General features: G+C 31.1%; 8 protein-coding genes across 8 annotated transcripts; 3 read left to right on the forward strand and 5 right to left on the reverse strand.

Annotated features, from left to right (window-relative positions):
• Positions 1 to 9,375: 9,375 nt before the first annotated feature.
• On the forward strand, positions 9,376 to 12,338 carry LOC125823385 (O-fucosyltransferase 19-like). The gene is made up of 8 exons (XM_049502768.1): positions 9,376 to 9,969; positions 10,475 to 10,547; positions 10,655 to 10,725; positions 10,815 to 10,903; positions 10,983 to 11,115; positions 11,191 to 11,423; positions 11,501 to 11,977; positions 12,083 to 12,338. The coding sequence occupies exons 1-8, from the start codon at positions 9,376 to 9,378 to the stop codon at positions 12,336 to 12,338; spliced, it is 1,926 nt and encodes a 641-aa protein (XP_049358725.1).
• Positions 12,339 to 12,905: 567 nt separating this feature from the next.
• LOC125823395 (heme-binding-like protein At3g10130, chloroplastic) lies at positions 12,906 to 13,660 on the reverse strand. The gene has a single exon (XM_049502777.1). It carries the CDS (start codon positions 13,573 to 13,575, stop codon positions 12,976 to 12,978), a length of 600 nt encoding a protein of 199 aa, XP_049358734.1. The 5' UTR covers positions 13,576 to 13,660; the 3' UTR covers positions 12,906 to 12,975.
• Positions 13,661 to 17,139: 3,479 nt separating this feature from the next.
• Positions 17,140 to 17,945, reverse strand: LOC125823377 (uncharacterized). Its single transcript, XM_049502760.1, has one exon. The coding sequence runs from the start codon at positions 17,889 to 17,891 to the stop codon at positions 17,292 to 17,294; it is 600 nt and encodes a 199-aa protein (XP_049358717.1). The 5' UTR covers positions 17,892 to 17,945; the 3' UTR covers positions 17,140 to 17,291.
• A 7,648-nt stretch (positions 17,946 to 25,593) lies between these two features.
• On the forward strand, positions 25,594 to 27,485 carry LOC125823373 (tubulin beta-2 chain-like). The gene is made up of 3 exons (XM_049502756.1): positions 25,594 to 26,185; positions 26,283 to 26,552; positions 26,655 to 27,485. Exons 1-3 carry the CDS (start codon positions 25,792 to 25,794, stop codon positions 27,335 to 27,337), a joined length of 1,347 nt encoding a protein of 448 aa, XP_049358713.1. The 5' UTR covers positions 25,594 to 25,791; the 3' UTR covers positions 27,338 to 27,485.
• A 4,660-nt stretch (positions 27,486 to 32,145) lies between these two features.
• Positions 32,146 to 33,618, forward strand: LOC125823374 (uncharacterized). Its single transcript, XM_049502757.1, has 3 exons — positions 32,146 to 32,337; positions 32,800 to 33,126; positions 33,221 to 33,618. Exons 1-3 carry the CDS (start codon positions 32,265 to 32,267, stop codon positions 33,379 to 33,381), a joined length of 561 nt encoding a protein of 186 aa, XP_049358714.1. The 5' UTR covers positions 32,146 to 32,264; the 3' UTR covers positions 33,382 to 33,618.
• Positions 33,619 to 34,461: 843 nt separating this feature from the next.
• Positions 34,462 to 39,859, reverse strand: LOC125823380 (serine/threonine-protein kinase BSK5-like). The gene is made up of 10 exons (XM_049502763.1): positions 39,415 to 39,859; positions 39,079 to 39,299; positions 38,435 to 38,570; positions 37,993 to 38,126; positions 37,803 to 37,908; positions 37,495 to 37,580; positions 37,169 to 37,357; positions 36,410 to 36,574; positions 35,020 to 35,133; positions 34,462 to 34,931 (listed from the first exon to the last, which is right to left on the reverse strand). Exons 1-10 carry the CDS (start codon positions 39,494 to 39,496, stop codon positions 34,689 to 34,691), a joined length of 1,476 nt encoding a protein of 491 aa, XP_049358720.1. The 5' UTR covers positions 39,497 to 39,859; the 3' UTR covers positions 34,462 to 34,688.
• Positions 39,860 to 46,611: 6,752 nt separating this feature from the next.
• On the reverse strand, positions 46,612 to 50,487 carry LOC125823376 (phosphatidylinositol:ceramide inositolphosphotransferase 1-like). Its single transcript, XM_049502759.1, has 12 exons — positions 50,268 to 50,487; positions 50,049 to 50,138; positions 48,869 to 48,955; positions 48,706 to 48,774; positions 48,312 to 48,392; positions 48,012 to 48,083; positions 47,856 to 47,916; positions 47,670 to 47,772; positions 47,188 to 47,283; positions 47,057 to 47,103; positions 46,826 to 46,935; positions 46,612 to 46,749 (listed from the first exon to the last, which is right to left on the reverse strand). The coding sequence occupies exons 1-12, from the start codon at positions 50,298 to 50,300 to the stop codon at positions 46,669 to 46,671; spliced, it is 930 nt and encodes a 309-aa protein (XP_049358716.1). The 5' UTR covers positions 50,301 to 50,487; the 3' UTR covers positions 46,612 to 46,668.
• A 13,761-nt stretch (positions 50,488 to 64,248) lies between these two features.
• LOC125823375 (uncharacterized) lies at positions 64,249 to 66,620 on the reverse strand. Its single transcript, XM_049502758.1, has 5 exons — positions 66,224 to 66,620; positions 65,791 to 66,114; positions 65,344 to 65,701; positions 64,909 to 64,989; positions 64,249 to 64,817 (listed from the first exon to the last, which is right to left on the reverse strand). The coding sequence occupies exons 1-5, from the start codon at positions 66,518 to 66,520 to the stop codon at positions 64,690 to 64,692; spliced, it is 1,188 nt and encodes a 395-aa protein (XP_049358715.1). The 5' UTR covers positions 66,521 to 66,620; the 3' UTR covers positions 64,249 to 64,689.
• Positions 66,621 to 71,926: the final 5,306 nt, after the last annotated feature.

Genomic DNA, 71,926 nt, shown 5'->3' on the forward strand with positions numbered 1-71,926 from the left:
ATCGCATATCTCTTATTAATTAATTAACATATCTCTGGTAAAAATTTTATTAAGGATTTTATTTTTTATATAATATTTTTTTATATTTTACGTTAAGTATCATTACTTTATATTATATATTTTTAATTATATTTAAATCTTCATATTTATATTATATTAATATTTTATTTATCTATATATAATATTGTTTGAAAAAATTGAATATATACATTTTAATTCAATAAAAAAAATGATTAATTTTTTTATAATAGATATTTAAAATAATTTCTATCTATAAAATAATCTTCATATGAAAAGTACATTGATACTTGTCCTTTATGTTATTGGACACCTAAAACTATTTCTTAAAAAAGATTAGTCAAACACAATTTTCTTATCAAAAACAATTTTCAAATTAATTAGCCAAAAATAAATTACTTTTTTTCAAAAGCACTTTTAAAAAAAGCTATTTTATAAAAGTGCTTCTAAAAAATAAGCAAATTTGAGCAACAATAACATACTCTTATATTATACTATCTAATCATTATTCGCGGAGATGCCCCAATTTAGGAATGGTGTTTAATTTTGCCCCTCACACATGTGATTTTTAATTTATTTTTTCCTTCAACACTTTAAGTAGGCATTTGGCCATGCGATATAATATCATGATATGAAATCGTGAGATGAAATCAGTGTTTGGACATGCAATTTCATGCTGCTTACATCTAGGTAACAAATAAGTGATCGAAAAATACCCCTAACATCGAATAACAAATAACTTTTTTGTTGCATAATTAGTTTATATATTAGTATCACAATATAGCACAAATTATATCGTAAAGCATAACAATTCAATTAGAACTACTATCTCTTAAAATTCGAACTTTTACAATTGATTTTTAGGACATATCAATCTTTCCACTCTTGTTAAACTGAAAAATAAAGTTGTGGGTTGGAGTTAATTTTCTCCAATTATAAAAAAATAGAGATAAGAATATAAATTTGGGTTGCAGATGGTCTAAGTTGTGTTCATATTTTAAATAAATTGCAAATATAGTCATTTCAGTTACCTAAAATGGCTATTGGTGTAATAAACTAAATAGTTGGGGATGCTAGGTCGTTGGGGTTCAAATGTACTAAGCCCGATAGAAAAAGGGCAAATCACAGAAATTACATACTTTTAAGGTAAAATTACAATTTATCCCTTAAAAGTTTATAATTACAGAAATCCCTCAAACGGATACAATAATATAAGCGCTGATACATTAATCTGATGCGCGAGATACATTAATCGTTAAGTAAGATACATTACATTTTATACATGATACACTAATATGATGTACATTTTATACATGATATACTAATCTGATGCGCAAGATACACTAATCTGATGCGCGAAAATGAGGAATTTTGGAGATTTGTAAAACTTATAGGGGATTATGGTAATAAGTAAACTAAAATGTGAATTTCTCTAATTTTTCCATAAAAATAACTGTCATACTTCATTTTTGGCTCAATTATTAAATTTGGGCTTAATACATGACTAAGAATGAGTGGATGTTTTGTGATAACGTTTTGTCCTTCGAGTGGGTTGATTTTTAATTTTTGTTGTTCAAATAGATTGATCTTTAATTTTGTTATTTTAACAATCAAATTTATGTCTAATAATATATAAGTTCTTAAAAAACTAAGGTCGGGTCTAATTTGCTCATGAACTTTGGTTCAATTGTGTGAGACACAAAACAAAAAAAGTGTATTTGTTAGCATTATGATGAGATACCGGAGACTTTCTACCTTTCAAGGTAAGGATAGAGTTTGTATACATTCAATTTTCTCCAGACTTTATCTATGAAATTATATTTTATGTTATTGTTGTATTGTGATAATTATGAATTTGTCATGATTCATGAACTAATGGACTCTCTAAAAAAAAATTATAATTAAAAATTTGAGGTTGAAATGTATATGCTATATTGCTATAAAGCATTTTTTAAAATTTAATAATAAGATTATTAATCAACAAAACAAAGAGTCTATAACATAGAAGCCTGACTTAAGTGGCTTTTCATCAATTAATTATTCATACAAAACTTTGGATTACGACATATCTTTGATAATTATATCACTATTATTCCATAAAATATTTTGTTAGTGTATTCTGTCCATGATTAGATTATTGTTTAGGGACAAGAAAATGACAAGTGCAAAAATAGCATTCTTATATTTTATTCTTATTTTGGTAATCTCTCCGACAAATAACATGATTTTTTTATTCCGTTGTCTTGATTTCCAAACATGTCATATTGTCTCACTTCTCCAAAAAAGGAGGGAAAAAATAGGAAAAGTTTGTAGAAAGTTTCTATTTCGAGTCTTGAATATAGAAATTTTTTTAATAGAAAGTGTTTTGCATTAAGAATTTGTTTGGAATTACAGTTAAAAATTGCTTATTTTCATGTGAGCACTTTTTAAAATAGCTTTTCAGAAAAGTATTTTTGACAAAAAAACAATTTGTATTTGGCTAATTCATTTGAAAAGTGTTTTTCATAACCAAATTGTGTTTGGATAATAATTTTTTTTAAAAGTTGTTTTTGAGAATCAAATTACGAAAAAACATCAATATCAATGTAATTTTAATATTAAGATTATTTTATAGAGAAACTATTTTAAACATGTATTACAAAAAAATTAATTAAATCTTTATTTTATTAAATTAAAATGTTCATATTCAAATTTTCAATCAATATTATGCATTTTTTGAAGGGTTAAAATCTTTAATTATTATTATTTTCTTTTTCCTAATCTTGCAAAAAAAATTGTTGTTACATTTTTTTCAATTCTACAAAATAATACATAAAATAATAATACATAAATGTAAAATAAAATACAAATATTATTATATAAAAATTTAAAATAAAATTATTAAATGAAACTTAACCAGACATATAAGATATGACAATTAACTAATAATTAGAGATATTGTCACGACCCAAATTGAGTCATGGGTGGCACCCACACTTAACCTCCTAAGTGGGCGGACCAAGGAATCTAAACCCTAGCATTTACCAATAATTCAACTACGAATAACAACAATAACGCGGAAGCTCCAAAACTTTTTAAAGTAACCAATCAAATAAATCTCTAAAGTCTATTACATATTATCCCCAAAATCTGAAAGTCATCACATCAAGGACATCTAATCTTCAAATACTAAGTGTAAGAGTATTAAAGACACCAAAATAAATGAATCAAATAATTTATGTCCGAAAACTAAGGACATCGTGCCATGACCAAGAGAATCCAACACAAGCTAGAATAAATAGCTCACCCTTAAACCTGATATGCTGAGACTGGCTAGAGCTGAGGGCGAGTCAAATTCGTTGGTACACTCGCTGCACTCCATAAAAGGAAAGCAAAGAAAAATACAAGTAGGGCTCAGTACGGGGCAACATGTACTGAGTAGGTATCATTGGCCAACCCAAAATAGAAACTAATATACAATGAATAATAGTATAAAGTCAACTATAGCACTTAGCAGGTGATAGGAAACCACAACATGAACAAGTGACAGTTGAAGCAAATATGTAATCAATCACAATATCAAGCACACACACGAGGACTCATGCCTCCACATCACACTCGTTTGGGAAATGTGTTCATTGAGATTGAGTACATTAAGTTAATTCAATATCTTTTTCCTTTAATGTTACCGTGTTGGAACGTGACACTCCGATCCAATTATACCGTATCGGAACGTGACACTCCGATCCAATTATACCGTGTCGGAACGTGACACTCCGATCCAAAAATACCGTGTCGGAACGTGACACTCCGATCCAAAAATACCGTGTCGGAACGTGACACTCCGATCCAATAATATTATTAATTTATCATTTATTATCACCACTTTTCAATTCATTAATAATATTACATCAAGCCTTCTTTATTCAAGGCATCACTTCGATAGAGAGGTTTTCAGATTATAAATCTCACGGTCTCAGGATTTTAGACCAATCACAAACCACACAACCAAGCCACACAATCACACAGTCAAGTACATAGAGAACTTCACGATATCATTCAATACATATCAATCGCTATTAAGAGTTTATCTATCAAATAAAATAAACCATAACCTACCTCCACCGAAGAACCGAAGTCAAGAGAGCTAATCTTCCAATTTTTTCCCTTTCTGTAATGCCTCCGAATGTTTCTCAATCTATCAATTGTACATTATTCGTAAGTAAATAATTCTATCGATCCTCATATCACTATATGCCTAGTCTAGAGTTAAGTCTCAATTCTTTTGAATATCATAAATCTAATGATATCAATATAATATAGTTTACTTACTTAAACCCATATATCATCATTTCAATTATGTCGTAATAACGAACATTAAAGCTAAGCTACTGATTGTGACTATCACCCTAAAACAATAAAATGCAAACTAACTTATTTATGATAATACACTATAACCTCATTCTTAAATGTTGGATTATCAAATGGCACACATTTGCCAATAATTACTCACAAAAGTTTGTCTCCAACAATTCTGCCGCTACTATCCATTCTAAATTCCCATCCAAACCTTAATTATAAAACAATAATTATCACTCCTACTAAACACTACTGCCAATGGACACTCGTTCTTTCCAATGTCTCATCTAATTACAATACTATAATAATCATCATAAATTATCGCCTAACATTCACTCACTAAAATTGGACAAACAACATAATCAATAGATAAGACAAATGGATAATTAATGCATCCCAAGGATTTCCACTCAATTAATATAAACCCATTACATATTACTTAAGGAAATTGAAGAGTTGAAGCATTACCTGGATGGCAGTCACTTCTGGTTGACGTTGCAGGTAGTGTTTTTCTCGTTAGTGTTTTTAATTATCTAGGGTAACTAATTATGAACTAATAAATATTAAATCTTACTAATTTTAATGTTATCTTCTTTAACCACCAACTAAATTCATTATTAAAACAACCCCACTAATTCCATATTATAGTTACAAATAGTCCAAAATACCTATTTAGAATCTATCGAAAAGTATTTTATGAAATCCAAAGCTCTAGAACTCAAAACGACCAAACGGGTCGTTACAGATATATTGTTAAATATGTATACATGGAAAGGATATTTTAGTCTTGAAAAATATAATTTTCTGCTTATGCTTCTGGTTTTTTTTAGAAGCAGAAATTGTTAGCTTCTTCCCAATAACAGAAAAAACTACTTCTTCTTCCATTTAAAAACAATTAATTTTTTCTTTTTAAAAAAAAAATCTCAAGATAAGTGTCTCTCGGCTTCAACAACAATGTTAAACAGACCATAAATAAATTTTGTAGAACATGATTTCACTGTACATTACTAGAAACAAAGATTTTCTCCTCTTTGAATTAGTGAAGAATTTGTGCTATTCTGACACTTGTTTTCCACTGAACTAACCCAAATATGCATGGTGGGAAACAAATCTCTCTAAAACATTGAGAAATTTCCAAACTTTCCATAAGAAAACATTTTTTTTAATTTTCGCACTGATTGATCAATTAAAATACCCGTGAGAATAGTCACTAAGAAAAAAGTATTGAAAGCACTTCTAAACTTGGCATGAATTATTATTTTCGTCCCCGAATTATTGTCAGCCTTAAAAATATCATCTACTTGACTAATTGAACTTAAATTTATCCGTCATCTTACAACATGTGTGAAAAACACTCCTAAATTCTGGTCAAGTTTAGGGGTGTTTCTACATTCTCTCGTCTTTTTATGAAGAGTCCCACTCTCCAACAAGAATTTGAGATCATTTAGTATGGTATGTGACAGTTTAAGGATATATTTAAGATCACTTAATAAGATGTTTTTAAGGTTGTCGATAATTTATTCACAACTCATACTCATAAGTCCTATGATAAATTAAACAAATTTAGTTTTCTTAATTCATTGACTGCTATTAAATCCCATGTTGTTGTTTATGGTAGTCCATTACACTTTGAAACATGTTGTTGACACTACTCTTGAAGGATACATTAATTAATTAATTATGTATTAATTGGACATGTACGTGTCCTTGTAGAACTAGTCAAACATGAAATCAAACCCCCAAAAATTAGTAGTGGCTAGTAGTACTAAATAAGAAGATACATTTACTAGTATTTTCATATTCCAATAAATACTGAAATGACAAGTGTACTGTATTTTCTTGTTAAAATATCGAAAAAAACCTAGTAGTTTTAATCAACTTTTTCTTATAGAATATCATTTAATTAACTCATTGATCTATGGTCGAGCACTACTATGCTCCATGGAAACGACGATCATACAACATTATGGGTTCTTGTATTTTTTATTTAGCATACGCATATGAGTGAGTATGAATTTTTCGATTTTGTCCATATTCGTTGATCAAAATATTTTTTCTAGAAAAATAAGTTTCGAGAAAAAGACTTTCGTAGTAGAGTAGGGAAAATAAGTTGAATTGACAAGTGACATTTCATATCAATTATGTTTTCCTACTCTTCAACCATAACGAATAGACTATGTGAATTTGTGGTCTCTCTATAAAATTAGTTATTTTATGTATATATTTTTAAAAATTGGTATGAAATTATTTTCTGAAATCATCTAAAAGAAGGCTAAATGATGCAGATGCACTACATTGAATGTTCAGTTATTTACTTAAACGACTATGGGCTTTTTTTAGGGGTGCACCCATATTTAAAAAAAATTAGATTCGCCTCGGTTTCCATGACACGTCATCCTCATCTTCACACCACCATATAGCTCCTATCTCTGTCACCTCACTTCTCATAGTATTTATCTAAATTAAATTATATACAAATGAATTTAAAATAAAATATTTTGGTTGATAATTACCAAATACAAAAAATAAGTAAGAAACATACCTTTATTTTAGAAGATATTTTTCAAACAAATTTCCCATCCTACCGGACACACCCTGTATTTATGAGATTTGTTAAGATATTATATTTATCTTACAAAATCATAGATCGTCGATTCATCACAAATCAACAGTTATTGAGTTATTTATTTGTCCAAAACTATAATATTTTTATTTTGTTTTGATAATTGTTTGTAACAAATTTTAAATGTGTGAAAAATAATTAGTCATAATTTTTTTTTAAAAAAACAAGAATATTATTGATAAAATAATATGAATATAATTATGCTTCTCCCTTGATTTTTATCTCCCTTAAGATCACAGTTCTCATCTCTCTTAAGATTTATCTGTGATTTGAGGATCATAGTAGCGTATTTCTTGAAGCAAAATGATATGGGCTTCCTTGAGATTTATCTTTTCAGGAATTTTCGAGATGTTTCTCAAAGTAATATTGTACCCTTTAAATAAGCATAAACTAAGATTTAGGATATAAAATTGCCTCCAAGAATCCTAAATGAAATCACAAATATCAAATAGAGTTCCATAAAATTTCAATGTTACATTAATATTACATTTTCTATCTAGAACATCTTTCACATCCCTCAAAGTGTTCAACTGATATAGTAGAAACGAATTAAGACGTGCATACTCAAAGTTAGAATATTTACTTACCAACTAAGCTCAAATTTAAATGTACGTTTATATTTCATGTCTTCCCTCTATGAACCCTAGGAATTCCATGCCTTAATTACAATACATGCAATACTTATCATGTGATACCAAAGTATGTGGTATACGTTGCTCTACCTTTTCTTTAAACATATATGTCTATAAATTTCATCATTACTTTATTATACAAACGACGCAACTGCCAGTATAGCAATATTCATGTGAATTTCCACATTACAAAAACTATTTTTTTTATGAGACATTCAAAGCAAAATAAATCAATATCATAGAAAAAGTAGTAGCAGAAAATGAGAGAAAAAAGAAAAATTAAAGCCTAAAATTTTGAATTCCGAACCATCATGCACGTTTTTCTTGCTATGTTATCTGAGGAAAAAGAACTAAAAAGTAAATCACCATCAAGGAAAAAGCTAGAAGCCTTCGATACGGTCCAATCGAACTCAAAAACTCTTACCCGAAGTGTTTTTATGTTGAAAAACTTATAAATATTAAAAATTCAGATATTACCACTTGATGTCGATCATCAGTTTAAGTTTTCCAAAGTCTATTAATTAAATTTAACTCTAATTTATTGAGTAACGTCAATATTCTGTCTATAACATGACTACAAGAGGGATTGGGGATGTCCGGGTCAGACGTATTATCAAGATGATACTTGTTAGTATGTCATATGAGAGTTTAGTTAAGAAATAAAATTACGATCTTTGCTATCTAATCATTTTTCTAATAACCATACGTTAGTGCAACCATAAAGCATATATTTTCAGACAAAAGCTTTCATCAGTATTTCAACTTTTCTGATGTAATCTTTTGAAAACCAAGACAAACCGTACACACACACACTACTTTTCTCCCATAAGATAATTAAGCCGTTGCTTGAAGTGACGTTTGGTAAAATTCATTCTTTTTTTCTTTCTATTTACTTTTTTTTTTCAATATTTTTGTACATAGCAAAAAATATTATAGTGCTTATTAATCATTTTATTTTAGTTTATGTATTTTACTTCCTTTATAAAATAGAATAACATATTTTATGTTTTTAATAAGTTTTCAATCTTTAACATTTTTGTTGTTCCTTTTAATTATGATACACCCTCATAGAAATAGAATGTCATAGTATTTAAGATCACAAATTTAAAAGATATTATTGACATATTATGCATATTTTAAGTTTAAGATCATGAAATTTTAAGTTATTTTACAATTTTAAATTCATTCTCAATCAAATTGAGTTTTTCATTCCATTCCATTATATATTAAATTAAAAATTTACAAAATTAATATAATTTTACACACTCTAGCCTGTTAGTCACCATTTTAATCTGGTCACCAATTAGTTATTATAACAAAAAAATTATTAATAACTACTTTACAAGTGACTTGATAGTACATTTTATGATGTTATAATTTATAGAATTAACTTTTTTTTAACTTAATTTTCATTTTACCTTTAATAAGACAATGACATAATTTTTTGTTAAAAAATTCTCCTTTTCGACAATTTGTACATATTTAGCTTAGTTTAAAAGTTGACAAATTTTCTTTTTTTAAATAAAAACGTCATATTTAAGGAGTATAAATTCATTAGGTAATTAAAAAAAAAACACACACACAAAGCGTTAAAACCACCTTCTGCCATCTTGAATCGGCAAACATCCCTCCCCTCGCGAAAATCTTTCATAGACCCATAATTCTCTCTATTGATTCTGTATTTTGTAATATGTCAATCGGCGAACATCCCTCTCCTCGCAAAAATCTTTCATAGACCCATAATTTGATTCTGTATTTTGTAATATGTCAACCGGTGGCACCGCCACCAATTCAGCCAGCGGTAGTCCCAGAGTGGCCGGCAGCGGACTCACCATCCACCACCGACGCCCGGTTATGGAGAACGACCCTGAAAAATTATCAGATCATATACAAATCGGATTTGATAATTACTATGGTGATAATAACAATAATGCAAATATTATTAACGCTGGTACCGGAAACCTCCCTTATCACCACCACCATCATCATCCTCGTACAATAGTACGATATTTATTAGCGTGTAAATGGGTGCCGGAAAGTTTGATTTTTAGAGTAGAAGAATGGTTATTGAGTTTTGGTTCAATTATGGCGTGTTTAGGATCAAGAAATAATATGGGTCGTACGATTTTGGGGATATTGTTGATTCTGGTGATGATTTCTGTATTTTTTAAGCTTTCAATCGTTATGAATGGTGATGTAAATGGGAACCTGATGAGTAAAGATAATGGCCTTTTTGTTGTTCAGAATTTTAAGAATGATTGGGTCAATGCTCAAAAAGTTGTTTCTGAAACACAGTCCTCTGTTTCTGTTTCGTCTTCTGGTGGAGTTGCCCGGAAACGCCAGATGAAGCAGTTGCCAGTAAGTTCTCTTAAATAATAACTTTTGTATAGATTCTGTATTTTGTATTAGGAAATTCATTAAATATGTGTGAATATTTAATTGTGAATCCGGTAAGTAAAACGAGCTATGACGTGAGTAGCAAGTTAAAAACTCGTAAACTTTAAATCCTGGTTCCGTGTCTGTGCAGGAAGGATGGAAGTAGTAGTAGGCAGCAACAAAGTTTACAGGTTGTATGTAGGCAGTGACTAACTAGGTTTGGGGAATGTTGACTGCAAAATTGGCTTAGTAATTAGGTGTTAATTGTGGTCCTAAGTATCTTGGATATTCGTTTATTTTTTGTCTAATTAAATGAGATAAGTTCAAGTTACTATTCTCAAAATAGTTTTTTTTTTCTCAGTAATTTCCTTATTAGAACCTTGATTACTGCTCTATTTCTTGTTGATTGCTTACCAACAATGGCTCCGATTTGTTTGGCTCGATTGACTTGTCTAAATTGTTAGTTCAATATTGATTGTTTGGACAGGTACCAGAAATATGGATGAAGCCACCTAGTGATACTTACTACAAATGCATTGCTCGGCCTAGGGATCGAACAAGTATGCCAAGTTTTTTTTAGATTTTGATTCCTTAATATCCATTTACTCCATTTGGACCAGTTCTTACTACCTAGTTTGGCTATATTTATGTTATATGGTTATTTTAGGAACTGGATCATCGACTAATGGATATGTCTTGGTTCATGCCAACGGAGGATTAAACCAGATGAGAACAGGGGTAAATGAAGCTTCAAGCTGTCTATTCTATATATTTTCAGCTGTTGTGATGCTGTTATTTATGACGATCATTGTTTTGGATTATCGCAGATATGTGATATGGTGGCTATTGCAAAAATTTTGAATGCCACTTTGGTTCTTCCTTCTCTTGATCATGAATCCTTTTGGACAGATCCCAGGTACAATTCTTTAGTTTTTCATTGTGTTTCTTCTTAAATCTGTTAGTTTTAGTTCTAATCCGTTTTTCGTCTCTTGCAGTGATTTTAAAGATATTTTTGACTGGAGACGCTTCATTGACGTTTTAAAAGATGATATTGAGATTGTTGAATCTTTGCCACCAAAATATGCAGCTGTGTCCCCTATTCAGAAGGCACCGGTCTCTTGGTCAAAGGTCGGTAAATTGAACTACTATTAGCAAGCGATAATCTTTTGCATGCTGGAACTATAGTTTGTTGCTTTTCTGCAGGCTAGTTACTATAGAGGAGAGGTTCTTCCTTTACTAAAGAAGCACAAAGTGATACAATTTACGCATACAGATTCAAGGCTTGCTAACAATGGCTTGGCATCCTCTATTCAGAGGCTTCGCTGTCGAGCAAATTATGAGGCTCTACGGTACACAAATGAGATCGAGGAGCTTGGAAAGAGATTGGTGGATAGACTTAGAGACAATGGCAGACCGTACATTGCTCTCCACTTAAGGTAATCTCTCTAATATGGCATCCCTTGGCCAATTTCTCAACCATTCATTTTTAAGTAAGTACTTGGCATGTTTGCAGATATGAAAAAGACATGTTAGCGTTTACTGGCTGCAGCAACAATTTAACTGCTCAAGAGGCTGAAGAACTTCGTTATATGAGGTATCAAGTGAAACACTGGAAAGAGAAAGAGATAGACGGCAATGAGAAACGACTACAAGGGGGCTGCCCTATGTCGCCTAGGGAGGCTGCCTTGTTTCTTAAAGCAATGGGCTATCCCTCCACGACCAGGATATATATTGTCGCTGGGGAAATTTATGGCAACAACAGCATGGATGCATTTCGAAATGAGTATCCTAATGTTTTCTCTCACTCAACTCTTACAATAACGGAAGAACTACAGACTTTCAGGCATTATCAAAACCGTCTTGCTGCCTTAGATTATCTCGTAGCCCTTGAAAGTGATGTCTTTGTTTACACATATGATGGCAATATGGCAAAGGCTGTGCAAGGGCATAGAAGGTTTGAAGGATTTCAAAAGACAATTACCCCCGACAGGTTATTACTACTGTCTTTAGATTTTTGTACTCACTTTTCATCACTTCATTTATGTTGGATTCGAGCAAAACTAACAATCTTCTTTGGTACTTCTCTTCATTTCAGACTGAATGTTGTAAGATTGATTGATTTGTTGGATAAGGGTGCGATCACTCAAGAAGAGTTTACTTCCGAGGTCAAGGTTTTACATTCCAACAGATTAGGAGCTCCTTACTCTAGAGAAGCGGGAGAGTCTCCAAGATTAGAAGAGAACTTTTATGCAAATCCTTTTCCAGGTTGTATTTGTGATAGATCTTTGATGGTAGCGAACAAACATCAAATTAACAAGAGACCGAGTTTGAATGCTGCTGCACAAAGATAAGGATTTATCTCAACTTGGTAACTGGTTGTAGATTAGACAAATATTAGTATTTGATCTACAGTATTAGGCAGCAAGCAGAATCAAAGAGGACTTACGCCATATGAATTACGTTAATGAACAAATCTTAAAGAAGCGAGCAACTTCTGAAGCAGAGATGGTGGCTAATGTGAAAAACAGAAGAGGCAGATATAACACAGGTACTCAAATCATTCTTTACTGTGCAGTATAGAACATTTATTCATTTTCTTATTTATTCTGAGTTGGTTTTGGTAATTGGTTTATTTATTAGGTTTTCCACAGATTCACAATGTAACATACCACAAACGTCATTATACTAGTCTTTATACATGGTTGCAAATTTCTTCATCTTCATACTCAGATGAACTGTTTACATTATCGATTTGTATGAGTCTAAAGTTTTAGCAGCCAATATTGTAGGTTGACTTGTTCATGTGTTTTTTCTTTTTCAATATTTCGAAACTCAAAAAACTCATTAAAACTTAAATTTTGTATCCACCTCTATTATTCAACAACATAATCAAAGAAACAAGAACTCGATACAAAACGCAAAATAAATAAAAATTCACAAGCTCTAGCTACACTACACTCTTTTTCTTTTAACTTATATATACGCTCATTACTCAACTGGAATCATAACTTCATTAGTCTTAAATGGAGGCAATGTCCATGGCGGATTATACCTAGCCAACTCAAATTCCCCAATTATCTTAAACCCATCTCTCTCTAACCATTTCTTCAAATTCTCCACTTTCTCTTTCACCATTTTATCATTTGCAGTCCCACTAAACTTGACCACCCCATACTTCCTTTCCCCTTCTTCTACAATCACCACTCTCTCATCCAACGGCTTCGGTGCTTCTTCAGCTTTCGTATACTTCGCCGGCAAAATAAACTGCATAGTCACTGTATTGTTCTCTCCGTCACCGGTCTTAGTTACCACCGGTGCAGTCATGGCGATTTCCTCAGACGATTTGGTGATTACTGGAGCTGTCATGGCGATTGTTTCAGGTTTGGAGTTTTGGGGATTACCCAATGCGCCGATGTAATTGGCTAGTAGCATGAATCCGCCGTCTTTGTTGCCTTTAAACTGGGCTGGATCGTATGTGACTTGAGCTATAACAGCTGCTGGATATTTGCGGATTTCGTAATCAGGTGTAGATTGAATCAATTCGTATTTGGGTGTTTCAACAGAGATTTTCCCCAAAACCATGCCCATTTTGGATGAGATGAGTTGTTGCAAAATGGAATTTGAGATTAAATGTTGGCTGTGAATTGTTAGTACTTAAATGGAAGGAAAGGAAGCTTCTGGTGCGAAATCGACTTGGGAAAGGGGTTTTGTTTGCTGCAAAATGAATGGCGGTAGATGAGGGCAAGGGGAAAAATAGGCTGTGGAGTTTGTTTTGCCACGTTTACTTGTTTCTTGCATCAAAAGAAAAATTTGTACTCCCTTGGTTTTTTTCTACTCATGCGATCACGATATGATATGATATGAGATGAAATCAGCCTTTGAATGTGTAATATATTAAAGAAAAATCTTTCATTATTAATGATCTTATGCATATCACATAAAGTTGAAATTATTTGAATTATTAAAGAAAAATAAAGAGAAATTTCATTTAAATGGACAAATAATAACAGTAAGATATATCATATATATGAAGTATGAACTGCTTAAATAAGAATTTTTGAACAACAAATGATTAGTTCAGATAGTCATGACTCAGAAGTACTGGATTTTTGTTCGGATAGGCCTTGGTGCATTATTATTTGAGGATTTTTTAGAAACAACTACTATTAACTTTTACTTCTTCTGTTTCAAAAAGAATATTCTAGTTTGACTTGGAACGGAGTTTAAGAAAAGAAAGAAGACTTTTTAATCTTATGATTCTAAATTAAAGTTATGTCAAATGTATCAAAATGTCCTTTAATCTTGTGGTTTTAAACATGTCATGTGAAAAGTTGAAGTTAAGTGTTGCCAAAAAAGGAAAGGAGTCATTCTTTTTTAAACAAATTAAAAAGGAAATAAGATCATTCTTTATGAAACGGAGAGAGTAGTTGTTATTAGGCTTCCTAAGCTACAATTTCTCTATTTACATATTATCTTTTCAAATAATATAATTGAGCTAAAATAATTTTTTAAAATATTCAAATCTTCCGGTAATCTTTTCAATTATGATAATTGAGGGGAAAAGAATCTGAAAAATACTTCAACTTTGGTCGAATTTGTTGTTACGATACCAAACTTTATGAAGGACCTTTTATCCCTATACTATTTAATAGTGTATTTTAAAGGTATACATGTGCCCACATGGACACATTACTAATTATAATGATGCAATTTTTATGATGTCCACGTGGACACATATATACCTTTAAAATACACTATTAAATAGTGCAGGGGGTAAAAGGTCCTTTCCAAAATTCAGTTTTGTTACAACAATTTCGATCAAAGTTTAGATATATTTCAGACTCTTTTTCCAAATATTTAAAACTTCCTGTGATCTTTTCCAAGTATAGTAATTGAGCTATCCGCACTCCCTTTAGATATTTTTCGGTGATCTTTTCAAATATGGAAATTGAGCTAAATCCACTCCTTAAAATATTCAATTTGAAACGAAAATCTCAAATGTGAGTAATACATCATTTATTCTAAAGATTCAAAAATTGAAAATTGAAAACGACATTTCCTATACAAAAACGAAATGGTATCAGATGATTCAAAACACAAATGATAACTTTTCAAAGAAACAAATACAAATGCAGAGTCGGAATTTCTTTGGTTCCTTTATAATGTACTCAACATACATTAAAGAAGCATTATGCTATTAAATCTCAACGGAGGCAATAACCATTATTAGGTGATTTTTTCATTCTACTTAAGTTTTGATGTACAAAATCATTCTATATTTATAAAACTGATAGGAGGTAACAAATACTTTCGAGTAATTTCTTTTCAAGTTGTCTAATGATGCTGATGATGCTTTCTTATCATTTTCGGGAAGCATCTATGGTGTGAGGCTTCTTTTACTTATAGAAAATATGAACTTAATTTATGGAATTAAACTAAAAAAATTGCATGCAACTAATGTCAATGATGTAAGTGAGATACATAATAAAGTTTTTCGTTTATGAGTGATAATTGGATCGTCATAAGTGTTTATTCGAACCAAGTTGGGTTTGCGGTATATCTTTTAACAATGGGGAAACTTATAAATTTCATTAGTTTAACAGTTAATTACTTAGATACACTCTAGTTCGCAATATATGTACCTAACTAAATTTTGGTCCGTCCATATACTTTCTATATACAAATATTTCTGAATACATGGGGTCAAAATTATGTGTAATTTGTTCTAGGTACACTGTATTCAAATGGATTCACATGTATCTATAATACATAACAAATCTCGCTCGCCTCACATCACGTTCGCCACTCTCCTATGTATCTGAAATTGAATCGCACCAGGGTACATGTATCTAGTGTAATTCGCATGTATCTGGGATACATAACAAAATCTCGCTCTATGGTACGGTAGATCCGTAACCACATAGTTTGTTCAACTTCGACTAATATATACTCGTATAAAGAGTATTGTGACTTCAAAAAAAGGCATTAATTGTATCATACTAACACATTACACGTGTAGAAATATATGTTCAATATAAAGTACAAACAACTCCTTTTGTTTTTATGGTTAAATTTCAATCAAAATAGAGTAGTCAAAGTTTCAACTTCTAAACATTAGTTTATATTAGGGAAAAGGGTCCAAAAAATATCCAACCTTTGACCGAAATAGCTATAACAATCTCAAACTTTGGGTAAGACCTATTATCCCCCAACGCTATTTAATAGTGTATTTTAAAGATATATAGGTGACCACGTGAAACATCATCATAAATAGTGCTTTGTCCAGCTGACCACTTATATATCATTAAAATACACTATTAAATAGTGCGTTGGGGGGGTGGGGGGTAATAAGTCCTGCCCAAAGTTTGGGAATGTTACAACAATTTCGGTCAAAGTTCGAATATATTTCAGATTTTTCCCCTTTATATTAATACTAGGTTGCATATTTGTCGATATTTTAATAATAATAATAATAATAATAATATATATATATGTTATTTATGTTACTATATATTATATACCATTAGAAATATTCTGAATATGTACAGCAGACATCAGTATGATGCCGACTTGAACGATCTGCAAATACTAACTAATGTAATACAACCAAAATAATTACCCTTATTTAGAAGAGGGATATAGAAGATGTTTCAATTTTGATATATAAGATTAGCATGTCATTGTTTATCATATGTAGAGGATGCCGGAGTTCGCTTCTTAGTAGCTAATCTTTCTTCATTCAAAAAACCATAGCATAGGAGTCGTTGGCACAACTCAAAAAAATTGCACCCAAACAAAAGAATCAAAAAGTAAGAAAAAAAGGGAGAATGCTCAAAGTTGTTAGGAACATTCTGCATTTACAGTTTATCATTCATATTCTATTGGTGTCGCAACTTCTGAACAATCCAAGCTCGTTTCTCTCTATTTTAGTGTATCTCGTAGCAAAAATATATGTATTTAGGTGTATCTTCCTCGATATATGGTAGAGAACGTTTAATTAGTGATAATATACGTAATGTTTTAAAAGTATAACTAATACAATATATATGGTAGTAGAGTATGTCTAATTATATAGTTTCTTCTTAGAAAATCACCAAATAAAAATAGATGATAAATTTTGAATTTAATAAAAACAAATAAGCTGCATAGAATTTGGATCTCTATTAATAAAAGCAAATAAGCAAGAACTACATAATAAATTCGATATAACACACTATAAAGCAGGCAATGAAATAGTACACGCTCCCAAACTTAATAGAGTCTGATATACAAAGTATACAGCTCATATACAATACGTTTCAGCTTCACTCAACTGGAATCCTAACTTCATTGGTCTTAAATGGAGGCAATATCCATGTCGGATTATACCTAGCCAATTCATATTCCCCAATTATCTTACACCCATCTCTCTCCAACAATTTCTTCAAATTCTCCACTTTTTCTTTCACTATTTTATCACTTGCAGTCCCACCAAACTTCACCACCCCATACTTCCTTTCCCCTTCTTCTACAATCACCACTCTCTCATCCAACGGCTTCGGTGCCTCTTCACCTTTCGTATACGTCGCCGGCAAAATAAACTGCATAGTCACCGTATTCTTCTCTCCGTCATCGCTCTTAGTCACCACCGGTGTAGTCATCGCGATTTTCTCAGACGATTTGGTGATTACAGGGGTTGTCATCGCGATTTTTTCAGGATTTGAGTTTTGGGGATTACCGAATATGCCGATGTAATTGGTTAGTAGTTTGAATCCACCGTCTTTGTCGCCTTTGAACTGGATCGGATCGTATGTGACTTGTGCTATAACAGCTGCTGGGTATTTGCGGATTTCGTAATCTGCTGTAGATTGAATTGATTTGTATTTCGGTGTTTCAACACAGATCTTTCCGAAAACAATGCCCATTTTAGAGAAAATTTCTGGATTTTTTTAGTTCTTTGCAAAATGTAAATTGAGAATGTTGATAGTAAAAGTTGCTGTGAATTGCTACTTATAATGAAGAAAAAGGAAGTTTCGGTAGAAGTTTGAAGAGCCGGCAAAAAGGACTGGGGAAAGGGGTTTCGAATTTCGATTGCTGTAAAATGAATGGTGGTTGATGAGCGGGAAAAGAAGAAATAGGTTGTGGAGTTAGTTTTGCCACGATTACTTGTTTGCTTGCATTGGAAGAAAATACGTACTCCGAGCACTATGAGGTCTCAGATTTAATTTCTTCTTATATTTAGTTTTGGTGGATAGAATTACATGTTGTTGGTTGGGTGATACGGTATTTCATGGAATTAATTTAGGTGTGTGAAAAGCTAGCGTGGACATTGTTATAAAAAAGTATAAATTATAGGAACCACATATTATAAGTACTAAATAACATCATATCCCTTCTAGTTTTCTATTTACCAAAAATCCCTTAAAAATGATGTTTGCGGGATACAAAGCGTTGTGCACGGGATACATTAGGTTTGATACATTCCACATAGCGGGATACATAACGTTTGATACATTCCACATAGCGGGATACATAGCGTTGTGCATGGGATACATGCGGGATACATAGGTAAATAAGGAATTTTTGAAATAAGTAGGGATAAATGGGTATTAAGGTAAGTAAAGGAGTGTAGTTAAGTAATTTGTCCTATAAAAATGATTATTTATCTAATTTTGGATTTAATTTGACACAAATTTAACCAAGTAATAGACATATTTGAATGTCTTAAACTAAGAATATATAGAATGTACTGAAAATATTATTTCATTGTATGGTCTTAAATATGTAATGTAGAAGTTGAAAAAATATTATTTCAATTGATAATTGTTAAATTAGTAACAAATCAATCTATATCTTGTAGGTTTCGATTGTGGTTTAGTCATTTAAAAATTGATAATCAATAAGCAAAAGTTAAGTACAAATATTCAATTGAATTGCCCGATAAATTTCTATACTATTTGTATATATTCTAAAAAATTTATAAAGAAAAGCTTCTCTATTTTAGCTATGTGACATTATTTCCATATTAGTTAGTCTTAAAGAAAAATGACATTTATATTTGAATAAATTTAACTTTTAACCTATTTAAGACATGGGAAAATAATAGGAATAGCTCCTAGGAAAAATTAAGGAGTTATGACATATTTCTAATTATAAATTTTAAAAACAATTTCTTTAAAATTTATATTGAATCAAATTTGTCATATGAATTAAAAGAAAAAAATTATTATAAATCAGATTAGATGACTTTAAATATTTAATACAATTATGGTAAACGATAAAGTTATTTGACTGTCCTCAATATCGAGGCATTCATTAGAAATGTCTTATGCAACTAGGCTTTGATGAATAATATGTTTTTTGACTATTCAATGAGAACTCAAATATAAGGATCATTCATTTTTGAGCTTGTATTTGAATTTTCGAAATTTCAATTTTTATTTTTTGATGTCAAACTCCACGTGTTCTCTTTTTAAAAAAATGAATTTTTCAAAAATTGGAAAGAGCCTATCACGACATTTCTAATATTTCACTAGGGTTTGATTATACGTTTTAAAAATTTATCTCTGAAAAAATTGACCAGTTTTTAGTAGACATGAGTTTTTTTCTTTTTTTTTTTAGTAAAATGCACATTTGAATACAACTTGTAAAGTCCCAAAAATTACAATTCAAAAATTTTAATTTTATATTTCAACTTTAAAATCTATGAACGAATTAAACGTTGAACTCTTTGTACAAGTCCATTGTTGGGAGTGAAAGACTTATTTGTGTTTCCTCCAATTTTTTACTATAGATTGGACACTCATGATCTCTAAACGTTGAACCTCGAGTCGCACACTCATGATTTCTAATCGGCGCCAGAACATAGGAACGTGCTATGAGGGAACCTTTTTCAATATCAAGTGTGCTATCGTTTCACCTTGAGAAGACGACTATGTTTTAGTGACCTAGCTATAAAAGAAGGCTCTACAAAGAAAAAAAGGCATCAAAAAATTCCTAAAAGCTTTACATTATTTTCAAGTAAAATGCACGTTTGAATACAACTTTTCAGGTCCCAAGAATCACAATCCAAAAACTCAAATTTTACGTTTCAACTTCCAAATCTATGATGTTACGACTCGATTTCGAAAACTAAGGTTTCGAGACCATTTTCACAACTTTGGCAATTTTTGTTGAGTTTTGGAAAAATTTATTATTTGGAAGTCGCCACTTAATTTTTAGGATAAAATTAAGAAAACCATTTAAAAGGTAATTTTGAAGTAAAACCTTTAATAAACCAGAGTCGGGTAAGGGTTCAAATAATTCTCTAAGGAAGGGTTTAGGCATCTTAGAGAATCCGCTAACATGCGGTTGACCGGCAGATTTAAAAGCTTGGCTAATTTTATATAAAATAAAATAAAATTTCCTATATATAAAAAAAAGTTCATGTTTGAAACTTAGATAAAAATATTTTGATACTTGTAAAGATATCAAGAATAAACCTAACTTGAAAACTTTTACCCATAGTCTACTTTTGAACCATACAATTAATCCAAACTCCTAAACATGGATTAAAGGACCTTGTTTAATAACTAAGAAAGGATATAGAAAAATCCTTAAGTCATTGAGTCGCCATTCTGTTACGACCCGATTTCGAAAACTAAGGTTTCGAGACCATTTTTGCAACTTTGGCAATTTTTGTTAGTTTTGGAAAAAATTGTAATTTGGAAGTCGCCACTTAATTTTTAGGAAAAATTAAGAAAACCATTTTAAGAGGAAATTTTGAAAGGAAAACAGTTTAACTAAACCAGAGTCGGGTAAGGATTCAAATAATTCTCTAAGGAAGGGTTTAGGCATCTTAGAGAATCCGCTAACACGCGGTTGACCGACGGATTTAAAATTTTGGCTAATTTTATATAAAAAAGGGCTGCTTAAAAAATCTTATTTGAAACTTAAATAAATATCTTTTGAAACTTGTGAAATCTCAAAAACAAACCTAACTTAAAACTTTTGTCCATAGTCATGTTTTGAACCAACGATTAATTCAAACTCTTAAACATGGATTAAAGGACCTTGCTTGACAACTACAAAGGGATATAGAAATCCTTAAGTCATTCATACAAAGTCCTAAGTTAAACTAAAAGACAACTAATTTATTTTAAGATACTTAACAACTTTACCCTATTTAAAAATTTGAACTAAATAGTTAGTTCAAACTCGTAAACATGGATTCAAAGCTTTTCAATAACTATGAAAGAACATAAAAGGTTCTCAAGTCATTCTATAAAGCTTAAATTAGCTAACTTAAAATGAGTTTCGAAATTTGAAAACTTAAATAAACATATCACCCCAAGGATTCATCTAAATTGATAAAAACAAATGTTAGAAATTAAGAGCAAGTATCACAAAATCACGATATAAGGGAAACAAAAGTGCAAATAGGATTTGGACAACTTTAAGTCCGCTTGCTGCTTCTCATTTGCTGCTGCCCAGATTGGACTTTTTAAAGTCCAAAAATTTCCAATTTTAGCTCCTTTGGGACTGCTGCTACTGCTGCTGGTCTGTCGGGGTTTTGACCCAATTTTACTCCTCGTTTTTCTGCCCTTTAGAGGCAGCTGCAACTCCGCTTCAGCTGGTGCCATTTTCAGGCTTTTCAAATAAAAAAAAAAAACTATTCTTTTAGCCCTTTAGGCTTCTGCTGCGCTGTCTCTTTGGGGTGTTTATCCCGATGAAAATAACTTCCATTTCAGTCGGTTTAAAGGAGGTCGACTCGAAGAGGAAAATGCAAGAGATGAGAGTCCATTGGACTCATTGTGATGTCACATACAACAAACAAAAAAGAAGAAAAAAAAAGTAAATTAGCAAAGTGAACAATTTTTAGATGATTAAGGAAAGCACACATCTTATTCATCTTTAAGCACAAATAATTTATACGATCAAACAAAGCTTGCATTTTCATCAAATTTTAGCTTAAAATGAACAATTTCAATTAAAATAGAAAAAAAAAAAACTAGTACCACAATATGAGGAGCTTATCACATAATACTTGCAGGAAGGTTTGTAGCCAAGAATTAAGGCATGCAGACTTCAACTAGCAGGTATAATAATTATGATAGAAAGAGTACATTCCATATAATTAATAAATAAAGAGATTCAAACAAGTATCACACCAAAACCAAACCCGACACCACTCATGGATGTACAAACTCCAATCTCTTTTAGATTCAAAATTTAAACATTTTAAAGTCACATAAGATTAATTGATATGTATTAACTCAGTTATGCGAAAGTGGTAAAAATGACATATCATAATGAGGACTTCAAAGTAGTTTATATTAACATGCTTAATTAACTATGGACAATTGAAGATTATTTTTTTGGCAGAGATAAATCAAGTAATATGCCAAGCAACATGAAGGCAACATTTGATCCTAAAACCTTTTCTTTCTATTCACATTAAGACAAACCATAACAATAAACTTTAGCTACATATTTGAGCAAAAGAAAATCGGAAAATAGACAAGGAAGGGACAATTTAAACAACTTCACATAAACCTTAAATTCAACCAACAATCAAAGAAAACTAAAGATTAAGGAGTAAAAAATAAAAATAAATAAAAAAATCGGTTAACACATGAGAACTTTTGTGCTCCATTAATCCCGATAGTAGCATTATAAAGAACAACAAACTAACATCTTAACGCAAAAATCAATTGTCAGTTGTGTTCAACATATAGCTACACTCATTAATCTTAAGGTAACATGAGACATAACACTAAATCGAACATCATTTTGAATCATTCACATGGAAATCAAAACATGAACCTCAAAACAGAGAGACAGACGACAACTAGGAGCTGAAAACAATTGGAAATAGGACAGCATGAAGCAAGTTCGCAAACTCGAACTTAAACAGTCACGCTATAACCAAAATAAACACACTTCAAGCCCACATTGGATCACATGGCTGACTAGAGAGAAATTAATCACGACATTCTCTTATACATGTAAAAAGATTAGATGAAGGGAGAGGTTTTCGCTCATCAAGAATGAGAATATTCAACTCCAAATTTAAAATTTGTCAGAAGTCAAAAGGTGAAGCCAGTCGAGAATAATTAGCACTTTAAAATCTTTTCAAATCAAACGAATACAACAAGCTACACACATCGACAACTTGACAACTAAAATGCTTGAACACAAAAAAAAAATGACTCTAACTCCATTTAATACTGATTATATTTGTCCTAAGATGGTAGAAAATGATGAAATTAAAGACATAAATATCTCACATATAAATTAGACAGTAAAAAAAAATTTAAGCTACTGAAAACATACTTAAACATCTAACACCAAACAAGATTTCAAGAGCCAACAAAATGCTGAAATAAAGAGAAGATTACCTGGCTCGAGGCAGCGAACTGGACGGACGAGTTTGATGGAGACGATTCCACCTCTTTCAACTCAAACAACCACAACAAATTAAACTATTGAACCAAGATTTCCCAAACCTTTTAGGGTACTCTCAGGTCTCAAAAAATCGTCCCTTTGAACAGTGAATATGAGGCAATTTATAGGGGTTGAGAAATCTGAAAATCACAGCCTAGAATCGATGTGGGACTGTGAGTAATTTCAAAATTCCAGAGGATAAGGCATGAGCTGGAAATAGTACTAATTCCAACGGAAAATTGATTTGGGACGCTCGATTCTTGAGAAGGACGATTGAGGTATCGAGATCGCAACACCTGTCTCGTCCTTGTACGATTGCGTACTGAAAGGATAAGGGAGAGAGGAGAGGACCACGCAGGTCTGGGTCGGGTTCACTGGAGCTCGGGTCTGCTGGGTTTACCATGGAATGAAGAAGACTGTAAAGGGGTCTGGGTTTTTTTTTTTTTTTTTTTTCAAAAGAATAATGGGCTGGGTCTTTCTTTGTTCCAAAATAGGTCTTGGTTGAATGACATGGTCCTTTGACCATATCTTTATTAAATTGAAAGCGAAATAAATTACGTAGTTAATTAACTATTAAGCTTCTTAACTTCAACAACGTAATATAGTCATTCAACATAAAAATTCTAATTACTTTGAAATAAGGAGAGTAGTTATGTACTCTAATTGATTTATTTATTTATTTATTTTTAGGAAATAAAATGCACACTTGGTTAGAACTCTATTTTCAGTAAAACGATTTTATTTTATTTTTTCTAAATATTTATTCAAAGTAATAAAATATATAACACTATATATTGTAAACATATGAGGATGCATATATTTTAAGGAAAATGACCGAATTGCCTAAAAAATATTTTTTTTGAAAATAATTATTTCAAATTGTTTGAAATTGAAGAAGCTTGAAAATTAATTAATTTGTGGAGGTCCAAAATTGGGTGTCAACATATGAACGAACTAAACGTTGAACTCTTTGCACAAATTCATTATTGGGAGTGAAAGACTTATTTGTATTTCCTCCATTTTTTTCACTATTAGATTGAGTGGGTAGCATATCATAGACTAAAAGCATATCATAACAGGATTGTTTTTGCAAATATTGAGTAAAACAGGCTAAAAAAGGTTGATTCATATTGAACCTTAAATCCTAGGACAGGTTGAATCTTAAATGAAAGCACAAGTTTGCTTACCAAAATTGTGAAATAAACACTGGACACACTTTAGTAGGAGAACAAGATAATTTGAACTCAATTCAAGCCCTTATTCATTTAAAAACCAAATTAAATTCAAACCTACTCATTCAAGCCCACGAGACATGGCGAAATTGAATACGAAGTAACGTTTGTAGAAACCCGGGAGAATTGGAAGAAATCATTACTTGCATATCGTGCAGAGTGTTGAATGTTTGCCGGTACAGGACTAACACATGACTAGGCATCTGAAAGAGGTTTTACTAGAGGATGACTGCCTTATAAGTTATTGCTAGAGGCTATCATAATTATCCTCGAAAGCTTAATAATCAACCTCGAGTCACACACTTATGATCTCTAATCGGCGTCAGAACATGGGAACGTGCTATGAGAGAACATTTTTCAATACCAAGTGTGCCGTCATTTCACATTGAGAAGACGATTATGTTTTAATGGTCTAGCTGTAAAAGAAAGCTCTACAAAGAACAAAAGACATCAGAAAATCCCTAGAAGCTTTGCATTATTATCTTGTTCTCAACCCCCCCCCCCCCCCCCCCCGCCGTTTCTCCCCTCTCCCTTGTATTATTCAATTTCGCATATATTTGTATGAAATCACCATCTTGATATTTCACCCAATGCATATTAATTTAAATGGCTTTAATTTCCTTGTCTTTAATCCTTTTCACAAATTTCATAGTTAACCAAATTAACTATTTCTTCAATAAACAATGATGAGAGCTTTAAAATGTGTTATCCAAAGTATAAGAAATCTATATACCAGTAGAAAAGAAAAGGACAAGGTACAAGTCAAAAAATTGCAAAATGCAAAGAACTCTCTAAACATTAGTATGTACAAGCAAAATTTCAAAACTAGAGTATAATATCGTAGTTTAGTAAACTAAAAGGACCTTTATTGCCAACCAAAAAAACTAAAAGGACTTTTTACTAAGAATCCTTGTATTATCCAGCTGTACCGCACAATTTTTTCAAATTTCAAATTCATTTCCACAGAGTCCAAGAGGTCAAATTAAATCTAACCGTTGATTTAGTAACCGTTACCCGGAGCCCCGGCTCCGCCACCCACATATCTCTCAAAACCCTAAATTAATTTAAATTTCACTATAAATTCAACTCCCCCTTCCTCCGTCCCTACACACAAAATTCTCTTTTCATTTCTCTCTGTTTCTCAAAAATTCTCTCAAATTTAAACAAAATGCGTGAGATTCTTCATATTCAAGGTGGACAATGCGGCAACCAAATCGGTGCCAAGTTTTGGGAAGTTGTTTGTGCTGAACACGGCATTGATTCCACCGGAAGATATGCCGGAGATGCTGATCTTCAGCTTGAGAGAATCAATGTCTATTATAATGAAGCTACTTGTGGAAGGTTTGTTCCAAGGGCGGTTCTTATGGATCTGGAGCCGGGTACCATGGATAGTATTAGATCTGGCCCTTATGGACAGATCTTTCGTCCTGATAACTTTGTGTTTGGACAATCTGGTGCTGGTAATAATTGGGCGAAAGGGCATTACACTGAAGGCGCTGAATTGATTGATTCTGTTCTTGATGTGGTTCGTAAGGAAGCTGAAAACTGTGATTGCCTTCAAGGTTTGTTGCTCATTTCTTTTTGGGTTTGTTGTTGTGGATCTGGGGTTTTTTTTTGAGTTATGTATAATGTGTTTTCATTGTGGTTTTTGGTTTTTAGGGTTTCAAGTTTGTCATTCATTGGGTGGAGGAACAGGTTCTGGCATGGGTACCCTTTTGATTTCTAAGATCAGAGAGGAATACCCAGACCGAATGATGCTTACGTTTTCGGTTTTCCCTTCCCCTAAGGTATCCGACACCGTCGTTGAACCTTACAATGCTACTCTGTCTGTTCATCAATTGGTTGAAAACGCTGATGAATGTATGGTTCTTGACAATGAGGCTTTATATGATATTTGCTTCAGAACCTTGAAGCTTACCACCCCAAGCTGTAAGTTCCTTTAAGAATTATGATTTGGTTGTATCTACTTTATAGTTGTTGTACATTACTGTTGAAGGTATTTATGTTTTTTTCGTATTGTTGATGGAACAGTTGGAGATTTGAATCATTTGATATCAGCAACAATGTCTGGTGTTACCTGTTGTTTGCGTTTCCCTGGTCAGTTGAACTCTGATCTCCGTAAGCTGGCTGTGAATTTGATTCCATTCCCAAGGCTCCATTTCTTTATGGTTGGGTTTGCGCCTTTGACTTCCCGTGGTTCACAGCAATACAGAGCTTTGACTGTCCCCGAGCTTACACAGCAAATGTGGGATGCCAAGAACATGATGTGCGCAGCTGACCCTCGCCACGGGAGGTACTTGACTGCCTCAGCTATGTTCAGGGGCAAAATGAGCACGAAAGAGGTCGATGAGCAAATGCTCAATGTGCAGAACAAGAACTCATCCTACTTTGTTGAGTGGATCCCTAACAATGTGAAATCAACTGTTTGTGATATCCCACCTACTGGACTTAAGATGGCCTCCACCTTCATTGGTAACTCTACATCAATTCAGGAGATGTTTAGGCGTGTAAGTGAACAGTTCACTGCTATGTTCAGGAGAAAGGCTTTCTTGCATTGGTACACTGGTGAAGGAATGGACGAGATGGAGTTTACAGAGGCTGAAAGTAACATGAACGATCTTGTGTCGGAGTATCAACAGTACCAAGATGCCACTGCTGATGAAGAGGGAGAGTATTATGAGGATGAGGATGAAGATGATGCTCAAGAGGAGTAAATTGAAACGTTTTAATATGGATGAAGCCAAACCACAACTTCCAGTTGATGTTCTTTTTGGCTATGAGATGTAATAGTTCAAAACTTGAAGCTTTAATATTTTGTAATAGTTCAATTTGCTATGGAAGACTACTTTCAATGTTGTGATATTAATGTGGCGTGTCTGTTGGTGGTTAATTTTGTGTAGCTATTATGCTCTATTTGTGGTGTTGTCTGCTGTTACTGTGTTTATGTTTCATCGTTTAACTTGGCCAGAGATTATGATATTGTTGCACTTGTAAGATTGTCTCAAAACATGTTGAGAGTAGTCCATAGTGAAGAGTACCAATGTTAATTCGTAATTAAGATCAAAGGTTTAATTCGTTAATTGGTTTACTCCTATCACATTATCATGTTTAGAATTGTTTGCTCCGAGTACTCATAATCCATGTGATTCGTATCGTTGATATAGCCATCATCATCGGTATCCTGGAAGACATACCTGAACACGGAAATAGGGATGGACACGCCTCTAATGGTGGTCGAGTGATTAATGAAATGAGGTTTCAAATTCGAATTCAAACAAAAAAAAAAATACTACAAGTCTGCGTTCATTTGTGGTTAAGCTTTGCAATTTCAAATGACATCTGCAGGACTTTGAAACTTTTGTTTTGGGCTTCTAATAGTAACTTGCATTTTTCACACCGTAAAGCCCCATTTCCATGAAATCACTTAGGCCCATGATTTGTGGCTTTCATGATTTCCAGTTTTAATGTTCTTTTTGAAGCTACACGGTGATTTTGTGGGATATACTCACCCAAAATTTGAGTGATATTATTGCTATAGTATTATATATAATATACAAAAGTGAGTTATGGTAGATAATTTACAATACTATACAAACAATCATTTATTCCAAATAGGAAAATGAAAAAAAAAAAAAAGTTATATGTTTGATTGATTCATGAACAGGCTTAGGGAAATCATGAGTTGGGCTGGGCACCAGTGCAAGACTATTCTGAATAATGGACTGCTTTCTTCAATATAAGTAAAAAGCAAACCTTATATTACTCTTCCTACAAAACACAGTTAGGCGCGTATCTAGGGTTGTTCAAAATCGAATCGAAACCGATAATTCGAATAGAAAAAAAATTATTGGTTTTGATTTATTTTTTTTGTTATCGGGTTATCAGTTCTTAACGGTTTGAGGTTTTTCTTAACGGGTTAACCGATAACCTGATAGTAAATTAGATAACTATATTTATACCATTTTGTATATAAAGTCCTTGACTTAGAGTTTGGTTTCCTACTTTTATTATTGGTTGTCTCAAACACTTGGTTATTTTACAATGTAAAAGTGTCTGCTTTTGAGCAAGATGTAACTTGTGAACTCATATGCATGGTTTATTTGGTTTGTCACCTTGTTTTTAAGTGATTTTCAATGTTTTTTTGTGTCAAATCGTAGCGGTTAAACCGATAATCGAACCGATAACGATAAAAAACCAATAAACCAATAACCGATAAGTCAATATCTTAATGGTGCTATAACGCTTTAGCATCTCCACAAATCGATAACCAATAAGCCAAACCAATAAACTTCAAAATCGAACCGAACCAAACGCAGCCCTAGGCGTATCTAGGGGGTTTTGTGGATTCAATGCTCTCCTTCCTAGATCATATATAGTACTAGCATTATATTTTTTTAAAGGCTTGAATATAGATGTGTGAATCTACATTCAAAATATCATTATGCGATGATGATTGAGTTGACCTCTCTAAATAAGGTTAGAAATTTAAATCTTATATCTATCTTATTTTTATTCTTCCTAAAATTGAGCAACACCTCTCCAAGTAGTTATCGATAACACTTTTGGCGTTTTAATTGATTTTTATTTTTGCTTTAATCTTTCAAAATTTTCAAGTGTGTCACATTGAAAATTACTTTAAAAAAAGTTTAGCAATGTAAGTTTTTTATAATTAAATTAAATGTGCGCATTAAAATTTAAAATTAATAGTATACTAGATGATATAGCACACAATTGATGGTTCATATATTAAACCTATAATTTCAAAAGGTTAATAGGTTCGTATTAACGACCTAAAAATCAAAATTGATAAAATTTATATCTAAAATTCATATTTTTTTCATAATAATACTATATCTATTCTTTCGAATTCCTGCAGGGGTAGGGAGTTTGCGAAGGGGCCAAACTCACTAGGTAAATTAATTAGAAAGTTGGCATAGTAAGGCAAAATGTGGCATGGGTTGGTCTAGTGGGTCATAACAAACCAAATAGAAGCTTCGGCCAAAATGTGGAATTTTTTAACAGAAAATTGCGAGTGTCCTACCGTTTACCGCTCATCGTCAACTACACGCTACGTCCACTATTATTCGTCAACAGAAATGGGAGTTGTTGATTTTGGTAGAAACATCTAAAGAGTTTGAAACCTTCAACAAGCAGACATAAGTGATGCTTCTGCTCCTATTGAAACGTAATTGGGAACTCTTTCATATGGATGAAGCCAAACCGCAACTTCCAGTTGATGTTCTTTTTGGCTTTGAGATGTAATAGTTCAAACTTGAAGCTTTAATATCTATCTTGTAATAGTTCAATTTGCTACGGAAGACTAGTTTCAATGTTGTGATATTATTATGTGGCTTATCTGTTGGTGGGTGGTTAATTCTGTGTAGCTATTATGCTCTGTTTATGCCTTTGTCTGCTGTTACTACGTTTCATCGTTTAACTTGACCAGAGACGATGATATTGCACTTGTAAGATTGTCTCAAAACATGTCCATAGTACTCCATCATCAGCGATATCCTGGAAGACATACCTGAACAGGGAAATAGGGATGGAGCTGAACTAATTATGGGGTGTGGCTAGTTCAAATTGTAGGGGATACCACTTAGGCCCAAGTTTTAGTATTCTTTTTGAAGCTATGATGTGATTGGGCCTAACAGTTTCCAATACTAACTTACTAAGCAATCATTTAAAGTTGTATGTTTCATTGGTCCATGAACAGGCCATGAGTTGGGCTGGGCACCAGTGCAAGACTATTCTTACTATGGACCGCTTTCTTCCATGTAGAATCAACTTGCTTTTAGTTTCTTCTATATTACACTAAAGTGTTATATCTTTTTACTTATTTATCAAATACCATAAATAAAACCCTTATATTATTTTTGCTACGTTTGGGAAGGGGCAAAACCTTAGAACAAATTAAATTAAATTAATTAAAAGTTGGCAAAATGTGGCATGGGTTGGGTCAAGTCTTATTGACTTGTCAAAACAAAACCAAATAGAAGCTTCTAAACGTAGGCCAAAATGTGGAATTTTTTAACAGAAAATTGCAAGTGTCCTACCCTCAACTACACTATTTGTCAAATTCCACCACTAATGATTTGACAATCAATTAATTATGCTGCCTATTGTCAATGGAACGTTATTTCCACGTAAACACTTTTATTGCAACCCTCCTCCACCTTTTAGCTTCCCTTTTTATAAATTTACCAATCTCAAATCTTATGGTTATAAGAAGAAAAATAAAATACCTTATATATACATTGTAATTTATTGTTGAGGAAACCCTCTCGCTACCCCCTAAAGTTGTTATCTGCCCATGCTTACACGAGTCCGTTTACGTTAGTGGATAAAATTAAGTGAGAGTGGCGGAGCCAGAATTTTTAATAAGGGGTTCAAAATCTGAGAAGTACACACAAACTAGTGAAAAGGGGTTCAACATCTATTATATATACCTAAAAATAATTTTAACCATGCATAAATAGTAATATTTTCCGCCAAGGGGGTTTGGTTGAATCCCCTATGCCTCCGCCCCTTATGTAACTAATGAACATCAAAATGTTAAAAAAAAAAAAAGTTATATTTTTAATTGTTGAAGTTAATTTTATAAAAAAAAATACTAACTGTGTGTTTCGACAAAAGCGATGGAATTGGAAATAAACTTAGTGTATTTGGTAAAATAAAAGTGTTGATAAATATTTTTCATGTTAAAATGATTGAAATATCTTTGAAAGACATGTATCGATATTATAATACTATAGTTCTATAATCCTAAATTTGAGGTGCTCAACTTACGACCTTTACCCTGACTAAAAGGTGTTTATAAACTAATTTGACCGACTCATATACTTAACCAAATATTTCTCTAAATTCTTTAATACAAGTTCAAGTTAATAAGCCGAATAAAAGGTGAAATCTTAGAGACTAGAGTAATGGGCAAATAACAAACACAACAAGTTCTTGATTTTCGTAGAAAGATCTAAAGGTTTGAAACCTTCAACAAGCAGACATAAAAAAGACGTGTGTATTTTTAGTCGTCAATTACAAGGCACGACTAAACTTACTACAAATAATAAGAGAATCAAACAAATAATTATTTTTTAATTGGCAATGAAGAAAAAGAGAGAAAATTAAATAAATAATTAGTTTAGCAAACGCGTGGGCTCCACTATGTTTACACAAGGACCTTGACCCTTTGAGCTACCAGCCATGAACTATCCCTTCATATTGAATTAACATATAATTCGCGGTGAAATCAGAATTTTTATATAAAAGAAAAAACTTTAAATTGCATGTCAAAGTAAATTCAATTTTTCGTTTTTCACAATTCGCATAATATAATTTGTAGCTCTGCCCTTGAATTTTCAAAATTCATAAACAAAAACAAATAACAATACAAATACACCACTTACCCAAAAATAAAAAAATAAAAAAGGAACGACCAAAAATAAAAAGTAAACGTGTGACCACATGTCATCTTTGGTTTCTCATTGTCATATTTTCCCTATATATTCAAGAAACCCCTCTCATATTACAAAACACAATTACTAATTAAACTTCATTTCTTCTTACAACATTTCTCAATTACAACATAAATCCTTACAAAAACACATTCTTAATAACCAAAAGAACAAAGAAAGAAGAAAAATGGCTTTATCCATGAAGCACTCTTCCATTATTCTTTTCTTTGCTTCCACCCTTTTCCTCCAAGTCGCATTAGGTATGTTCATATTAAATTTATTTTCATAATTTTGATCATATATATCATGCTCGTTATTAATATGAATTAACATGTATCGGAGAATTTCAATGCACAAAGCTCCAAACATTCAAAATCACATTGAGTCTATTTTACATAGTATCTTGCATTTTCTCTTTTGAAAAGACTATTTCCAAAGTTTAAACTCATGACCTGATTGCGAAACAACAACTCTTATCATCATGCAAGATTTCCCTTCATTCGATAGGTATACTATGCAGAAGTGTCAAATGAGCAATTAAAAATGGATTGAGTTAATAAATAGATGAACTTATAACTCGTTCAAAAGTTACTTGAGTTGAAATGAGTCAAGCCAGATGGTTTAAACAATAGGTCATAATCTAACCACACCCAACTATTACCAAGTTAACTTTTTTTTTTCTTTATTACGATTATATATAACATATCAAAATCTTGTTACAGGGGAAATCACATGTGAAAATTTGCCAACAAATATTTGTTCATTTTCAATCTCATCATCTGGAAAGCGATGTTTATTAGAGAATTCAGCAAACGAAGATGGAAAATTAGAATATCAATGCAAGACATCAGAAGTTATTGTTGCAAACATAGCAGAGTATATTGAAACAGATGAATGTATTAACTCATGTGGTGTTGACAGAAATTCTGTTGGCATTTCTTCTGATTCTTTACTTGAACCTCAATTTACTGCAAAACTCTGTTCCCCTTCTTGTTATCGCAATTGCCCCAACGTTGTTGATCTTTACTTCAACTTGGCTGCTGGAGAAGGTAAATAATATGATTTGTTTATTTAAATGATTATACACACACAGTTTTTCTTTCTGTTGTCATTAACGTTACCTTTTTCAATTGAAATTTGCAGGAGTATACTTGCCAGATTTGTGCAGCAAACAGAGGAGCAGCCCACACCGCGCAATGATTGAGTTATTGAGCAGTGGAGCTGCTGCTACTGATGCTTCTGCTCCTATTGCTTCTGAAGATATTATTGTTGGTGCTCCTGATATTTCCCCTGCTTCTTTCTAATTTATATATATTATGTATACTATATTCTAAAAATTATTTTCCTTGGGAATTTGTTCATGAAAAGGAGAGGAGAATTTGTTCTTATATTATTAAGATTGTAGTATAGTAAGAAATGGAATTTTGATCTCATTGTTGATTTATTTTTACATAGGATTTATACGAAATTGTTGCTGTGAGAGAATCTGTTTACCAGTTTTTCTTCTGCTGAGACTTTAATAAAATGTTTTTCTTTCTTTACATGTCTCTTATTTTTCATTTTAGTTATCGAAATTATCTTTCTTGCCATATTTACTTTATCAAAGACACATAGATATATGTATCTCATGTATATGGGCAAATCAAATGTAATTTATTTCAGATATATTATATCGAAGTGTGATTCGTATGTATTTGGATATACTAACTCTCTCGCTCGCCTCTCTCCCTATGTATCTGTCTATCAGAATGTATTTGATATCAAAGATACATGTATCTGACTTGAAATCTAAAGGAGTGGTGTATGTTACTTGAAATTTGGTACGGAATTATTAATTAGCAAGTCAATATGTAATTTATTTCAACCTATAGAGTGAATAAGTATTTAAGCTAGAAATGTTTGTGTAATTAGTAGTTTTTCTCTGATTTAAATATTAAAATAAGCCCTGTATCTTTCTTTTGTTACCCCATCATGTAATAGGTTGCTTGACTTGTTAGAGATTCGGTTTATGATATACTTTTGTTTGATTATTATTGTTTTCATCACACTCAACTATGTTGTAGTACTTCTTTTTACATGGGATGCTAAGAATTATATTATTAATTATATCAAAAGAGACAAGGAACTTGGTGTTCGAGTTGTGGGATAATGTGTTTCTAAATGAATCTTAATATGACTCATGATCCTTAAAACAAGAAAATTCTTGAGTTTGGAGTCTGTGGAGAGGGTAGGATGTACGCAAATTTTATCACTATCTCGTGGAGGTAGAGAGATTATTTATGAATAACTTGAAAAACACAACAGAAATTAATAAATCTACACGCATAAGTATACGTAACATAATTTATTGACACTTGGGAGAACAAAATAACTATGTTAAAACAGCAAAGCCAAACAAGTTGAGATTCCATTTCTATTAAACAAATCAAGAACAAAAGGGGCAACAGAGGGCAATCTATAATTCTCCAATGCCTTGACAGAATGTGAGCACAAAATCAAAAGTAATTTAGTTTAGAAATAAACTATCGACATAGTAACAACTTTATATCACAAGCCCTTTAAATATAAGAAACTTGAAAAATCAAGTAATGTAAATCTACACACTAGTATTTTAATTTTTGCTCCTTTTGCCTTCCAACTTTGTGGCTTCTTTTAGTGCTTCTTGGGCATCATTCTCCATCCCAAGGGTAAAAAGGGCAACAGACTGAAGATAAAAGGCGGTAGGCCACTCAGAGGATATAACCTGAGCTTGCATTGCATCTCCTAGAGCCTCTTGTGCCATGTCGCTCATCAGATAACACAAGCAGCGCCTCGCGTATATGGTTGGTGACACCATGGTCCCTCCATCATTGAACTGATACAACAATAATAGTATTAATGTAAGACTGTGTTAAAGGTAGACGTGAATCATTAAGACGATGAACAATTTTAGATGGTCAAACCTGTGTGTAGCATTCAATGGCTGTTATGAAATCCTTGGCTCGGAAAGCAGCATCTCCTTGCTGCTTAGAATTCAAGGTTTCCTGCATCTGATTAGTCCACATTTGGAAAGAAAGCTGCAAACATATCAATGATCAACTTAGGTATAATTGTAGGTAATGAAAGGAGTATTACACAAAGTGTCTCTAATACACAGTAAGAAAGAAGAGCAACAGATCACTCAATTCTTATGCTAAAACTAGCATAACAATAAGTTCATTTTCTCCCTAATCAAATAAATTATTGTTCATGGCCATCATATCACTCTATTATTTGCCTTTTCATTGGGAAGACTGAGGTTCAAGTAAATGCCAACACATTACAAACGTATTTGGTAGCAAAGTATATTTGTCATGAGATCTGACAAGCTACAATAGCAATTAAAAGAATACTATTACACTGTTCAAGCATAGCATAGATATTCATTTGGGACAGACGAAATTAAACATACAAGAGGGCGAGGGGAACTATGAATTTTATAGCCCAAATTTGTTCACTGTAATGAGAAAAACTACCCTACAGAAAGGAAAGTTTTGAGTTAAAATAAAAAAGGGGAGAAATCGAGAATCTTTTTTACACCTAATGGAAAAGAAAGAGAATAGACTGCTGAATAGATGTTATCATGTTTTTAACCGATGGAGTGTTGTACTATGAAAAGTCACAATATAACATTAGCATATCTTACTTCTAATTATTCCAGTAGTTACTGTCATAACAGTTAACACAAAACATCTTAGAATGCTTACATACCGACGAGAATATTACAAGGGCATAATAGTGATAACATAGGTCCCACTGGAAATGATATTTGATGGAAATAATGCACAAAATCTCTCTAAAAGGGAAAAGAAAGTGGGCTCTTACATGGGAATTATTAGAGTATACACATGATAACAAACTTGAATCACTATTTTTATCCTTTCTGGTCGTGGGGTTGAAAGTATACCAGAAACAGTCTCTATATTTCTATGAGGTAGGGGTAAGGTTGTGTACACTCTACCCTCCCAAGACCCCACATGTGGGATTACTCTAGGCATGTTGTTGTTGAGAAGGCAGGATTGTATTAATGTATAAACAAAGTTGATGCCAAGGGAATGAAAATATGGAAAAGCAAGATGCAGAAAATGAAATAAGTCGATGGTAACTAAGATACCAGTAGAAGAAACATGTTGAGAAAATGGATGTCATTCATACAAAGTGTTCAATGGGAGAGGGAATAAGATTAAGTGTGTGAGATCACGAAAAGAATACTTTAGCAAGAAAGCAGCTTCCGTATTCTTACTTTTCGAGAAACAAGAGGGACAATGTACATTTGGAAATCATTCATCATCAATAAATAGTAAAGGGACAAACCTCATTGGCAATTCCTTCATCATCCTTGTACCCCGTCTTTTGCAATATCTCATGAAGGACAGTCAGATCTCTTCTCAAACATGCTTCACCCATTGTTGTCAACACCAATGGTTGGGGTGGGGTTGCAGCTCCATGTCTAATTCCCAGCAAAACATGTGATGGTACCTGGAATTACATCATTAGGAAGTATAAGCATCAAGCATTATTGATACAATAATTATTGTTTTGTTTGATATGGTAAACTTCACCCCACACTCCCCCACCCCACCCCACCCCACACACACAATCTTTTAAAGACGTCACGACTTTTCTACTTTTTGCCCCTATGTGACTTGAAACACCGTTTTCATGCTTGGGGATGGGAGATTTCTTTCCACTAAGCCATCACTCTCTTATCGAGTTGTATGAGACAGTTGAAAAATAAATAAAAGGAAAAAAATCTAGTCAGTAAATTCTGAGGCACATTTTACAAATATAAATAGACCGTGCTTCATATCCAAGAGTCAGAAGATTGTGTTCAATGTCACTCCACAACCACGGATGCACTTTCAAGTTCCATGAATAGTTGACGACATAAACTAGGGTCACAGGAGACACTTCTGTTCTATTGTGAGAGCCAACCTCACTGAGAATTCAGACGACCAAATTTCAAGTGTCAAAGTTAAAGGAGAATGTATATTATGAAAAGAGATTGCAACTCTTCAAATGTTGGAATGATCTCAAAGCAAGTCAAGGGGGATTCAGCAACTTTGATTGTACCTCTGTTTCTTTCTGAATGGCAATAAGAGAATTAACAAGAGATTTTGCATTTGGCCTCTCACGTGCTTCATACTGTAAACAACGGGTGGCAAGCCGCACTAGCTCGGTTCCATCATCATTAGAAAAATCACCCTCCAAACAAGAATCCATCAACATCGACAAATTCTTCACCCGGATCAGATCAAGTGCCTACAGGAAGGTAAAATAAAAGCTTACATTTAGGTACTTTGATAATAGAGTCAATAACGTGCACTGTTACATGGATTTCACATTAAGAGATGACATGATTTTCAAGTAAAAGGGTCCAACAATATTTCAAAACTTACATGGCTTGGAGGTATATGTTTTCCACTCAAAAGATCTAGCAACATTGTTCCAAAGCTGTAAACTACACTTTCAGATGTCACTCTTCCTGCCAATCATTAAACTCGTCTCAGTTTTTGCAATAGTTCAATAAAGGCATGAAATCATAATGGTACTAAAGGAAATTGCTGGCTGCAAGATATACATAAATTAACAAAGCAGCACCCTCTCAAAGCTAGTTTTTTGCAGAAAACAACTAAAAGACACCAGGAGTCCACAATATAGAACACTAAGATGAGTAAATAATAGCTAAGAAAAACAGATATTTGACCTGTTCTCATGTATTCTGGAGGAGTGAAAGCCAAGTTTGTACTATAACTTTTTCCATCTCTACTGTTCTTCATCAGGCCAAAGCAAGAGAGTCTAGGATTACCATCCTGTAGAATGCAAAACAAAATTACAAAGCCACACAAACAGCAACTTATTAAGGTTAACAAACATGAAGGTAAAACTAATTTTACCTGATCAAATAAGATTCTGTACGCATTAAGATCATGATATATTGCTCGACCCTTACTGCTGCAGTATTCCACAGCTTGAGCTAAGTAAAAAGCCACCCTCAACCTCATTGCCCACTTCATAGGTTGGCTGTCCCCTATTGCATTTCATAGTAAATCAAATATCAGCATTTACCCTCAACTCATGAACTGATTCATTAGCCTTGTCAAGATATACTACAATTAAGGAAACAGCCACCAAAACAGCACGTCACAGTCAATCTACCCTTAGAGAACACAATTCTTCAAGCCCATCGCCCATCATATCCCTTAGACTGCTAAATCATGAAATTCTATAATCTAGACCACATCAGCTTCAAGGAGTTATAACATAATGCTCCTACACTCCACATTGCAGTTATAAAGATTCAAGTATTGTTTAATCAAGACTTGAATGAAATCTCACAGTGAAATAAATGCTTTGCAAGGGTCTCATTTGGCATGAACTCAGCCACGAGCAACCTTTGTTCCCCTTCACAGCAACATCCAAGTAGATTCGCCAGTCTCTCACTTCTCAGATTCCCCACCGCTTTAGCCTCATCCTGTGCATTACATAAACAGTGTCCAAAACAAAGCTCAACATACAAACTGGTAGAATAAATTGGATAGATCAAAAAGAAATTGTGTTGACAAAGCTTGTACTATGACAAATATGTGCTCTCACTCTCTTTCTCTGAGCATTTAGATAAGGTGGCCATACAGAATTCAACATGATTGTATTCCCAGTGGCGGACTTAGAGTACAGTTTACAGGTTTACAGGAACCAGTAGCTTTTTCTTAGGCCTTGTAAATGCATTAAGAAATTCACCAAACATCTATAAATATCTAACCATAAATTTTGCAGTAGGAACGCATAAATTTTAAATCTTGGATCTGCCTCTGATTAAAGCAGGCTAAGGTCTAACTTAGTGTCTACTACCACCTATCAAAAACAAATCTTTTCATGTGCACAACAAAGAATTAGCCCCACTTTAAGTAAATAAATGTGTCCTTTTTCTATGATTACACATAATAATTCAATAAAAGAACTAGAGTTTCATCAAAGCTAACCAAGAATTGGCGAGAATCTGGCCAAGCAGACCTATTGAAGCGTTTAACAGCAACCCAATGACCATTCTCCAGCAACCCTTTAAAAACCACATTTGGGGCTTTCTCTCCATGTTCAGACACAATGTTATCCGCAGAAAATCCTTCAGTTGCAATCATCAGCACATCAAGACTGAATTCAGTAAAACTCGGCAACGCGTTTTTCCCATTTTCCCCTCCATTCTCTGCACAGATTACACTAATAAACTAACAAAACGAACAAGAACAGCAAATGGCATCAACCCATTCAAACAAAATCACATAGAAAATAGAGATTTTCTAAAAGAAAGAAAAAAATACCCAGATCAGATAAATCATGAGGAGATGGTTTACGGCTTGAATGCCAGCAGCAGAAAGAGAATTTGGAAGAACGACCACCCATTTCACAGCAAAATCTATCAGATTTCTTGAAAAAAACTTATACCCTCTTCAAGTATCAACAGAACAAAAGGGGGCAAACTGGAGACAGAAAAAAAAAAAAAGGTGTCTTTTTTATACTATATGGTATATACCAACTTTCTTTCTCAAGGAAAAAGATAATTACTATGTGGGTATCCAAAGAAAGAATTTTTTTTAAAGCTTTGTAAGCTCTGTTTTGTTGTTTGAAGATTAGATAAAAGGAGAAAAATGGGTTATATGAAAATGGTTGAATGATGAAGAAACAGTGATTTTCATGTGTTTAACTTTTCAGAGAAAGATGTGTTTGTGCTGCAAAGGGAATGACCTTTTCTCTCTTCATTTCTACTACTATTCTAGATTACAGATATATATATATATATATATATATCTATATATATCTATATTTCTCTCTCCATGTCTCTGTTTTGTTTTTTTATTTCTATTCTAGTCTAACTTTTCTGCGTTTGAACTTCCCTTTTTGTGCTTACACATATTTTTTTTTATCGGTGTTGAATACATATATTGAATTTGAACCTGAGATTTCTGAATTAAGGATAAAAAAATAGAGTGTACAAAAATCTAATGAACTAATAAATCGAACCCAAAAAAAATGTTATTAATTTATTGCTAGTGGTTATTGAATTAACTGTCTTTAATGGTTTTATAATAAAAAAAATTGGGTTATTATTTCGGTATTGGTTTTTAATATTGGGTTATTGAGTAGGCCGGTAATCCATTAAGACTATAGTAATTTACTATTTTTACTTATACATAAATATTAAATATTAATATCAATGTCTTTGACATTTAGCCTTCAATTCATACTTTACTGTAACTTTGAGTTCACAACTCCACATTATACAAACCGTCAAAACTCAAAATCTAAAGTGAGAACTCTATACCTCTTAATTTCTATTATTGTCTTGTCACGAAAAATTTAGTAGCGAAATCATATATTTATTTGATAAATATTTTCTTATTGATTAAATCGAAAATGAAAAATTGATAAAAAAATATCATATTAATTTGCTTATTGATTTAATATATTTAAATATTAAAAACACGATAGATATAAAACTGAACCGATTGATGCAAACCCTACTTGTTACTTTTCTACGACCCTTGGTGTCGCTTACACAGTATTGCTCTTTGATTTCTCTTCCTACTCACTTTCCTAAAATAAAAAAATGTTTCAATAATTTTTCTTAACTAAATTATGACTTTTAGTTTGAAGTTAGATTGTTAAGTTTTTAATAGAGAAAATGATATCAGATTCACCAGATCTGACAAAATGACTGTAAAAAATTACTTTCTGATTCAAAATATATGATATTTTTAGCTGGAAGCAATTTTTAAAAATGGATTTTTCTTAATTTTATGATTTAGAGCATATATATTTATTATTAAAAAAGTTAGGCATATATTAATATCTTTTAATAAATGATGAATATTTACCTTTTTCATTAATATATCTATATTTACTTAATTAAAAAATTATAATATTGCCATTTAAATTTCAAAAATATTACGTGACTTTCGAAAATTATTTCACCCATATTTACACCTCTAGACCCGACTTGAAAACAAAAAAATCAATTTCTCTTCTACTAAGTTATACAATGATTTTTTATCAGGTCTAAATAGATGAAAATTTATCTTTCTTAATTGGGTCGGGCGTGGGCGCGAAAAAAAATGAACAAGGTAATTTTTTTTAATTAAACGAAGGGTATGTTTGGTTTAGTGTATTTTTTTGTTGAAAACTCGAATAACCTACAATTGTTATAATCTCTATTACGGTCTAAAAAATATCAAAAGGGAATCAATTCTGAATCTATGTGAATGACCTCCTTTAAACTAATTGAGTCATCCTGAAGTACATCTAGTGCATCTTAACATAATGATATTCTATTAATCTATTTAAATAATAAGGAGAATGTCCTAGGTGATCTCTAGGTCGTTTGGTGTGATTGATAAAGGGAGTTAATCCCAAGATAAATTTTAAGTACAATTTATTTTCTTGTTTGGTTGCAAAGCTTGGGATAACTTATCGTAGGATTATGAATTAGTACCGGGATAAGTTATCCCTCACATTGGATGGTATAGTAATTTCGAGATAAAATAGATAAATGACAAATAGATCCCTTTAAATCCTCTTTATACATCATTTTTCACATTTATGTATATTTACATTATTTTTAAATACCATGTGTAATAATATTCACTACTCCTTATTTTTATGATAATTATTCATTTTTTTCTATTAAAGAATTACACTATATAAAAGAGTTTTTATTTATGAATTTATTTGACTAATTCTTATGTTGATTTATATTTTGATTTCTCGTAAATCTTTTTCTCTTTAACAAACTTAAGAGGGAAGTTCTATTTTTAACCTAAATAAGAAAAAAGTTTTATTTTTAAATACAAACTATACTTATCATGGGAATACATAAACAAATTTTTTAAAGCTAAATCAAATAAAAATTCTTGCAAAGAAAATATAAAAAAAAAAACTAAATAAAGTGAAGGGTAATTTTGTAAACAAACAACTTGTTCTTAAACTTTATCAATGTATATTATTTTGAATATAATAAATCAAACACTTAATAAAAAATAATCACAGCACAACTTATATTATCATAACTAATCCCAACATAACTCATATTCAAACTAAACGACCCCTCGTTAATTCATTGCTATAAAAAAAAATTAGAACCTAGGATTGAGTCTCAAGGTGAATAATATCACCTTGACTATGATTTAGTAATAAAATATGTAATAAAAAGTTACGTGGCTTATATTTATTAATTTAATATGAACATTTTTATGCGAATATATATTTGTTGAATAAACCTGAATGGTTTTAACTAAAACTCAAAAGAATGCTTCTAATAATTGTCATAGACTATTTGATATCTGATTTTCAATTTGCATTCAAATAACATAAAATTTATCGACACACTCAAAACTTGAGATCACATATCAATTTGAATTGGGAAATTCAAACTGCGCATTTTATTTCGTAATAAATTTCAATTCATTGGACTTCAAAACTAGTATTAAACACTAAGAGCCCCATTGAACTGGATGTGAAATCAAATTGATCTGAAGTTGAAGTTTGTTTGAATACGCAATTTAGAATATTCTAAGAGGTAACATTAATAAATTGCATATCTCCATATTATCTTTATAAATCATAAAATCTCAAATTACATATTAATTTAAAATAATAATTTTATATCGAATATCCAAACGTCAGATCAAAAAAGTGTTACAACGCAGGGGTTAATCCAATAAAAGTAGCTTCCAAAGGATAAAAGCCAATGGATTTGATTAAGACGCATGAAATGTTCATGCAATTCTAGGTGAAGTATCACCAATTGGAATTTGGTCAATATTATTTTTTATGAACCAAGTTTTAGACCATGTCAAGTCAAGTCATTTTAATTTTTTTAATTCAATTTTGCCAATGGATAACTTCATATCTTCCACTATATATTAAAAGAAAATTATTACTTTTATTCCATTATGAATCTTGAATTCAAAAAGTACCTAATTTTTTTCAAAAATAAATAAATAGTGACTTGACCTAGTCAGTATATAGGAGGAAAATGCTAAGATTGGAGCTGGCAAATCCAATTCATGGTATATTATATTTGAAATAATTAATTAGAAGGTGTTGCATCACTGAATCTTGGGCAAGTAGTAATTTTAATAATTTTATTGGTAAATAAGTTATCTTGAAATTAATAATGATTACATTATTATATACTATAACTAGTAAATGCGTCCGCGCTTCGCGCGGTTAGAATATTCTTCTTTAAAATTTATTAGAATAGAACTTTTCTGGTATTTTAATGTTAGTGTTTTAAGATAAAATTTATTTTTAAGAGTAAAGTGGTTATTCAATTGTAGTTTACCATTTCTTTTATTAAAAGAAAAGGCAAAATTACAAATCATAACACTATTTTCTCCTAGTTTACATAATTTTATTTTACAGATTCATTAATTTGCTTTTGAAATTTTACAATGGTTAGTTTATTTTTATCATCTATATGCATGGTTACATAGTATCTTTAATTAGAGAGTTAAATAAATATTTTTCTCAATTTTCTTCTTTTCAAATTTCGTTAGTATAACACTATCAATTATTTTCAAAATATTAAATATTTTTAAAAAAAATATATATAACTAATGTTTTTTATCAAGAGCAAAGGTTCCATAATCATATGATATACCAATAAGTAATATGTAGTCATTATGTGTTTTATAATTAAAATGCAATTTTCAAAAATTCAAATTTCATATGTAATATAGTTATGATAATGTTTTGGAATTGATGTTATGCACAAACAAAATATAAAGGATCCTTGAAAAGGGTAAAAAAGAAGTTAGGGATAATGGAAAAAAAGTTCAAAAAGGTACTTTGGTGCGAGAGAATAGTCATTTGCGTATCATACAATTGTAATAAATTGCTAGTTTTAATTCTATCATTTGTCTTTCTATTTATTTTTTGTACTCCTGTTAATATTAACATTATTATGACAACAACAAAAAAATCATATAAATTTTTAGGCTTGATCTTTTGGAGAAGAAAAGATTTCTTTGGAGAATATTGTAAAAAAATGTATTTTGTGAATCTGCAGTAGTTGGATTTACATAGAGTTTGTACTAACAAATACTAATAACAATAACTTTGAAGAAACATAAACAACAAAGTTTAAAATATGTACTCAAAAACAACAATTAATATCATAAACATAAATTAATGACCGTAAAAAACCATATCAGGATCTGTAACAATAGAATGAAACAGAAAAAAAAATCTAGCCCACTGAATGCAGAGGGTCTCCTTAAGGAAATTATTCTCCTCTAGTACCCGAGGTTTAAAGAAATAGGTCCTCTCAGGATGAAACAATTTTATTCACCAGTGTTATGATATAAAAATAATGGTGTCAGTGAGCCACTCAACGGGAGCAAAGTACACAAATATTTAATTGTGCAGAAGAAGAAGAAAAAGAAGTTCAAAAATTTCATTATTTTAAATGAGAGGAAACCCCTCTATTTATAGACAACAAAGTGTAGTGTGAACAAATGTTTATTGTGTCTTATCGGAAAGGTCACAATTATTTGGAAAAGTCACAACTCTTCGAAAATGTCACAAACTTTCATAAATGTTACAACATTTCATAAAAATCACAATTTTTCATTAAAGTCACAACTTTTCATGAAAGGTAAATGCTAGTTTTGAAAATAAATAAATTAAAAGGGAATCCTTGTTTGTGGTGGCGCCACATAGGTGGGCCTAAGGTTCTTTTATATATATATATATATATATGATAAATGATTATTATATGAATATATTCTTATTAGCATATGTTTGGTTCATTGAACTAAAAATAAAATATACCATATGTTTTGGTTTAAACTAGATCATAAATCGCGATAAACTTTTATTTCAATGTTCACCTCATCTAAATATCTTAAAGGGACCTTAGAAGAAAAGTTTTGGAGAAGACAAATGTGTTGCCTTGATGTTTAACTAACCATGATTGGTATTCATAATTATGGACTATGATATAAATAATCCCAAAATTGTTAATCTCTGAATTACAATAAGTTACTATCCTAAATTAATTTCTAAAATTATATGTAATCCTTTTATCCCTCGAACCAAATGATTACAAATCCCTCAAAATTTGGACCTAATAATGAATTGGGACCAAATGAATGATGATCAACATCACTAAAAGAAACAAGTAGGTCCATTATGTTTATAATGTGTTGCACCACAAAGGTGTCAAGAGGACCCCTTCAATAACAGTATGTATAGACTTAATAACAGTAAGAATAGTGATTGTTAGACAGACAAACATACCCTAATTATGACAATATCCATACTCAATATCTCACTCACAAACATGTTGCCTGTCAAATGTAACAACAATAGTTGCATAACTAGCTGTTGACAGCCTATCTATCACTCACTACAACTTATACAGATTTTTTCTATCGTGAATCTGTAATATAAAATAAGACTTTTCTATATAGTTTTCATCAAATCAACTCATAGGAAAAACGCAGGTGAAAAAGAGATTCTTACTGAAATACTAAGATGGTTTTTTCTTCATCGATTTAATCAAAATATTTGTAGGAATAGTCACGGAAGACCTACTCCACTCAAGATATGTACCAATTAGATACTTGTCATTGACATGATGCATAATGTGTCCTACATTGATTTTTGTCAAATTTGTGTTCAATAGAAACAACTTTATGTAATATGAAGTATTTAATAAAATATTAGTTATAAGATTGGGAATAAAAAATCAGCTAGCAATGACAAAAAAAGGTACACATGAAGGTGGCATAACCTTTGATTGGAAGTAAAATTCTCCCAAATTATTATAATACACAAATCCTGAACTCATTAGTCCAAAGATAAATTACCAGAATTGTCATTATAACGAACCATATATAATATTAGGTTCTACTATATAAAACAAGATAATAGTTTTGGGATAAAAAATTAGTACTATCTTATTCGTTGTTTGGTTACTGACTTTGGGATAAGTTATACTAGGACTAGTAATTCGTACCCGAATAGGGTAGAACAATACTACCAAAACAAGTCATCGATGATAAAATAATTAAAATGACAAAAATACCCCAAATGAAGGGATATTTAGGTGCAATCTCTATCTTCATCTGCAGAAAACATGTAAATGGGGCCATACATAAAGAAATTTACTATTTATGAATACATAGTGGTTCTTAATGAGTAAAACTTGTTAGTGCAACTAAATAACCATAACGATAACTACGCCTCAGTCCCAAAGGACCATCGTAAAACTTGTAAATTCATCATGAATGCTTATAACAATGGACATCTTTACATATTTCACATTTCTCTTCGGCCCTTTTAAGAAATGAACAAGTGTACTAAAAATTTGGTGAGCACAACTAGAAAATAATGGCATTATCGGAAGAAAAATCGAATTCCATGATACATTGAAGCCACGAAAGTTAAGCTTAGGACCATAGAGGCATTCAAAGCATATCATCTAGATTTCGTATCCTACACTACAGACCAAAACTATTCAACAGCAGTGCGTCAACCAGGTTCAGTTAGTTGCGCTCTATGCATTTTACTGTCTATACACCATTTGTCGCTGCTTCAACATGGACCGCGTTACCATCTTCCATGATCATCCCGTTGATTTGTGTTCTAGGCCTCTATAAACAATGAAGAAAGCAATTTCATTAGCTACAGATGATGTCTAACTATAAAGAAATGAGTAAATCTCCATACCCAATCTTCAGGATCTGCGTTTCCGTTCAGAAGTTTGTGATTCTCTTCTTTAGTCTTGCTATCCTTGCTTACCGGTAGCAATGAGGCTGCACTAGTGCGGTCAGGCAGTTCTGCAAGAAACAGCTCATATTTCAGCTTTTCCTTACCCTTCTCTTTTGAGTGTTAATAAGAGGTAAATAAAACCAGATAAAAGAATTTCTTCGGAGGGAAGTTTAAAACTGAATGCCTAACCTGGTAATTTTTTGTCAACGAAGAACACTACTAGATTAACAGTGTACCTGTAGGAAAACAGTAGGGCAAATACGTTAGTCATTTGCGAATATTATGCAAGACAACACCTCAAGCCGAAAAAACGGACTCACCATGCCACAACAACGTCTACAGTGTAATGTTTACGCGATGCAACAATTAAAAAGCTCTGAGCAATAACAGCTATCCAAGCACATTGTTTTATAAACCTGCAGAATCAAATTAAACATTCGGTGACAAGATCAGACTGAGCTGGAAAAATAAAATATTCATTCTCTTCTTTTATATCAGATTTAATTAAAAAGATTAGTGATATTATGTATAGGAGTTGGGACTGATCCGTTGATGCCATACCCATATCGAATCCTCCAAAAATGCACTAATCTTGGAGGATCCGACACACACCCGTCAACATTTTTTGAAGAGTCCGAGCAACATTGTCGAGTAGTACAACTGAAATCAAGCTTTATCCCCAACATCATCTACAATATCACTTGCACAGTCGCATTCACCAGTTGTAAAGCTAAATTTGGACATCAGTTCTAACTCCTACTCATAATAAAAGAACATAGTAATATCAAAGCAATTATATTACCTTCGTGTGCCATATTTCTGATACGTCCGCACAAAGACTAGGGAGAATATCATATGCGATGAAAATATCAAATCACCACAACCATAAAGTAAGCCCCGAGGAACTGCCATAAAGATCATTTAAGCACCAAAGATAAACAAACCAAAGACCCAAAATGCTATATATGTAAACGTGAATGCAACTTACAATTAAGTAGTAGAACTTCTAAAACACTATCAGGCCGAGGAAGTGTGGCAAGCTTTGAACCCTGGAAATTGCAGAATAAACTGTAAGGTGATGCACAACACATAGAGACCACTAACCAACCGCAAACCAATAAATCATCAATTGGACCATTTCTACCTCACGGCAGTGATAATTTGGACCAGGAAGCTGTGTAGAATAGAATGTTAACATCCGAAGAAATTGACAAACCTGTACCAAACAATTATTTAACAAATTAGAAGATAGAATACATCAGTCGAGGTTCTCTCTAAATGTCGGAAGCAACGAACAAACATACGTATTTTATCGAACGAAAACAGAAAGTCATCTTTTGCCCAACATAAACCATATATATAATAATGATGAAAGAAACTACTCTAATTGAAAATTGACTTATGAAACATAAGGAAGGTGAAATATAAGAAAAAGGGCACTTACAACTAAGAATGCCAGGACCCTGCACCATATCAGAACCGTATAGATCTTTTTGGTCTTGAAAATGAAAGGATGGAATGTCCACTGCGGTAAATGATGAGTAACAATTAGATCAATAACACACAAAAATTCACTTCATAGGTAAATAAATAAACTATAAACGTTAAGACAAGATAATAGCCAGGTGAGGATTATGAAATCATTGTGGCACCACGTTATAATTTCTAGAGTCTTATGTCAAGGCTTTCCCTATTTTTAAAACCTAAAGTTAGCTTGGCCTCACAGTTTGCCTTGAACATATTCAAGTACGCATAAAAGTTTATAACTAACAAAAAGAGGGAACAAAGAGACTCAGTGTTAGCTAGTGATGAAAAGATTTATGTGAAAACCAACTCACCAAGACGAAGGATAGAAAAATGGTAGTGAATACAGTTTCGCTTATATAAGCATTGTCTGACCCAAGCTCCTGGAAGTTTACAAGGAAAGAAGAAGAAAAAAAATAAGAATGCACCTCTTCCAAGATAGCGGACAGATATAGAAAAACAATCAATAAAACTAACCGGAAGAAGAAAGTAGCCAGCGTCCTGAAGAGTTGGTCCAGGTCGATGTAAGTAATGAACCCCACGAGCACCAAGTCCATGGATGTACTGAAGAAAGGAGACAGATAAACTCCATAACTCTAACTCATGTATCTAAATTAACAATGATCAAAAGTAGAAAGTCAATTTTAGAACGTCTTTTTCCCTACAATGTGTGACGCCCAAGCAAACATGCCCCTCGGCCTGATGGCTTCGTGCACAACTTGGTGATACATCATATAGTAGTCAACGACACTACTCAATGGCAGCAAAAAGTGTACGTAAAAAATGTAAAACCACAAATTGTTACATGAAATGAAAAAGAAAGCAAAATTCGATGTCTCTCAGTCTCTCCTCACCCGCAACTTGATGAGTAATATTTTGCTACTTATGCAAGTCAATACTAAATAAGCTAACCTTAGCAGAAAGAAAACAGAGAAAATCGTAGTCATCTTAATTTTTAGTCTAAAATACACCATTATAGATGGATATTCTTAATCCATAAAAGGCAGACATTAACTCTCCGTAATGTTACAACTACATCAATTAATCAGAAAATACTATTTCCTGCATTTGGCCAACCAGGTACCCCGGTAAAATCATTCGACAATCTAATAAAAAATTTCCACAGTAACAAAACAGCATAATACATAAATATGTCATTTTCACTTGGCCATGCCCTACAACTTTGGGTGTGCACAAATAGACACTTAAACTTGTATAAAGTTGAACAAGTAAACACACACCTCCTACATGGCATAATACACCAGGACGCCATGTAGGATGCGTGTAGGATGTGAATTGCCATGTAGGGCGCCAAGTAGAAGGAGTGTATCTACTTGTTCAACTCAATAAAAGTTTAAGTGTCTACGCACACTAAAGTTGGAGGCCATATATGTCAAATGAGCAAGTTAAAAGCGCACGTTAATGTATTATACCAAACAAAAACAACACACACCCAATTAATAAAGGCTATATCCTTTTCCATGCCCAAAACTTGTAGCATTTGTTCCAAACCTTTGAAGATTAAAAAAAAAAGTTCAGCTTTTGCCAAAAACTGTAAGAAAAGCCTTTCTCCTACGTGTTTTCAGTTGTTGCAAATCTAAAGAACTTTTCATTCTCTGCAACAAAAGTTGATGAAAATGAAGAAAGAAATAGAAACCTGAAATATTAATCCACCAAGAATATATTTCCAATTCTCGGCAAGAAGATTAATCTCTGTTGTTGTCTCTACACAAATTCTCCTCCACAGCTACTCTCCATAACAACAACAACAACAACCATCATCATCACAATTAAATAACCAAAAGCAGAACATAATAAAACAACACATTATTTTCTTATCTCCACAAAACAAAATTTCATGAGGAAAAAAACCAACCTTTGGAGCCTCATGACCAATATAAAACGACATCTTTTTTTCTTTCTTTTTCGTATTTACATTATAATAAACCAACTTTGAATATCAACATCCTTCATCTAAAAACCCAAAATTGACGATTTTGAAAACAACCCAATTCCCCAAATTGAGTTTGGAGAGAAAAAAAAAGAACAAATTTACAACAGGCAATGAAGTTGAAGGAAAATCAGTCCAGCAGGAAGATTTTTTTCTCTGTAAAAAAATTCCTGCAGATTGATTTTCCTTTTGTGGGCCAATTGGTAATGTTACTTTGAAATTATGTTTCTCTCTCTCTCTCTCTCTAAGTTTCTCTCTCCATTTTGGTATGTCTGCCAAGGAGTTGAACACGGAGCGACAGTTCAGAAAAACGGTGGATTTTTTTTTTTGCTTTACACAGCTTTTGAGAGAAAGATGCTAATATCAAAATCGCCCTAAACACTCTACTAAAACACGACGAAATTACAGATTCCTGAAAATGACATTCAAAATTATTCGAGTTCGAATTGAAGCCTCAATTAAATTTAAGTTGTGCCGCTTATTTAGGAGAATACTTTCAATAGGATTCTCTTTCAAGTTTGAATTTGAGACTTATGATTAAAGGTGGAATAGTACATCCAAAATTAATTCATGCACTTATTTTTTTATGTCAATCTAAAATAATTTATCGTCTTATAATTTTAATATATTATTTTTAAAAATTATCTATTAAATAACCTCACATAAATTGAGACGAAGAAATAATTAAGGTGAACATGCCAGACTTTTAAGTTTATCGGTAATTTTTATTTAGACACTTGAATTATAACATGTTTTGATTGAGGACTTGAACGTATGATAATGTACTTCTATAGACATTTTCGCCTCAAATATTTGGAAACACTCGTAATGTAAATAAGATAATAACTTATGAATTGTTTGGTATGTGAGATGAAATAAGTAAGAATATATAATGGGATTATTTGATTCACCTTTCATTGTAAATGTTTTTATTTTAGTACAAATAATGAGATAAAATACATTTAGAATTAGTTAATACCTCAAATCAAATATAAAATAAAGTTAATATCAGGAGATTATTATTCTTATTCCACTTACCAAACGACTCATTAAAGTTTGTTACCTCACTTAGTTATACACATTAATTTAAGCAAAATGAAAAATCGCATGACAATCTAGTTTTGATTGATGTATATAACTAAAGTAAGCAAGCTCATTTTGTTGGCTAACTTATTTAACTTATAAGTATTTGATCACGATAAAATATCAAATAAAAATATTTCTATTATGTCAAATATTTAATTAAAATAAATTATAATTTAGGTATTCAAATAAAATTTTACCAATAAATTTAATTTATTTAAGGATATGTAGTTGATATTATATGCGATCGAGTAATTAACAACGCTATAAAAGAGATGGCAAAGGCCAAATGATGACAAAGACGATCTAAAGTAAGCAAAACATCGAGATATCTCACCTAATTAATAACACTACAAAAGAGATGACAAAAGCTAAATATATGTAATGAATTTATTAATATAAATATATTATTTAATTAAAATTTAATGAATTCAATCGAACTCACATACGATTACTAGACATGGAACTAATCATCAAACGGAAAGTTCAGTTATTATCTACTTATAAAGTTATATTTATGACTTTATAAAGGGAATAGTGAATAAATAAAAAATTTAAATTACGTTATTAAATATTTTTCTTAATATATTTAGCTGTGTACATTATCAGGGGCGGATTTATGTGCATGTAAGGTGTGTCACGTGACACGACTTCGTCAAATTTTTTTACGAATATTCCTATATAAAAAAATAAAAATCAAAACATTAAAAGGTAAAAATAATTAAAAGGACACCCCTTACACGAGAATGCTCCTAGTGCAGAACTGCAGATGGTAAAGGTGCCGCATTGAATGTGTTGCGTCCCGAGTTTGATTCCTTGGTATGTGTTTTTTTCACGTTTTTTCACTTTTTTTTTCCCTTCTCTCTTAGTAATTTTTACCTTTTTCCCCACGCTTTAGAATTTTTTGTTTTAAAATCAAAACAGTAGGAAGGTCCCTTCATTAAAAATCTATTGATCCACTCTAATTCATTCAAAATCTAATTACTCTTTTTTATTTTTAGAATTAAAATAAAACGCAAAATCTTTGAGTCCTTTATCGATTAGAATTATAGTTGAATAAAAATAGTATTGACTCCTTAAATCCTTATATTTATATATTTACTTCTAAGTTTCTTCAATCTTCTTTCCATTCTTGTTCATCCATTATCGTTATTCGGCATCTCGAATCTCCATATCATGTTAGTATTTTTTTGCTATTCTATTTATTTTATTATGTGCTTGAATTTTTATTTTTACTTGTTCATAATAATTTTATTTTTTTTATTTGCAATCCTCTATTATTTGATCCTCAATAACTAATTGTGCATATTACATCATATTGTTCTAAATTTAATTGTGCAGTAATGGAGATCTATTATTTTAAGAAAAATTACAAACATCAATTTATATATATATATATTTCAATATTTTTGAATTATTAACAAAGGTTATCCAACAAAATTAGTGATCTAAAATTAAATATAAGGCCCTGTAACTTTTTTTTTTATTTTCATTTAAAGATGTTAATCTTTTATTTGCAATACAACCTATTAAATAATGTTGTATAAATTTTTTTTAATAATATGAAGATGTGAGTGATTTAATTTAAAATTCTATAATATTAGCTATTTAAAGAATAGACAGATTTTTGAAAAAATTTAATTTAATCAAAATTTTATATTTTAAAAAAAAATAAAAATTCATAAAGTTTACTATTAACGGGCCTCAAAATTTTGGACGTCTAAAGCAAAAGTTTCATTGATTTTCTTCTTGAGCCAATTTTGTTCCTTAAATTGTGACACCTCTTTGAAAAAATCTTGTGTATGCCACTGTACATTTTCAAACAATTTCAGTTAATATAGCTTAGAGTCCATAGTATATTAATGTTGGAAATATGACTTCGAAGAATATGAAGTCGCGAGGGTCCTGGCACGATATCTAGAATCATCAATAATAACAAATCCTAAATGAATGGGTTGTTTGGCGTGAAGAATAATACCAAATAGTATTGAAATTGAATTATAATGCCACTTAATTTATTGTTTGGTTGTCAAATTTGGAATAACTTATTTCGGGACATCAACCGTAAGAGGATTCGTTTGTGACTTCCCCCTTTCGGAGAGTTTTCAATCGCGATCCAAGCTGAGCAAAGAATCAAAACCTTCCCCAATAAATTATAGGATTCGTCGAATGTGAATTAATAATTAGTACCGAAATAATTTATCCCTCTCTTTGGATTGTATAGTAATCCAGGATAAAAGTAGTAAACGACAAAAATATCCTTTTAAACCCTTTTTATACATCACTTTTCCGAGGACGACTCCACAAGATTGGGGACTTAAAGCGAAACTTAAGATAGGGTCCCTAATACTTTATTTTCTTTATCATATATATATATACTTTTATTTAAAATCTACTTTTCTAGATTTTTTAGATGCGAAGTCATTAATTACTGTTTTAGGATCAATTTGTTTTAATAATTCCTTTGTGATTTCATTATCAGTACTTTCATCAAATTGTCTCTTACGAAATTCAAGTTCTATATTTACTCATATGCAATTTTCTTAGTAGAAATCATAGCACTCATAGTATAGCTTTTTGTTTAAAAAAAACTACATATATAAGTAATTCTTTTCTTAAAAATGGGGTCCTCCAGAAATATGGGTCCCCAAACGATCACTTTAGTGGCCTAGGAGTTAAGACGAACCTACACTTTTCACATTCATGAAGGGTGTTATTGTAAACAAATAGGTTGTTTTTAAAATATATTATTTTGAATACAACAAATCAAATACTCAATAAATATAATTTGCATAACTTATTTCATTATAACTAATCTCATCATAACGTAAATTCAAACCAAACGAACTCCAAAGACTATACTTTTGCTATTTTAGAAATATTAAACAACAAAAGTAGTAAAATCTTTGGGAAATCCATCTATAAATTCTACACAACCTCTAGCTAGGCAAGTACGAAACTCATTCATTCATACAGAAAACTGAACCAAAATGGGGTCTACATAGAAATAATTTCTTTCCTTTTTTGGGAAAGCATTATTATTTGGACCTGTTTCACCGTGTACTGTTAAAATATTGTTAAAAAATCTTCGATTTAAATAAAACAAATTCAAAAGAAAGCACAGTAGAAACTATAAAAAGAGAACAATAATAATAATAACAAAATAATGTGATAAATAATAATTGAAATAACATATGATGATAGATATATAAAAGGCATAATACATAAATATGCCCTTTAACTTGGCTTCAAATCACATTGATGCCGTTCAACTTTGGTATGCACAAGTAGATACTTAAACTTGTATAAAATTAAACAAATAGACACACATGTCCTGCATGGCATCCTACATGTCATTTTTTGTCCTACGTGGTGTCCTACGTGTATTGTGCCATGTAGGACTCATGTATTTACTTATTCAACTTTATATAAGTTTAAGTGTCTACTTGTGCATATCCAAAGTTAGAGGACATAAACGTAAAATGAAGCCAAATTAAAGGGCACTTTTATGTGTTATGCCTATATAAAATAAGTACTACTATAAAATTCCGATTAGTATTATAACAGACATCAACAATTCTAAATTTTCGAAAAGCAAGACAACACTTCATTACAATCTAATTTTTTACCCTAATAAACAAAAAAGTCCAAAAAATCATTTACACAATTTTCACTCACAAAAATCTAAAAGTGACTCTGACATATATTCATGTTCAAATACAACTTTAATTTGTAAAAATTATATTTAACTAAAAAAAAGTTGACTTTTTTTCTTTAAATTTTACATTTTTTATGTCCAACGCCCTTTTTAGTATTATTGTTTGGAATAGATTATTGAAAGAACCATTTTAGACCAATGGGCTATAGGGTTAAAGGCTTGATTGTGGTCCACTCTTATGTAAATATGTCCATAATCTTGTAGCTATTTAGTATATTTTTCTTTGAATATTAGTAGGTTATCCTCAATTCTTTATCATACTTAATTTATAGGGTACGATTGGTGTAACCGTCCCACTAAGCAAAAGGCAAAATTTGGTAATATTGCAAAATTTCAGTGCAAGGTTCTAGTTGGTAAATATTTTATGTGATATCTCATTTGAATACTGTTATTTAATTTATACTTATTTTTTTACATGTCTATCTGCTTTGAAATGATTTGAGATATATTTTGTTTGAAATTTTAGAAAATTCTTATTAAAGTTTAGACAATAATGACTAATTCAACTACATATGACTGAAGTTCAAACAAAAATAGTTGAACTTCAGTCAAATCTGTCTGAAAGTTTAAACAAAAGTAATTGAGCTTCAACCCTATTTTTTTTTTACATGTTTATCTGCTTTGGAATGATTTGAGATATATTTTGTTTGAAATTTTAGGAAATTCTTATTAAAGCTTAGACAATAATGACTAATTCAACTACATATGACTGAAGTTCAAACAAAAATAGTTGAATTTCAGTCAAATATGTCTGAAAGTTTAAACAAAAGTAATTGAGCTTCAACCCTATAAAATTTTAGACATATATCTTAAATGAAAATGTTTCAAAAGTGAATAAACTTGTAAACTTTTACGCACTATAAATATGACTTAAATAAATTTTAAAATTAAATAATTATATATGCTCCATCGTAAAGTAGTATTGATTTTGTATGAATATCTAATTTTCTGATATTTTAATTATGAATATATAGTTCAAGAAAAGTAGGAAAGAGTAGCTGCATTAGACACACATACATCAATAACTATTTAGGTCCTATCTACCACTTATTTGGGGGTAATTGGATTGGCCCTAAAAAGTAGCCCCAAAATAAATAAATTCTTAGTTGATATGTTTAGTACAGTAATATTTTTAGTTTTATTTTCATATATTTATTTAAATTTTAAGTAAGTGGAAGCCATATTTGTTAGAAGTGTCGAGTGAAAAATCTTATTACCCATCTCGTCTATAAATTATATTGTTTATACAAAAATTACAATTATTTTTATATGTATGTAGTAAATGCTAAATCATCTTTAGCTTCTTCGTTTGTATGTTTACTTTTCATATTTTGCATCAGCATCAAATGGTTAGATATAATTGTCATTGACATGATGCATTGTCTACACTGATTTTTGTCATAATCTACTTCAATTATTTGATATATCAACAAAGTCCCGAAACTCTACTATATGCTCCTCCTTAGACCTTACGGCCATTTAATTTTGGAATTTGGAAGTTCGATGGAACTGTATCTGTCAAGATTAAGTTTTTACTATCATGCCAAAAACTATAGTTGATACTAAGGACACAATTTTACTTTTTTAACTAAGTCCATCAAACAAGGATCGTGTTTGATCATGATCACCCGACTCGGGCTGCACCATCCCCCTAGTGGACTTACCATATGCAGGATATTGATGTTATCTAACAATATCAATTTTTATTTTTATGTACGTTTAGAATATTAGCTTGGCCATATCTGTTTGACTTGCTATAGCAAAATAATTATTTACAAAAACTATTTACTTCACTATCATTGTGATATATGGACCCAACTATAAGTCTGCAATTTGCCAGGATAAAGTGCTTCAGTTGTCACATAATAGTAAGGAGAAAAAGTACTTTTTTTGTGGTGTAAAGAAGACTTTGATGGAAACAAAATTGTTGGGTTTTTCAAATGCATATGATGTATCAAAAGGCAATTCATTCATAAATTGAAGGCATAATAATACATTAACATGATCATTAACTTGGTTTCAGCTTATAACTATGACCTGTAATTTTGGATATGTACAGGTAGACATTTAAATTTGTATAAAATTGAACAAATAGACACATTCATCCTACATGACATCCTACATAGCAATTTTGTGTCATATGTGGCGTCATACGAGTATTATGCCGGATATGTGTATCTACTTATTCAATTTTATACAAGCTTGTGCACACTCAAAGTTGGAGGTCGTAAATGTCAGCTAAAGCTAAATTAAAAGACATATTTATGTATTATACTGAAATTAAACATCAAATTCTGAGGGAAACCTGCAATCATAGTGAACTTATTTGACCATTATTATTTATTTGTTTCGATCTTTCTGACATGACTATAAATTCAAAGTTTTAATAGAATGTTATAATTCGAGTATCTAAATATTTTTTTTGGATAAATAAGATGTGAAACATGTAACTTTCAAATTTATCAGCTACTCCACCTGAAACAGGCTCCAGACTTGGCCCATTTTTCTTTGCAATTATGGGTTGAGATTTTAATCCATAGCCCATAAGATAAAATCTCTAGAGTTTGGCCCATATTGATTTGTTGGTTAATTACTAAGTTTATGCAGCTGAAATTGGTTTTAGTAGCCCAAATTGGCAATGGCAAGGTCCAACTCAATTTTTTCTGGGCCTCATTTGTTTTTTCCCTTAAAATTTAGACGGTTGAATCTAAATGCACATCTGAATGATTATAATATTGTCTCTAGATCTGAACGCTAAATGATTAAGATTGTTGATTTAAAATTTATTCATATGTATATAGTAAAGATATAATTCAAATACAAATTAATTATATATTAGTTAATAAAGTTAAATCATTATTGATTTTAAAAAATGAAACTCTTATGCTTGCTGTGATGGTTGAGATAGTTTGTCGTGATGACAGCGATAGTGATAGTTGTTGCTAGTGACTAGTAATAATGACGGTGATAGTTATCACGGTGTAGGTTGGTGGTGTTGTAGATTATACACTTATTATTTGTAAATTATGTATAAATATAATACAATTATTATCTAAATTTTAAGTGATTGGATAAGTAATTATTTAAATTTAACTCTTGTTATTGCTTATGTCGGAAAAAGAAGAACAATTGTCAGACCGAAAGCGTGGTGAAATAGGATTGCTTCAAATCAAGTAATTGCACATTCGATTCTTTCTTTAAAAGGAAAATACATACTTTCAAATGTAGTTTAAATGTAAAAATTAAACAAATAAAATTTAGATGGATTTGAAGTAATTTGGTTAGAGAAGAGTCTTGGAGCAATCATAAATGTAATTTATAAAAGTTATGCAATCTAATGATGGCATTATTGACTAATATTTGCGTAGGCAACTAGCATAACACTCATTTTAGGGGTCATTTAGCAGAGTATATTAATAAAATAATGTATGTATTAATTGTATATATTATTAATATTTTGTTTGATTATTTTTTTTAGCCTATTCATAGTTAATATACATACACTTTATTATGTATTACTAATATGATATATTTCTATGTATTAATAATATAAAGGATTTCAATACATGTATTAAATTGATTAATGACATAGTTATCATACAGATTCCTTTCAAGACATTTCTCATTTTACAAAGCTAAAGATTTGTAATCTATGGAGGGTATCTTTGTAAACACACATTTTTATATTTCTTCTGTTTTAATTTATGTGACTTACTTTCCTTTTTAACAAGTCACAAAAAGAATAACATATTTTTATATTAAGTAACAATTTAACTATAAAATATCTATTTTATCCTTAATGAAATGATTTACAACTACACAAGTTTTTACCATTCATTTTGGACCACAAGTTTTAAAAGTCTTCTTTTCCGTACCGAATCAAACTACCTCACATAAAATTTTATTTCTAATACATCGTATTAAAACTACATAAAAAATAATCGCAACATACTAATACTCAACTTGATTTTTATATCCCTTATATTGTTTGGTATGAATACATAAAAATAATACTGAATATGAAATGGAGTATTAATAATGCTGAGATTAGTTACGATAACATTTTGAATTATTTGTAATCAATCTTTCACTAGATTGTCCTATTTCAACTAAAGGAAAAAAGAAAGAAAGAGGGCGTGTAAAAAGGACAAACAATATGCACTTTGTCTCCACTTCTCCATTTCATTTTCATCCTTTTTAAACCCCCATTAATGTGGTCCTTGAACTTGAACCGGGTTTAATCAAATGAACCCAAATACTCCACCATTGCCAATGGCGTGGACTAACTCAAACGAAACAACTCATAATCACCCAAGAACTCATCATCTTTGGCACTTATCATTCTATTGGGGAAGAAATACTTTTTTTCTTTTCCCAAATTGGCCTGGAAATAGCAGAGGAATGTACGGTTTGGGTTTGATTTTTGTCTTTGTTTTGGCTATTGTTGTTGAGTTTTTCTCAAATTTGAAGCTGGTTAAACCGGGTTCGAACCGGGCTGCAGCGGTTTTCTTCCAAGCCGGAGTACAAGCGGTTCGAGCCGGGTTTGCTTATATGGTTATGCTTGCTGTTATGTCTTACAATGGTGGAGTTTTTCTTGCGGCAATTTTGGGCCATGCGGTTGGTTATGTGGTTTTTCGAAGCCCAATTTTCAAAAAAGATATGGATAGATGATAATCGGGTCGGGTTTTTTTTGGAGCCCAATTTCTGTTTTCTATTTCTAGTTTCTTGATTGGTTTTTATCTGATGGAGTGCATATTTTTTAAATAAATATTACTGTATTCGTATTGAATTCTTAATAAAAAAGATATGTTTTTGAAGGATTTAACACGCACTTTAGCATTTCAATTTGGTAATCATGGGGTTTGGCATGGTTTTGAAGAGAGAATAGATTTGAGAATAAGGATCACTTTCTATTGATTTGCATAATAGATTTGAGTCTCTTTATATACAAAGTTGCCTCTGTTGGAAAATACTTTACTTTTCAATGTGAAACTTTTCGGTGCAAATTCGAGTTGCGTGTGAAAATGTGAGACAAACACCCTTCTGCAAAAGGAAGCTAATAGTAATACATACCAGCTTTGTTGCTTAGGATCCTCAAAATGCTGTCAAAATTGGTGAATATTTTTAAGGCTCGGACATATATGACATATCTAACATACTCCCTCCGTCCCATTTTATGTGGCACCATTTATTTTTTGGTCAGTCCTAAAAAGGATGTCACATTTCCTTATATGATAAGTATTTAAAGGTACAATTCCTTTTTTATCCTTGTTGGTCTCACTTAATTTTAAAAATAGTACTTCAATACATTTATGAGGAGAGAAAAAAATGAGTCTACTTTACTTTTTAATATGACTATTTTTTGAAGGGACAATTTGATAAATATTTCAAAATCTTCATTTATTTCTTAAACTCCATACCCGGTCAAATGTTGTCACATAAATACGGAGGGAGTAGTACTTTTTAAGAGTTCGAGCAACATAGCATATTAAACATTTTGAAGGATCTGACACATGACATATCTAACATAATATTTTTTAAGAGCTCGAACAACATAGCATAGTAGACATCTTATTAGAGCTCCTTATAAGAAGAGATATACTTTTCAAGATAAGTAAATAAATCTTCATGATTGTGATGACTATCATTGCCAATTATGCTTCTATCCTTCCAAGATAAACTCATAGTAAAAAAATATTAGAGAAAAATTATGGCAATTAGCTCTTTAATTAGTATATGATCTTATAGAAGTACAAGTTACTCTTCATGATTGTTATCACAATCAAAGCCAATTATGCTTCTAAATTACTACTCCACTTCATTACTTATCTTCCTCATGCTATTTATAATTCACCTCAGTTCTTATTAAGTTCCCATAACAACATATTTAAGAAACATAGTTATGTTTTCAACCAATTACTCTGTTTCTTCGAAATCGCGAAGTTATTTCATTACTAATGCAAATTCAACCCAAATACAATCATCATTAAGTTCAAGTTACTGGATTTCTTACACAAAAACACAATTCCCAGGATGGTCTGATTGTGAAATGACTAAAGGGGGCTGTTTGTTTCCTGTCTGTTTGATTTTCTTGATGGCATTTATGTCTGAATTCTGTTCTATGTACAGTTTTAGTACTAAGAAACAACAGAGAGGGCTTAAAGTGTTGTTACAAGAATCTGGATTTCATGGACTTAGAATGTTTATGACTTATTTGGTTGTTGTGTTTATTGTTACTACAGATTTTAGGTTTTTTCTGGTGGCTGTTGTTGGTCATGCAGCAGGGAGATTTGTTTGTAAGGTTTATCAATTTCATACTGATCAAGAAATGAGCATTGAATTACCATCTGAGTTGGTAATTAAAGTGTGAGTGATCGGTGGTGTAGTCGAGACTTTCATTTAGAGTGTTTAGAATATGAAGAAGTTGAGGAAATTCAACGTATGTTATGTAAACATAAAAATAGTTTTACCCTTTGTGTAATGTTTCGTGAATGAAGTTTTGATGAACCCCTTGTTTCCATTTGGCTTTGGACTGATAAATTTTGTGAAGTTCAGTTATAAGAAAACTTGTATACTATTTATTTACTTTGTTGGCATCATTTTAATCATATGAACCACATAACTACTTCATCTATTTTAGTTTGTGTGATACTATAATTGTTTGTTTTAATATATAAAACTCAAATATGAAATGAAGGGATTACAATTTTACACATGTCCAAAAAACATTAAAATCTCAACTATGATTTCAGGTTACTTTAAAGTGAAGATTTGTCTTGGATCAATAGCAAAATCAAACTATATATTTCTAAATTCTAATGTCAAAGCCCAAAAGTACTGCAGGATCAAAAGTGTAATTGAGGGCAAAGTTTATCAATTTCCAATTGTATGACGGCAATTTGTACTCCCTTTGTCTATTTTTACTTGTCCATATATAATTTGGTACATTCCTTAAAAAATAATGAAAATAAAATTTATCACCCGTAGTTATTACTCATCTCACTCTTTGAAATAAGGGAAAATGGTTTGATACACCTCTCAACTTTGCCATTTAAAGCTGATATATTCCTTGTTATGAAAATTGAAAGTGACTCATATATATCCCTATTGGCTACTGCTATATAAATGACTCACATATATCATTTTTCTCTAATGGAAGTGAAAAAAATAATTTTAATTAAATGTTTTAATTATTTTTTAAAAAATTATATATATATATATATATATATATTCCATATGGGTAATTTTTTATTTCAATGACTAATTTAAATTTATTATTTTGATAGTCAAATTTATTTATGTTTCACTAATTTTCTTGTAAAATTTATTATAGATTACCTTTTTTTTCAAATATAAAAACTATATTAGAATATAGCCGAAAAAATAATTTTAAATTATAATATAGCCATAAAAAATTTAGTTTTAAATTTTTTTCTTTACATTAAAGAATGAAAGAAAAAAAATAAAATAAGAATAAGAAACTCAAATAATGATAATCAAAGAAGTCAAAAAACAATTTATGTATGAAAAGGATTAAAATATACCTCAAACTTTGTTAGAAGGATCATATATGAACTAACGGTAGGGACATATATGAGCCGTTTGTATAACGGTAAGGGTATATCTGAGTCACTTTCATAACAAGGGGCATATTAGCTCCAAATGACAAAGTTGAGGGGCATATCGAACTTTTTTCCCTTGAAATAATTAATATCGAATAGTAAGAATAAAATAGATATAAAATGATAAATTATACTATCTTGTATTTTATATTGAATAAATAAATTAAAAAATTATGTGAATTAAGAGACTCATCCCACCGTTTTAATTTATGTGACACATTTTTTTAGTCAGTCCAAAATAAACTACACATATTTATGTTTAGTAACAAAATCTATGTGTTAAAATGATATATCGACTAAACTTAAAAAGTTTTTCAATCTTTTTTTTTAACTTCATATCAAATTAAATAACATCAGATAAATTGAAACGAAAGAAGTGTCATTTTTCAAATTTTAAAAAACATGAAACATTGGATAAAGGAAAAGTCAAGTATGGAGCATCTTGAATACCAAAGAGTCTTGTTTACACTTCCACATCCGTCCTATATGGGCAACATTCTACGAAGCATTATAATGTTACACATTTCTCCATAAATGACCGCTATTTAGTGCTTCACATATACTCTTTCCCCATTTTATTATTTTAATCACAATCCAAAATAACAGCTAAGCTTTTTTATTACTTAAACCAAGAACCAAATGAAGGGTTCATGAACAATTATTACAGACAAAGTGCCACCCTAATAAAGTCCATTTATCTAATTTGAAGTCGCGCCTAAAAATCTTATTTTCTTTAAAATAAAATATTTTCTATCTAAAATATGTATGATTCAAATTCGAAATCTTTTCATTTGAATGAGATGTAAAAGAGAAGATCTCTAGGGCATGTTTGGGTCCCTAATATCTTTGACCATAAAATTACAAAAACTCTTCAAAGGAAAAAAATACAAAAGAGGAATGGGAGAAGAAGAGTATGAAAAAAGCCCTATATTGAGTACCTTTTTCTTCCATAAGTAACTAAAGTGGTTCAATACACTTTCACAATATTCAATGTAGAGTTGCACATTCCCCTACTAACTCACCCTTTTTTGCTATTGGCCTCTTTTTATTGAAAATGAAGAATTGCTCGAATGATAAGCACTCAAACCATGAAAAGAAACATAAAGAGGTAGAGAAAAAAAAAGAAATTTGACTAAGGATATGCAAATTTTCATCTTAATTGTGTTTCGTGTCTGGTATTCACATTAGAATTCAACTAAATCCAAATTTATTTCAAAAAGACTCGTTAGTGTACAATGCTTCCTAACAAAAATAACTATGTACCCAAAGAGACTCAACTAAAATCTGATTAGGTCCAAATTATCCAAATGAACTCAAATCTAAACTTAATAAAATGAAAAAATACTTACTACTCCACCACACCTTCCAGTTTGGTGTGGAATACCCACATTTTTATCTCAGCTATGTTAACAATAAGAAAAAATGAGCATACACTCATAATACTAACATTTAATAATGCAAAAAAAGTACTTCAAATGGACATAAAACAAAAGGCCAAATGGTATACTTATTGATAGATTCCCATTACATTTGTGCTGATAATAAACCAAAAAAGAAAATTAGACTGTATATCAAGTATTCCACAACCAAAACAAGACACAGTCAACTTTCTCCCCCATTTCTTGATTGACTAAACAAGTTTATTTTTGTCATATACTAGTATAATCTAATCTTAATCCAAAACAAAACAGAACCTAAAAATCTACTAAACCCCTTTTTTTCTTCTTCTTGAATCTAGAGCCAGCCTTGTCTGCTACTACCCCCTAAATTCTTCTTCTTACCTTACTATAAAATTAGTTTATCATAAAACCCTAAATTACTAACCCCAAAAACCCATTCCTTTTTCAACTAAACAAACAAATCTTCTTCCCAAAATCTTCACCCTACCAAAAACAAGTTTTTTCTTCTTTTCTGAGTCAGTTTCTCAGTAAGTCCACTCCTGAGGAAGTTGAAGTTCTTGGGACATTGCTGCTACTGGCGCCTGACTTCTTAAATTTCGCCTTTGTTGATCTCCCACGTTATTACTAATATTCCGGTACTTCAAAACCCCACCTATACAAAAGAAAAAAAAAAAGGTTATAATAAATCTGCGATGACGAAAAAAATGAATAGATTTTGAATATTAATACTATTATTTGTTTACCATTATTGCATCTGGGTTGAACCTGAGGCTGCAAATTCAGAGCTTGGACCACTCTGTCTGGCAGAAGAACTGTGGAGCAACCTGTAAATTGACAAACACATAAGCACCACAGAAGATAATCATAAAGAAGAAAATAACATGAGATTATGAGAACAGAGCCAAAATTATTATACTGTACGAGATTTGTGTGAAACGATTTGAATCTTTCTTTACAGTTCATTTTCCACTAAAAAACAGAGGAGCAAAAGTCCAAAATTACAGTCTAACATTTTCACTATCAGTTTCAAGAAAGCAAAATTAATAAAATATAACGGATAACAAGAACAACCCACTGGTAAAATCACTGCAAAAATAGCCAAAGTATGCATACGGATTTGGTTATGCAAATTTGAAATTGAGTTCAGAAAACAGGGGAGAAGAAAAAGAAAAGGCTACCTGGTTTCTTACGAGTTTCAGTTTGAGCTCCAACTCTTCTGGGAATGAAAACCCCTGTTCCAGCACATTCTCTTTTGGGTCCAGGATTTCCCAGGATAACAGCACGCATGCCGGAGCCAGACTGAGGTAGCGGTGGTGATGGCTGTTTCTGTTGGTGGTGGTGGTGAGGTTGTTGTAGAGCAGGCCAAGCAGCAGACACTGCCATGTTCGAAGGCCTATCAGCTCCATTTCTGTCTCTCCCATGAATACTCTGATTCTGGTGGTTCTGCCTCAACTGGTACTGCCAAAATCCTTCTTTTTCTGGACCCAACACTACTTGCCTTTGTTCCATTATCTGTTGTTGCTTCAAACGCTGAAACTGCATTTCCAGAGACCAAAAAAATCAATAAATCTTGAAGAACAAAAAAAAAAAGGAGGAAGTGAAGGTTACACTGAATTGAAGCTTACTTGAGCCATTTTAAACTGCTGGTAAGAGAGTGGTGGCTGATTAGAGTAAAACGAGCCAAGATTTGGTTTAGACATTTTTGGGTCTACATAAACTGGACTTGTCTTCCTGGGAGGAGCCCAAATTCCAACCTGTTCCTCCATTTTCTTCATTCTTGCAACCTCACCAACAGCAGCATACAGCAAATCTACAGTCCCCTTTCTGTTCTGCACTTCCGTCGGAGAACAAACCTGAAAAGGGCTGTTTGGGCTTTCACTCTGTAACCCCTGTTTAGACCCAAGCACCCCACATAAAGTTGACTGAGGAGAACTCGACAATTTATAAACCTACAGAAAACAAAATAGAAGAAAAACCCCCCAATCTCTAAATTAATCAATGAAGAACTAGCAGACAAAATAAAACGAATAACAACAAACAAAAAAACAGTAAAAATACCTTGCGGTTTTCCAGAGTGGACTGAGCCATTTGTCGAGTTAACTCAGTGATATAGTCTTCTTCATCACTCTCCGTCTCAGTCGAACCAACAACGGACTCCACCGGCGAACTCAGATCCGATTGAGGATCAAACATGTTAAACCCATATGAAAACTCATTCTGAAAATCACACCCAAAGTACCTCTTTCTTTCATTTCCCTCTCCTTTACTGTTCCCCTTAAACCCCATAAATTCATCATCGCCAGTCAGAAACTCCGGCGGTAGCCAAAACTCACACTCCTTCGACTCTTCCCCCATCTCAAAAACAACAGAAACTCACAAGAAAAGAGCTTTGAAAATGAAACTTCAGAGCTTCAAAGTTCAACTTTAATGGTGGAAAGGAGGAATGACTGGCGGAGACAGTTGATATTTATATAAATTCAAAAAAAAAAATACAGATAATGTGTGGGGTTTTAAATTAAAAAAAATATATTTTTTATTCTTCACTTGCGTTGTCGGCGATTGAGTTACACGCGATCGCCGATCTGGGGCCCAGTAAATGAAGCACGTCTGCCACGTCAGAGTAGTGGTGGACCCCACGTAATGGGAAGTGGGAAGACTATAGTTACTTTTTTTTTCCTTTTTTAATTAAGGAATATTTACCTGAAAATATTATGGAATTAATTAATTAAAATAATTAAGATGTTAATTAATGTTTTAGTTAAGTTTAATCATAAAAGATTATTGTAATCTAACGATAACGTGTTGGCGCCTTTGTGATTTGGCATAATGGGTGGCAGCACACAGATTGTCCTCATCCACTAATTCCTTTGTTGTAGTACTTCGTGCTTTACATGAATTAATAATATTTTTAATTACTATTTTATAGGTAATTTTTTATTATATAATTTATCAATTTGCAGTAAAGGTGATCTTTCCATTCGATTTATCGATTATTGATTTATAAATATACTAAATTATTATAAAATTATTAAGATATTAGCTTATCGATTGACTTATCAGCTATTGATCGTTATCGATTTATCATTAAAATTTGACATTAAAAAAATAATAAAAAATCACTTAGAAGCACAGTGACAAACCAATTGAATCATGCACATGGTTGATAAATTGTATCTTACTTAAAAGCAAACACAAACACATTGTAGAATAACTGATAGTTTGAGATAATAAAAAATAAAATTATGAAACTGAACACTCTAAGTCAGGTATTTTATATATTAAATGTAATTATTCAATTTACTATCCGGTTACTGGTTAATCTATTAAAAACCTCAAATCATTAAAAATTGAAAATTCGGCAATTGAAAAATAAAAAATATTATCAAAACGACTAAATGAATAACTCATTATAATAAACCAATAATATTTATTTTGCATTGAACAATCATGGTATCGACGTTGAAACTTAATTAATTTAAATTTACAGTGCGTAAGACTTTATTCGATAGAAAAAGTTTCTTATCAAAAAATAATAAGGAACTTTCGCATATAGTCAGTCAAAAATAGTTTAATTAAGCTCCATAGCTATAGTTTGTTAATTATAATTTGTAGCTACATGTTATAGGAAGGAGAGTGACTTGTGACACTAGAAGAGGGAGGATAGTGGCTTGCGAGACTGGAAGAGAGAGGAGAGAGGCGAGCGAGAGAGGGCAGAGAGTGGGAGAGAGGTGAATTGTGTGTGTGTATATATATATATATATATATATCGGTTAGATAATTGTATACTATACATATATGCATTTGTATATTCTGGCGAGAGAGATTGGGAGAGGGAGGAAAGAGGGGAGCGAGATTGGGAGAGGGAGGAGAGAGGCGAGCGAGATTGGGAGAGGGAGGAGAGAGGCGAGCGAGATTAGGAGAGGGAGGAGAGAGGCGAGCGAGAGAGGACAATAATTTGTATAATTCGCAGGTTCGTTTGTGTAATTCACGTGTTTTTGTATAATTGAGTAATATAAAGTCTGCATTATACAAATATAATAAAACTCGAAATAATGAATTGATTCAAACATAAACATATGAACTTTAAACAATTATACAAAATATATTATACAAATTACATTATATAAATTATATTACACAAAATCTGAAAACTGAAAAATCAAAGGAAATCATCGTCATATTCAAATACAAATCAAATAAAGAATTGTTAGTTGTGAATTATACATATATACAAATGTGGTTAATTATACAAATTCGAAATCAGACCGCATAATTAATAGTTAATGTTTGTCGTGAATGATAATTATAACAAAATATAACTATAATGAGTAATTAAATAATATAAATTTGTTTAACCGCGTAATTTTTTCAATAATAATTATACTCCAGACTCAAACACTAGAACGGAAGAACAATTTTATTCCCTCGCCACATTCTTTGGTGGTAAAGTGACATTCTCACTCTGTTCTGAACTCATAATTTATGTTATCTATTTTTATTTAACAATAGTTAATTTGTTTAATTGTTTAAATTTAAAATGAAGTAAAAATAAAATATGATGATATAAATTGAATTGGAGAGAGTATTTACAAGTAGAGAAATAGGAGACAGGATCAGAGTGCATATGTTTAAAGCCTGTAACTTAATGAGCTCATTAAAAGATCTGCCTGCACACAAATCTCTTGATTTTACACCCACATATATACTTCACAATCATCATCTCAATATAATAAAATTGTCAATCTCTATTTTATTTTATTTTTCTTATCTTTCAATTTTATGATTTTTTAAAAATAAATAAATTAAAACACATAAAAATTGAATTTTAAAAAATAAATTTTTGAGATGATTATATATAATTAAGTGACATCTCAAAGATATCAATTTAAGATTAATAAAAAAGTAAAATACAATAAATTAAAACACATAAAATGAATTTAAAAATAATAATTTTTGAGAAAATACAATAAATTAAAACACATAAAATTGAATTTAAAAATAATAATTTTTTGAGATAATTATAATTAATTATGTGACATCTCTAGAATATCAATTTAATTTCTAATAGACCAGAATTAGATTTTGCATAAATGCTAGTATACCTCCAAATAAATCATTCTTTTCTTTAAATCAATGCCATATGATCTATACTAAATTCTGAATAAGAATAACAATAAAATGTTTTTATCTAATTTGAAGGGAAAATTAATTCAAGCAACACTTAATTCTTGAATATTTAATGTAACATAGATACATGAGAAAAAATTTAGACTCGTGATTTATTTTTATTTTTTTCATTAAAAAGTAAGCGGTCTAAGCAAAGAACATTCTTTTCATGTCTTCACGTGCATGTTTAAACAAGTCATACAATTACCAACAAGGATGGTAAGTACTCCTTCATCCTTAATCAAGAGGTTTAGGGTTCGAGTTTTCTTGGGTACGGAGTCGTCTTTGTTAGGGAGCGCTTTACCTCCCAAAGTGAGACCTTTCTACGCGGATCAAGATTTTGTCGAGTTCCAATATGGGTACCGGACACTGAATGAGAAACCAAAAAAAAAAGTCATACAATTTAAAGCAATATGGTAAATTATATAAAATATGTAAAATAAAAACTATTTTTTATATATAAACTAGATAATGTTGCCCGTGCTATGCACGGGACCAATAATATAAATGGTATTTTTCGAGGCACATAACCGAGTTTTTGAAGCGATTATTTGCGTGGATAAAGGAATAAGTTTTTTTATCACAAACTAGTACTTTCTTTGACTCTATTTAAGGCATAATAAGACTACTCACATACAATATTTTTGAAATATTTTATGTTGTCAATTATCATGATTTATAGTATTTTTACGATAGATTCACTTCAAAAATCAGTGGAATTTTTTGTATTTTTTTTCAAAACATATTTTATGTTGTCAATTATTTTATAGTATTTTTACGCAATTTTTAAATATAAAAAATATAAGACAAATAAATTAAAATGGACCCAATATATGTTATTTTTGTTGTCTCAATTTATGTGACACAAATGAAATTTGGAGAGTCATCCAAATTTTCATATTTTTAAAAAAAATGGTTGAAGTTAATAATTATTGTGATTTATAATATTTTTATGTAACTTTGAAATAATGTACATTACTGGTCACTTTGTCCTAATTTATGTGATATGGATAAAATTACAAAATTAACTCTTTTAAAATGTCTTTCAGATATTTTAAGTTGTTAATTCTTATTATTTATAATGCTTTTTGGTAATATTAAAATGATATGTGTTATTTTTTTTGTCCCAATATATGTGAGTCTGATAGAATTCTGAGAGTCAACCTATGTTATTATATAACTTTTAAATATTTTAAATTGGTAATTATTGTAATTTTTAATGCTTTTTAAGTCATTTGTATTTGATATATGTTGCTTCCTTGATTGTGATTTTTCCATTTGTGAGATATATATACATACATATACATATCGTGCTATGCACGGGTCCAATAATATAAATGGTATGTTTTGGGGCTAATAACCGAGTTTTTGGAGCGATTATTTGCGTGGATAAAGAAATAAGTTTTTTTATCACAAACATGTACTTTCTTTGTCGCTATTTAAGGCATAATAAGACTACCCCCATGCAACATTTTTTAAATATTTTATGATGTCAATTATCATGATTTATAGTATTTTTACGATAGATGCACTTCAAGAATTAATGGAATTTTTTGTATTTTTTTTCAAAACATATTTTATGTTGTCAATTATCATGATTTATAGTATTTTTACACAAATTTTAAATATAAATAAAAAAATAATAAAATAAGACAAATAAATTAAAATGGACCCAATATATGTTATTTTTGTTGTCTCAATTTATGTGACACAAATGAAATTTGGAGAGTCATCCAAATTTTCATATTTTTTTTAAAAATGTTTGAAGTTAATAATTATTGTGATTTATAATATTTTTGTAACTTTGAAATAATGTACATTACTGGTCACTTTGTCCTAATTTATGTGATATGGATAAAATTACAAAATTAACTCTTTTAAAATGTCTTTTAGATATTTTAAGTTGTTAATTATTATTATTTATAATACTTTTTTGGTAATATTAAAATGATATGTTATTTTTTCTGTCCCAATATATGTGAGTCTGATAGAATTCTGAGAGTCAACCTATTTTATTATATAGATTTTAAATATTTTAAAGCTTTTTAAGTCATTTGTAAATGATATATGTTGTTTCCTTGATTGAAACTTTTCCATTTGTGAGATATATATATGTATATATATATATATTCTATATTATTTTAAAAGGGAGTTTATGCCCAAGTTCTACTATATAATAAATATAATATATAATATTCAAGAAAGTAACAATCTTGAATATTATATATTATAGTTGAGTATAAAATAGAATTTTAAAAGTCCCACAAGTATATAATATATAATATTCAAGATTGGGAAAAGTAACAATCTTGAATATTATATATTATACCTGAGTATAAAATAGAATTTTAAAAGTCCCACAAGTATATAATATATAATATTCAAGATTGGGAAAAATCTCAATCTTGAATATTATATATTATACTTGGACCTAAACTCTTTTTATAATATAGTAGAATATTAAATTTTGAATAATTTTATAAATTTTTTGACTTCGACATTGAAAAATAACATACTACATGAACTATGAAGTATGAAGTGGAGATATTTTGCCCACTATTACATACACGCTAAGCAATAGCGAAGTCACATCGA

Source organism: Solanum verrucosum, unplaced genomic scaffold (genome assembly GCF_900185275.1).
Source record: "Solanum verrucosum unplaced genomic scaffold, falcon-dt-bn FXZP01000013.1, whole genome shotgun sequence".
Classification (NCBI taxonomy): Eukaryota; Viridiplantae; Streptophyta; class Magnoliopsida; order Solanales; family Solanaceae; genus Solanum; species Solanum verrucosum.

Bases quoted from the DNA above. Each gene is read 5' to 3' on its own strand.
- LOC125823385 (XM_049502768.1), top strand. From the start codon at position 9,376: ATGTCAACCGGTGGCACCGCCACCAATTCAGCCAGCGGTAGTCCCAGA. The intron at 9,970-10,474 runs GTAAGTTCTCTT...TTGTTTGGACAG, and splicing joins GCCAGATGAAGCAGTTGCCA to GTACCAGAAATATGGATGAA. The intron at 10,548-10,654 runs GTATGCCAAGTT...TGGTTATTTTAG, and splicing joins TCGGCCTAGGGATCGAACAA to GAACTGGATCATCGACTAAT.
- LOC125823395 (XM_049502777.1), bottom strand. From the start codon at position 13,575: ATGGGCATGGTTTTGGGGAAAATCTCTGTTGAAACACCCAAATACGAA.
- LOC125823377 (XM_049502760.1), bottom strand. From the start codon at position 17,891: ATGGGCATTGTTTTCGGAAAGATCTGTGTTGAAACACCGAAATACAAA.
- LOC125823373 (XM_049502756.1), top strand. From the start codon at position 25,792: ATGCGTGAGATTCTTCATATTCAAGGTGGACAATGCGGCAACCAAATC. The intron at 26,186-26,282 runs GTTTGTTGCTCA...TTTGGTTTTTAG, and splicing joins AAACTGTGATTGCCTTCAAG to GGTTTCAAGTTTGTCATTCA. The intron at 26,553-26,654 runs GTAAGTTCCTTT...TTGATGGAACAG, and splicing joins GAAGCTTACCACCCCAAGCT to TTGGAGATTTGAATCATTTG.
- LOC125823374 (XM_049502757.1), top strand. From the start codon at position 32,265: ATGGCTTTATCCATGAAGCACTCTTCCATTATTCTTTTCTTTGCTTCC. The intron at 32,338-32,799 runs GTATGTTCATAT...ATCTTGTTACAG, and splicing joins TTTCCTCCAAGTCGCATTAG to GGGAAATCACATGTGAAAAT. The intron at 33,127-33,220 runs GTAAATAATATG...TGAAATTTGCAG, and splicing joins CAACTTGGCTGCTGGAGAAG to GAGTATACTTGCCAGATTTG.
- LOC125823380 (XM_049502763.1), bottom strand. From the start codon at position 39,496: ATGGGTGGTCGTTCTTCCAAATTCTCTTTCTGCTGCTGGCATTCAAGC. The intron at 37,358-37,494 runs GTAAGTTTTGAA...ACCTTCCTGTAG, and splicing joins AACATATACCTCCAAGCCAT to GCACTTGATCTGATCCGGGT. The intron at 35,134-36,409 runs GTTTGTCCCTTT...ATATGTTTGCAG, and splicing joins ATGAAGGAATTGCCAATGAG to CTTTCTTTCCAAATGTGGAC.
- LOC125823376 (XM_049502759.1), bottom strand. From the start codon at position 50,300: ATGTCGTTTTATATTGGTCATGAGGCTCCAAAG. The intron at 48,956-50,048 runs GTTTCTATTTCT...TCCTTTCTTCAG, and splicing joins TTGGTGGATTAATATTTCAG to TACATCCATGGACTTGGTGC. The intron at 48,775-48,868 runs GTTAGTTTTATT...GTAAACTTCCAG, and splicing joins CTGGCTACTTTCTTCTTCCG to GAGCTTGGGTCAGACAATGC.
- LOC125823375 (XM_049502758.1), bottom strand. From the start codon at position 66,520: ATGGGGGAAGAGTCGAAGGAGTGTGAGTTTTGGCTACCGCCGGAGTTT. The intron at 65,702-65,790 runs GTAAGCTTCAAT...CTGGAAATGCAG, and splicing joins AGCAGTTTAAAATGGCTCAA to TTTCAGCGTTTGAAGCAACA. The intron at 64,990-65,343 runs GTAGCCTTTTCT...GTCAATTTACAG, and splicing joins TGAAACTCGTAAGAAACCAG to GTTGCTCCACAGTTCTTCTG.